The 71712-nt window shown below is 47.7% G+C and overlaps 1 protein-coding gene, 1 long non-coding RNA gene and 1 pseudogene across 2 annotated transcripts; all 3 read right to left on the reverse strand.

Annotated features, from left to right (window-relative positions):
* Nucleotides 1–2012: 2012 nt before the first annotated feature.
* LOC123345277 lies at nucleotides 2013–6148 on the reverse strand (annotated as a pseudogene).
* A 1301-nt stretch (nucleotides 6149–7449) lies between these two features.
* Nucleotides 7450–9067, reverse strand: LOC123345286. The gene is made up of 3 exons (XR_006572763.1): nucleotides 9030–9067; nucleotides 8324–8346; nucleotides 7450–7593 (listed from the first exon to the last, which is right to left on the reverse strand). It is a non-coding gene; the product is annotated as an uncharacterized LOC123345286 (long non-coding RNA).
* A 4326-nt stretch (nucleotides 9068–13393) lies between these two features.
* On the reverse strand, nucleotides 13394–38771 carry LOC123345259 (butyrophilin subfamily 1 member A1-like). The gene is made up of 9 exons (XM_044982009.1): nucleotides 38672–38771; nucleotides 36837–37184; nucleotides 33475–33756; nucleotides 32215–32319; nucleotides 31468–31488; nucleotides 29801–29821; nucleotides 25165–25194; nucleotides 15863–15895; nucleotides 13394–13908 (listed from the first exon to the last, which is right to left on the reverse strand). Exons 1-9 carry the CDS (start codon nucleotides 38769–38771, stop codon nucleotides 13394–13396), a joined length of 1455 nt encoding a protein of 484 aa, XP_044837944.1.
* Between the last annotated feature and the right edge of the window lie 32941 nt (nucleotides 38772–71712).

Below are 71712 nucleotides of genomic sequence, written 5' to 3' on the forward strand. Positions count from 1 at the left end.
CAGCTGGGGCAGCACAGAAGGTCATAGTCCCCCTTTTTCAATGTCTCACAGTACTGAGTGATTCAGCCTCGGCAGAAGTTGTGCCCACAGTCTATAGTCACTGTGTCCCTGGCAGATGAGATATTCCAGGCAGATGAGACATTTCGTTTCCTCTTGGAATTCCAGTACAGGAGTCACTGTGGCCATGACTGCTGGGATCTCTGAGCTTCTGTTTGCTCTGCATCAGAAATGGTTTGGCTGATAATGGGAGGTGGCAGAGAAGCAGAATGAGGTGAAGAGAAAGGAGAGGCCAGGAGGTGGAGCAGGAGAAAGATAAGGAAAGAAGGAAGCAGGAACTACATAGGCAAGTAATGGGAGCAGCAGGGTGTAAAGAAGCAGAAAGGAATGAAGGAAAAAGGGGAGAAGGAAGCAAACAAACAAAAACACAAAACTTAACACTTAAACACTTAAACTCAGGATCTCTCTACACAGTACGTGTCCAGATGGGGGTCGGGCTAGATTGTATTCCAGTATCTAGCCCACCCCGCCCCCTTGCTGCTGCGACCTCACTGCTATTGGTAGTGTGTGCGCTCCAGCAGTGTCAGCATGTGTACATGTACCCGAGCTGGGAATCACATCTCCCAGGTGCTGTGCAGACGTGCCCTCGATCGGACTAAGACATTCTTAATGTAAGTAGGGTCTGAATGAGCTCTCTCCTGACACCTAGTGATGAGCTGGGGAAGAGGATTTCAGGAGCTGCCCTTGTTTGCATGGACACACCCACCCTGCCTAGGTGCTCAGCATGATGGAGCTGCTTTGCCAAAATGGTCACTTTTGGCTGGTGTTGGAACACCAGTCACTTTGTTATTGGGGGCAGGGGCACTAAAGGGTTGTTCTCCTTGTTGTGTGAATCAAGGGCAGCAGAACTGAGCTTGGCATACCCTGATTGAGGGGCTCACCCTCACCTGAACTGCACTCGCTGGGCAGGAGATGTGGGTGCCAAAGCCCAGTGCAGTTGTGAGAGGGTTGGTACAGGTATTTGTGCCTTTTGATGTGGGTCCTAGACACTATTTGATCTTTTCTTTCTCTATTGTGTAATAACAAAGCTGATTGAGACTCAAGGGAGGGTCTGGTTGCACACCAACAAAACTGAAATCACAGATAACCAGATCTAAGCGTTAGGCCTGCTTTGGGATACTGTCTCTGATACAATAGACTGCTCTGTCTATGCCAGTAATGAGACTCCCCACTAACAGCTGAAATAACTGAGAACTGTGCTAAGTGGTAGGACCTCAAGACCACCCAGAGAAGGTGGGATGGGGAGCGACAGGCAAAGTGGCTAGAAAAGCGGTGAGCTGCTGGCAGGGCAGCCAGTGCCAGAGTAAATACCTGGACAGCAAGCTGTACCGCTAGTGCCAAGGCATGAAAACGGCAGCAACTCATTAATATGGAGCAAACCTTGAGCTGAAAGCTGATTTTATGGTAAATCTTCTAAGCTTTTTGACTTTGCAGTCTAAAGGTCACAGCCCAGCTCATTCAAAACACCAGCTAAGAGCTGGAAAAATTTTAGGTTTAAACTTTGTGAATCACCAAACACAGAAGGGAAAGTAACAATCCTACTCATTCCCCACCCCCATCCCTGCCCCATTACAACTACCCCAGTCTCTTCTAGTCATTTTTTCTCCCTGGGCCAATACTGAGCCCATAATCACTGTGTGGACTGGGTCTGCTGGGGGGAAATACGAGCCAGGGATCCTAGTTTGGGTTTTGCCTGACTCTGGAGAGATGCGTATCAGCTCAGAGAGAAGGGACAATGAGGACTGCTCAGCACACAAAGCTGCACAGGCTCTTTGCTATTGGAGCTCCCTGCAAATGTTTCCCACCAACACATTTGCCGCCATAGCTCTAGGTTCTGACCTGGGTTGCACCATTGCTCCTTTGACCTCAGCAATTAGCCAGTATTTGGGGCCTTGCTAAGTTCTTCCATTGGCAAGAGAAAGTGATTATAGGAGTCAGGTTTTTCTTTGGTGCAAGCTTTATTATTTACAAAGAACAACCACACGTCTGTGTCCTGAACACGGTAGAAACTAATAGAAGCCGGCAGTTTCCTTACTCAGAACTCCACATCGGCCTTTCCAGGGAACCCTGTGCCTGAAGCAAGTTCTGTCTCTCAGTTTCCTACCATGATCACACTCACGACTGCTGCTCTTGGCTTTCTGTCTCTCACACACCAAGCTGCCAGCCAATCCCTCAGCCCATCTGTTTTCAGCTAGCTCCAGGGAAACCCCTCTTAGGCCTGCTCTACACTTAACACTTAGATCAACCTAGTGATGTTATTCAGGGCTGTGAAACATTGTGTGCCCTGACTGCCACAGCTAGATCAACCTAACCCGCAATGGAGAAAATTGAATTCTTCCAGTGACCTGGCTACAGTCTCTCAGAAAGAGTAATGAACTAGAGCAATGGAAAAAACACTGCCATCAATGCAGGATGCTTCTACACTATGGCACTTCAGCGACCCAGCTGTAACGTTGTAGCTCTGCTGTAGTAGCGACTGTAGTGTAGATATACCATTATTCTTCCTGAGACCTGGTTCACACCTAAAACTTAGGTCAGACTAGCTACATCACTCAGAGCTGTGAAAACTATCAACCCTGTGTGATGTAGTTAGGTCGATCTAACTCCTGATGTAGACGCAGGTAGGTCAAGGGAAGAATTCTTTGTTGCCCTAACTACTGCCTCTCCTAGAGGTGGATTTACTGCATTGATGGTAAAACCCTGTCTATTGATGTAGGAAGTGTCTATGCTAGCAATTCATTTCTACTGAATATTGGCATGAATGCACACTCCCCAGTCCCTGGGTCTCCTTCTCCCAGGCTCCCGGCTGGTATGGAGCTTCCAGCTTCTTCTTCTTTAGTTGGGGATTGGTCCTGCTTTGAGCAGGGGGTTGGACTAAATGACCTCTTGAAGACCCTTCCAACCCTGATATTCTATCATTCTAAGAAAACACCAAATCCCAATTAATTCTGTGTCCCTCCCACTCCACATATGCCTGTTCCCAGCCCCACATTAATTCTGCCCCCCAACCCCACATCACTTTTGCACCCAGCCCCTCCAACAATTGTGACCCCACAGCCCCCACATCTGCCCCTCGGGGTCCCTCTTCTCTTCCTGCACCCCTAGAAGTTCTTCCCCCTCTCCCTCCCTCATGCTGCAGGGAGGGAGGGAGGGAGGGAGGAGGAGCTTCCAGAGGTGATAGAGCTAAGAGGCCAGAGAGTTAGGTAGACAGGTGTCCTCCAGGCCATAGGGGCTAGAATTACTTGGCTAGAGAAGCCCATTTTTCTATTCCCAGTGGGCTGTTCCCCCCCATGTCTCAGTGGCACTGTCTGACCCAGGATCCCCAGAGTCCTCCTGGCTCATAGAGGACAGCGGCAAACAGGCTGCACAGTCCCTGGGGCAGTGATGAGATTTGCTTCTCTACCTCACTCACTCAATGCTCTCTATGATTTGACAGTCCAGACAGTGCAGAGTTGAGACTGGAAACAACCTCCAGGGTAATAGATACGGCATGATAGAAACTTCACAGGGAGAGGTCACAGAGACAAGGGTGTGTGAGGCTAGAGAGGCTGATCTCCGGGCTCCCAGAGAGCTATTCCCCTGCTCCTCCCCTGTGTGTCTCAGGGACACAGGCAGAGCCGGGATTGGTATCCCACCCAGAACCAGGGTCTGATTCTCTCCCCAGGGATGGGACCTGGCAGGAAAGTGAAGATCAGAGCCTTGTCACCAGCATCGATAAATGTCACCTGCCCCTGTTCACAGTCCAGACAAACCCAGATCCTGCTGGGGACCCGGCTCAGGGGCAGGGGGGTCACAGGGGAGGTGAGAGCCCTGAACTGATTCCCCCATTGCTCCACAGCCCAGATCCCCCCTTCAGGGCTACGGCTGATCGATCCCTTCCTCCTCACAGACTCTCTGGCCACCCCCACAGCCCAGCATCACCCATCCTCCACCTCCACCTCCCAGAAATGTCTCCCTGAGATGAATCCCTCACAGCAAAGCACACAGAAGTCAATGTCAAATCTCTGAGGGTTGTTGGGCAGATCCTGCCGTGTGTCTCCGTATCTCACACTTTTCTGATCCTCAGACAGGATGAGGCAGAGTTGAGCCGTGTCTGGATCCAGAGTCACATTAGCTGGGACAGAGAGAATCAGAGCATTAGGGGCAGAGCTCAGCCCTGGGGAAGGCTGGGACCATTTCTCACACTCCCCAGCAGCCCCGTCCTGGCTGGCAAAGGCCTAGATCCCAGGGAGCTGCCTCTGTCCTGGGCACCTGATACTGAGCAGAGATGTCATTGCAGTTCCTCAGTGTGTTTCTCATTTGGTTCCAGAAGCTTCAGCTCCCTGCTCCCTTTGCTGGGGCTGCTCCATTCCCAGCAGCAGAGAAAGAGCCAGGAAGGTGTCAGAAGCTTTTACTGAGGACCAGAGGAGGCAGGTACCAGCTTTATACCCCAGAGAGAAGCTCTGTCCCCTAAAGGCAGCCTCCACTCCCATGCTGGAGAACAGAGCGGAAGGTGCAACACTGGGGAAGAGCTGCTTAAAACCAGAGAGTAGAAGGTGGCATTGGGTGGGGAAGCCCCATCCCCAGCCCAGAGAGAAGGGAGGAGCTGCCAGCATCAGAGGGAGAGAGTTTCCCCAATCCAGGAAGCAGGGAGCAGCTCTAATGGGAGAGCCCAGCCCTGCCCAGAGGAAAGGCAGCATGTTGGAGAAGAGCGATGGGGAGACCCCTGCACTAGGCTGAAGTTGAGGGATGTGTCAGCCCTCAGGGCACAGAGCTCTGATCGGGTGCTGCTCAGTGAGTGTTTCTGTTCATTAGCCTGGGCATGAACTCAGCACTAAGGTTGGTGTCAGGATTGTTTGTGTGATGTCAGCTTGGCATCACCCCAGGAGTTCCAGACCCTTGGTAGAAGTTGGAGGTGGGGCACAAGGTCCCACAGCCAGTGGCCCCACCCACTACATGGCCCTTCCCCCTCCTTCTCTTCCCGCCAAATCCCTGACCCCTGGCCAGGCTGGGAGCCTTGGCTGCTGGGGAGAGCCCCTGACCCACCACCTGCCCTTGTTGGATACCTGGGAGGCCTGAGAGCAGCCTCCAGCCCATGTCCCTGCTCCCCGGAGGGTGCCACTCAGGGCAGGTGGAGGGTGCAGAGTCCCCAGTGCCGCCCCGGCTCCCTGGGTGGAAGCCCTGCTCTGGCTTCTGGCCTGGCCAGAAGGGGAAGAGGAGCAGGGGTGGGGCCACTGAGAGGGGCCAGCACTGGGACGAGGTTGCAATCTCACCCTGTCTGTGTGCTCCTAGTGGTTGCACGCTTTTTCTCTCCAGTGCAGACGGCAGAATGTCTGCAGGGGGAAAGGATAAGAGAGGTGAGATTTCAGGCTTCATATTTATAACAACTCTGAACTCCTAGACCTGTGTTGTCATCATGACACAGAAACAGACAGAGACACACTCAGGTATTTAATGTAAAAAGGTCTGAAACCTTCTATTTCCTCGCTCATTCAGGCATCTCCCAGCAATAGAACCAACATCCTTGCAGCCGCACAACCATCCCAGGACAGACAATCTCTAAGTGAGATTTACTTTTCCCCTCATCATTTCCTCCCACCCTTGAGACTCCAATTGGTTTGTCTCATTCACTTCCTGCGTTCTGTCATATCCTAGACCCAGATCATGCAAAGACTTTGGCATAAAAGTAACTTTACCCACTTGCGTCCCTTTGATACTAATGGGATGTTCAGAGTTTGCAAAATCCTGGCTCTGTTTGTAAGCTGTTGGGTCTGTTTATTCAGCGCCTCTACAGAGAGCAGCACGATGGGCCCTCGTCCTCCATAGACAGAAACAGGAATAATAATAAAATCATTTTATCAATGTGGACATTGACGTGGGGGAAGGTTGGATCCATGGGCCAGATTCACCCCTGTACTGGTGAAAGGAGAGAGGGGAGGGGCCATTTGTGACTCCGCTGTTCAGTGGCTGCAGGGCCCGGTGCAGACCTTGGCACAGGCTGTGGAAGTTCTGAACCAGCCAGAGTTACATCCCTATGACAATGGGCTCCATGTGTCTTGCCCAGCGTGCAGAATGTCCGAGGCCCAGCTTTACATGGCCCACGTCCCTCTATCCCTCGTGCACCCCCTCCCTCTTCCACCTGCCCTCACCACCCGCACCCCATTCCCAGCCCTCTCAGGAACACGCCTTGTGCCTGCAGCTGAGTTGGTGGGATCCCTCACCATGGGGGAGGGGCTTTCTCCTTCCCTATGGCCCATCTGGCCCAGACTAGCTGCAGTACTGGACCAGAGCACAGTGATGGGCTGGGTCCAGATTTAACAAATGGCCTTTAATTTAGGTTCTAGATTTTGAGTGCCGACCTTTAGGCCCCTGGGGCCTGGCTCTCAGCGGAGTTCGGCACCTGCAGCTCCATTGACTCCACCTCCAGCTGTGGAGGCTGCACGGCTCTGGAGCACCTGCCGTGCAGCTCTCTAGTTGGGAGAGAGAAACTCAGGTGCCCCAAATTAGGCCATTTTGCTATATTGGGGCCTTAATGTTGTGACCTTTGGTAAGTCGTGAATAGCTGGGCCTGGGCCCTTGCTCCATTTGCTCCATTTGTCTGCTTTTCACTAGTTATTATGTTAAGTATCAAGAATGGGTGCAAGGGTCATTTCTTATACATAAGTTTGGACAGACGGAGATTCTGCGTTTGTACCGACTGACTCGGCTTTGGCCTGGTGAGCAGTTTGTTGGACGTAAGGGAAATGTTGCCTTCAGTAACCTTGTTATTAAGTGATTGTTCATAATTTGTTATGTGGGACAAAGAGATGTTTTGACCACACAATGTGCTTAAAGACAACAGACACCCACAATGTGCTGTCAAGGAGCAGTTACCAAAATCCAAAAAATCCCATGTGGAGAAAAGGGTCAAAGTGACCCGTGCACATCAGTGTGTAATGACTGGTAATGGACGAATCAGAAAAGAGAATAACTTGAAAATAGCTTGGACAGCAAAAGCTCTGCCAATTAGAACGTTGATGCATGTGTAGTGTGTGAGTTATACAGGATACTTACTATGCATAACACACAAAGGTGATTGGGAAAGAACTAATAAATATATAATCTGGATGTGTATAATATGTCATACAGTGTAAGGGGTAGTCAGAAGATCATAGGAGAGATGCATCATGACCTGCCTAGGCCCCAGGAGAAGGTAGCTGGGCAGCATTTCTTTCAGTATGTCTGTCATTTCTTACTTGAATAGTAATTGTAATGGCAAGACATGCTTTTGGAACAAATAAGGGGTTGAATTAATCAATCTAAGTGACTTGGATCCCAAGCGCGTGGCATTCTCATCCAACAGTTAAATAGAAGCATAATCTAATTATGAACCAATTGACCAGCGCCATTCTCAGTCTCAGACACTGATCCCAGTTTCCCCTCCGAGATTCCTTCTAGGTACCTTTGAACTTCCTCAGAGCCTCCAGTAGTGCAATAGTTTTCTGGGAGAAACCACTGACTTGCTCTTCCAGTTCAGGAGAAATCTCTTCTGGCTGCTGGAACGTCCCCTTCTCACATCTGGAAAGAAACAATTTCACATGATTACATTTCATTTAGTGATACATTATAAGTTGTTCCTAGGGAGTTGCTGCTCTAATGGGCCTGGAGTTAGAATTCCTCTACTTCTCCCAGCCTCTGAGCAGATGCGACACAGCCCAGGGCCAAGCAACCTTCCCCCCCAAAGATTCCATGAATGTTCTTAAACTCTGGCCTGGAGAGATCAGTTCTGGCAATAAAAGGGGAATTGAGTCTCCATGGCCAATTCACTCCATGGCCTCCATGCTCTGAGGGACAGGAGGTTCCCAGGTGAAGTGTTGTAGAAATCTGCCCACTAGGAGCTAGACTGAGACACCAACTCCCCACTCCCCACCTCATTCCACTCAGGTCTCCAAACAGCCCTCAGGTGGGAAAGACTCTTGACCACTGCTGTCCTGGGCTGAATGGTGACCAGTGCCCCAGCAGTGACAGGCCCATATTCCATCCTCACTATCCTGAGGCAGCCAGTCCCCCAGGGAGGTGACATCTCTGGGAAATACTTGAGGTCAGTCCTTCCCACTGAATGGAGAATTCCAGACTCTTCTGTGCAAGGGTGAGACCCTCAGGATGAAGTTGATCAGAGAGATTTGTATCTAGAATGTGACCTTCCCCACACATTTTGCTGTAGAGCCCTGGGGAGAGGCAGTGCTAACATCACCAACAAGCTCTTTTCCAGCGTTGTGAAGTGTGAGGGGGAGAGAGAGTCACGTACCTGCTCAAGGTGCTTCTGATGTCCTAAAGGGGAGAGAGAGAGAGAAAAGAATCTCAGCCTTGGTCTACACTGGGGGTGGGGGATCAATCTAAGTTACGCAACTTCAGCTACATGAATAACGTACTTAGATCGACTTACCGTGGTGTCTTCACCACAGTGAGACGACTGCTGCCGTTCCCCTGTTGACTCTGCCTGTGGCGCTCACAGCAGTGGAGTACAGGAGTTGACGGGACAGTGCTCGGGGCTCAATTTATCGCATCTTCACTAGACACAATAAATCCATCCCCGCTGGATCAATTGCTGCCTGCCGATCCGGCGGGTAGTGAAGACATACCCTCAGTCCCATCTGATGCACACAGGGGATCCCAGGGAAGGGATTATGCAAATATGGGGAAGAGAGGCCCTGCCCTGGCTCCAGGGCCACAGATTCCCTGAGCTAATGGGGCTTTTCCATCTCTAATATCTCTGTGTCTGTAGCACGCCAAAGAACAATAGTTATTCACATGTCAGCAATGCACATGCCCAGTTACATTGAGATCTCTGATTGCGGCCGTTGATTGGCAGGGCTGCCAGTGGCAAGGAGGCGGGGGGAGGGGGAGGGGACTGGCTGCTGATGGGTGCTAAGCATTCACTAATTTTTTTGTGTGGCTGCTCTAGCCCTTAAGCAACCATGGAGTCAGCACCTCTGTTTCTCACTCAGTCTCACCTGCAGGAATTCACTGGCTGGCTTCTGACACTTCCCCTCCATCTCACTGATCAGCTCACTGAGATGGGAAATCTGCTCGGAGAGTTTACCGACATTTTCATTCTGGATCCTCACAATTTCCTCGTCAAGCTTCTCCAGCTGGGCCAGCAGGAGTCGTTCTTGTTCCTCCAGGAACTGCCGCAGCTCCTGAAATTCAGACACAATCTTCTGCCTCTCGGTTTGTGTTTGTTTCTGTATGAAAATAGGGAAAGGGTTGGTCAGGGACATGAATGGGCGCCTGGGGTCATTTCATGGAGAGCTGAGTGTGCAGGAGGGAGAAATTTGTTGAAAATCCTAAGATTTCTGACATTTGACTTTACCCAAGGAAGAGGATTCTCTCACAGCTTCTCCTTCAGCCCCTCTCTCTCTGAAAGGGAGGTTTCCATGTCTGTCATGTTAGCCTACTATGTCATTCATGGCCTCTAGGAATTCAGACCCAGAGCAGCAGGAGGCAGGACTCAGCACTACACTGACAGAGACACCAAGGGAGAAAAAAGAATCAAACATGTTAATGCACAAAATGACCAGACACAGCGGACAGCACCTCACGGGTGACATTCAGTTCACTTGGGGAGGATTTCTGGGAAAGCCGCAAGAGCTAGGGTACGTCTACACTGCGGGATTATTCCGAATTTACATAAACCGGTTTTGTAAAACAGATTGTATAAAATCGAGTGTGCGTGGCCACACTAAGCACATTAATTTGGTGGTGTGCGTCCGCGGTCCGAGGCTAGCGTCGATTTCTGGAGCGTTGCACTGTGGGTAGCTATTCCGTAGCTATCCCATAGTTCCCGCAGTCTCCCCCCGCCCCTTGGAATTCCAGGTTGAGATCCCAATGCCTGATGGGGCAAAAAACATTGTCGCGGGTGGTTCTGGGTAAATGTCGTCAGTCACTCCTTCCTCTGGGAAAGCAACGGCAGACAATCATTTCGCGCTCTTTTTCCCTGGATTGCCCTGGCAGACGCCATAGCATGGCAACCGTGCAGCCTATTTTGCCATTTGTCACTGTCACCGTATATGTACTAGATGCCACTGACAGAGGCAATTCCGCAGCGCTACACAGCAGCATTCATTTGCTTTTGCATGATAGCAGAGATCGTTACCAGCCATTCTGTACCGTCTACCATGCCATTGTAAACTGGCAATGAGATGAAAGTTACCAGTCCTTCTGTGCTGTACCCTCTGCTGCTGTCATAGGTGCCCCTGGCTGAGATCGGCCGGGGGCACAAAAGCCAAAATTGGGAATGACTCCCTGAGTCAATCCCTCCTTTATGGTATCTAAAAATAGAATCAGTCCTGCCTAGAATATGGGGCAAGTGTACTAGAGATCTAGTGTATCAGAGAACCAGAGAGCACAGCTGCTCTGTGTCAGATCCCCCAGGAATGATGAGCTGCATGCCATTCACAGGGGGTGCCCCTGCAACAACTCCACCTGTTGATTCCCTCCTCCCCCAGCCTTCCTGGGCTACCATTGCAGTGTCCCCCCACTTGTGTGATGAAGTAATAAAGAATGCAGGAATAAGAAACAGTGACTTGTTAGTGAGATAAAATAAGGGGAAGAAGGCAGCCTCCAGCTGCTATGATAGTCCAGACAGGACATTAAGCAGTGTGGGGGACAGGAGCCCAGCATCCTGCTATGATAGTCCAGGCAGTACAGAATCTTTTCTTTACACATGAAGGGCGGGGGCTGATGGAGCTCAGCCCCCTGTTGCTATGATGAAGACGGTTACCAGACATTCTATACCATCTACTTATGGGCTGATGATGAGGACAGATACCAGTCCTTCTGTACTATACAATCTGCCACAAGACTGATGATGAGGACGGGTAACAGTCCTACTGCACTGCACCATCTGCCACAAGGCTGATGATGACAATGGATATCAGCCATATTGCACCATCAGCCACCAAGGAGTGGGGGAGAGGATGCAGCAGCTTGCTACTGCAGCATCGCGTCTATCAGCAGCATTCAGTAGACATAGGGTGACATTTAAAAGAGTAAAGAGAGGATTTTTTCCTTTTTACTTCTGGGGGTGGGTGTGTGTGGGGGGGTAAGTTGACGAGCTATGCCCTGAACCACCGCAGACAATGTGTTTGACACTACAAACATTAGAAGCTCAGCCAAGAATGCAAATGCTTTTCGGAGACTGCAGGAACTGTGGGATAGCTTGAGTCGGTCCCCGCTCCCTCCCTCCATGAGCGTCCATTTGATTCTTTGGCTTTCCGTTACGCTTGTCACGCAGCAGTGCGCTGAGTCCCTGCTATGGCGTCTGTCTGGAGATTTTTTAAAAATGCTTTGGAATTTCGTCTTCTGTAACGGAGCTCTGATAGAACAGATTTGCCTGCCCTTACAGCAATCACATCCGTATGGTCCATGCTGGAGCTCTTTTTGGATTTGGGACTGCATCGCCACCCGTGCTGATCGCAGCTCCACGCTGGGCAAACAGGAAATGATATTCAAAAGTTTGCGTGGCTTTTCCTGTCTACCTGGCCACTGCATCCGAGTTCAGATTGCTGTCCAGAGCGGTCAGTGATGCACTGTGGGATACCAGCCGGAGGCCAATACCGTCGATTTGTGGCCACACTAACCCTAATCCGATATGGTAATTCTGATATTAGCGCTAGTCCTCTCGTTAGGGAGGAGTACAGAAATCTATTTAAAGAGCCCTTTATATCGATATAAAGGGCCTCTTAGTGTGGACGGGTGTGGCATTAAATCGGTTTAATGCTCCTAAAACCAGTTTAAACGCGTAGTGTAGACCAGGCCTTAGTGTACACAAACCCCCAGAGACTCTTTCAGGTCCAATCCCATGAACTGCCCTGTGGACACCACAGCAATTGCTGATGGGCAGAAGAAATGTGAACAGCACAGTTCATATCTCTTTAGCCACCCTTGAATAAAGTCAACACCTCTGGAAACAAAGAGGAGCGTCAGCACCATGTGTTCAGCCCCCTCCCACAGAGCGCAGCTGAGGAATTCCTGCTTGACATGGCTGCAGACAGCACAAGGACAGAGCACAGGCTGGATAGCAACGTAGCCCAGCAAAACCCCAGCTCTCATCAGAGGGACATGCTGGTGTATTCCCTGCTGGTGCTGGGGGAACACAACCAAGTAGGGAAGCAAATCCCAGGACTCCGCCCCTAACAACTGCAGCTTGAAAATTCAAAAAGGAACAAATCAGAATTGTCTTTCATGCTTTATTTACTGTAAAGACCCATCAGAGTGCACAGGAGCTGAGAAGCAGCTTTAATTCCCACAACAATGGAAAACAGACCCACGGGTTTTGGGAACAGTTATTTTTAATGAAACTAAAATGGCAACAAAGTCAAGGAAGTAACATACAAAATTAATGAGTGACAGTCGCACCTTCAGTGACATTTTATAAATCTCTGCCCCTTTTTTCTCCCTTCTCTGTCACACTGGTCATTTGTACTCACCATTTTTCTAGCCCTCATTTCCCATCCCTGTTTATTTCTCTGTGTCTTCCCCTCTCCTCTGATCCCTGTCACAGACCATCCCCCTCATGTTCTCCACCATTCCCCGGAGTTTATCCCTTCCCCTCTCTCTAGCTCTTTGCCCTCTTCAGAGTGTTTCCTTTCATTGTCTTTATATTTAATTTTTACTCTTTCTCCAGGAGTCTGTTTGTTTTACTTTATTTTTTCCTTGTATTTTCTCTGTTCCTGGCCAGCTCCCCACCCCCACTGCAGCCTGTGACTCTCCCAGTGTTGCCAACCCCAGAACTTAAAAACCATGAGTCAGAACCAAAAATCATGAACTTCACCCCCCAAAACATGAGGGCTCAAAACAATATATAACGTATCCTGCTTTATCTTCTGATTTTTTGAACTCTCTCTGCCCATTCCCTGTGAGTGTGACAATTAGTGTTACCAGCTCTCCCGTAGTTACAGGGGAAGGTGACTAGGGCCCCTGCGGCAGGAGCTCTGGCTGGGAGACCCCAATGAGATCTAATGACACCGATCTGCACAAACCGCTCCCTGCTGCTGCAGAGCTTCCAGCTTCTCCCCAACCCGCAAACCTTGATTGATACATTCTGTGTCCCTGCCACCCCCACATCTGCCTGTGCCCTGCCCGGCTGTTAGTTCTGCCCCTTGCCCAGCCCCCACCTCTGCCCCTCAGAGCCCATCACCCCCTCCTGCAGCCCCAGGGGTTCTTCCCCCTCCTATCCCTGGGGCTGCAGGGAGGGGGAGGAGCTTATAGGGGCCATAGCGATGAAACGCCAGGGGCTGGGTAGATGGGAGTCCTCCAGAGTCATAAGAGACTGGGGTGTGAGAGGCTAGAGAGGCTGATTTCAGGGTCCCCAGTCTCAGGGACACAGTCTGAGCTGGGCTCCCCACCCCACCCCGAGCCAGGGTCGGATTCTCTCCCCAGGGATGGAGCCCGGCGGGAAAGTGAAGATCGGGGCCTCGTCACCAGCATCGATAAATGTCACCTGCCCCTGGTCACAGTCCAGACAAACCCGGATCCTGCTGGGGGCCCGGCTCAGAGGCAGGGGGGTCACAGGGGAGGTGAGAGCCCGGAACTGACCCCACCACCGCCGCACAGCCCAGATCCCCCCCTCTGGGCTGAGGCTGATCTCCCCCTTCCTCCTCACAGACTCTCTGGCCACCCCCACAGCCCAGAGTCCTCCATCCCCCACCTCCACCTCCCAGCAATGTCTCCCCGAGGTGAATCCCTCACAGCCCAGCACACAAAGCTCAGGGTCAAATCTCTCAGGGTTCTTGGGTAGTCGCTGCCGTGTGTCTCCCCGTCTCACACGTTTCCGATCCTCAGACAGGAAGAGGTTGGGATGAGCCGTGTCTGAATCCAGAGTCACATTCGCTGGGGAGAGAGAATCAGAGCGTTAGGGGCAGAGCTCAGCCCTGGGGGAGGGTTTGATGGTGTTAGTGACAGAATCTGCCCCAGCTGGAGAGTGAATCAGGGAATCTCCTTCCTCCAGGATTTACCCCTCAGTGCTGAGATCTCAGCAGAGTGCTGGGGACAGTCACTCCCCTGGCAGAGACGGGTCAGTGACAGGTGAAAGTATCAGCTGGGCCAGGCCTGAGACACAGAATCTTTCCTCTCCTGCCCCCACCTTTCCCCAGGGAGGGGACTAGAGACTCTGGTAGCCCCAGCAGATGGTCAAACTCAGTGAATATTGAGAGAGCTCCCCTCCCCCTCCACACCTTAAATCTCACTGTGTCCCAGATGCCCCATACTGGACTTTGCTATGGGGCCTCCTCACTGCACCCAGCCTGCACTGAAATGTCACAGCTCAGACAGGAACAGGCTACATGGTACCAGGATTGAACATGCCCAGAATTTCACTGCTCAGCAGGAGTCACAGCACAAAAGCACATTAGCATGGGGCAGGGAGTGAGGGGTCAACAGAAGGGGAGGGGGTTAATGATGGGATAAGGCAGAAGCTACAAGTGTGTGGGGGGTCCAGAGGCAAATTAGGGTTTGTGGGACCCTGGCCAAGAGCAAGTGGGGACCCCTCCCCACCCTTTCTCCCTGAATTCCCCCCACCCCCATGCACTTCTGCTGGGAAAATGGGTCAGGGCACATGGGCTAGCCCTGCTCCTCCCACCTGATGCTCCAGCTGGAAAGTGAGGCAAGCCCCTGCACCCTGACCCAGTTCCCCAACTGGTGTGTGAATGGGTGGAGTGGGCAGGGCTAGCTCTAGGCACCAGCACTTAAAGCATGTGCTTGGTGCAGCACTTTTCAAGGGGCAGCATTCCAGCCCCCTCCTGCTTTTATTTTGCTTGGGGCACAAAAAGCCGGGAGCCGGCCCTGAACCAAGATGTTCCCTATCAGCTGAGGTTTTCAGGCTGAGCTGGAACTGACACTGCAGTTCTGGCTTCAGTGGCTAGATGGTGCCCATGGCAGCCTGAGTTGCCCAGGCTGGACTGCAGTTCAGGCTGCCCTGAGCATCATCCCTGGAGCTGCGCCCGGGCTGCGGCAGCGGGAGCCAAATTTTTTTTCCTTGGGGCAGCAAAAAACCTAGAGCTGTCCCTGGGAGTGGGGCAAGCCTGGCAAGCCCCCAAACACTGACCCCACTCTCTGGAGGAGCGCTGGGCAGGCAGAGCAGGTCGGGGCACAGAGACACCCATTTTTCATGGGCCCCCCATGGGTAATCCACCACTGCGGGGAGGAGGTGGCTGGTGGAAAGAGGGAGAGGGTCATGCTAGTGATGGGAGGCTAAAGTGACATCTTGTTTACCAGTGACAGGAGAATGTTGGGATCATGGTGGATGGAGACAGGAGAAAAGAGACAAGCTCACAGCTCTGATCACAGGAGCTCCCCAGATGTGCATAATGGAGCCAGAAGAGCCCCTGTCTCTGATCAAGGCTCTGTTCCCCTGCTGGAGACTGGAGCAAGGGTCGCACACAGACACAGTCCCTGCTCACCCCTGCAGAGCTCCTGGCCTTCTTCAGAGGGGAAAAGATGAAGAAAGAAACAGAGAGAAATTGGAGGCTGGCTATCAGCGCAGGGAGATAAAACAAACTCCCTTGGAGGTGCATGTCCCACTGGATCTGTACAATGAGTGGCAGCCGCTATCAGTTATCTATACAGGGCGCAGTGCACATGCGGGCAGTGGAGGGGCAGGAAGAGTGAAGATTGCAAGAAAATACAATATGATGTAGATTCATTATTGTGTGGTAGGACATAGGCACAGGGTGCTGGGGATGTCAACCTTGAACTATCACATCCATTCCCACATTCCAGGAAAAAGAGGCACATTGCCTCATAGGAACTGATATTTGGACATTAATAAAATATGATCTTTAATTACCTTCTTCTATAGGTGCCACAGATCTTCTCCATCCTAAAAACAACCACATGATTAGAGATGAGAGCGGATCTGAACAAGTATTGCATGATTAAATATTGTACAAGCTAATACACTGAGGGAAAAAGGAAGTTATAAGTTCATCAGAACCTCCACTGGATTGCAAGTGTCTCTCTCTCCCAGGGTGGATCTTCACTGCAGAGTTAGCCCGGATCTTATCTGGCTGTTGCCCCAATCTGTTTATTGTGAAAGCACAAATACTCTCACTCAGGTTTGGTGGTGCTTTATACTCAGGCTGGCTGGCAAGACTTTGAGTATAGGCTGTAGCCCAGGTACCACTTTCATTCAGGTTGGTTACCTGCCCACTTTGCAATGTGGAAGGAGGTTAATCATTTCAGGGGCTGATAGTCCTCCAGTGCCTTCCCACAATTCCTCCTGGGCCATATTTTCTTGGCCACGATCCTACTTTACTCCTATATTGCTTATCAATTTTTCAAATTACTCTTTGTGTGAAATTCATCCAGTTTAGCCTTTCCCCACATTTTATAAAGTTACATTAAAAAACAAACCCCACACCCCACAAAAGAATTATAATAATAAAAGGCAAACAAACAAACAAAAAGTTCCTATTGCGACAATTTTAAAAATTAAATTTAAAAGCAAACAACTCCACCACAATTAAACAAACTCCCACATGAGATTCCAAAATGGTATAAAAAGTTTTTCTGACGAAGGATAATAACACTTACTTATTTCGTTATCTCGTTTGTCTAAAAATTAAAGAGAAACAAATATACATTTTGTTAGGCATCTCCCTTTTCTTATGTTTTATATCTCTTTATCGTCTATACAACAGTGAAAGCTGAGAGAAATCAACCTCCTCTTCAGGACATCAGACGAGAGGATCCAGTGGTACCTTCTGATCTTAAACTCTGTGACTCCATGACTCTATTGCTTATCAGTTTTTCAAACTAGCTTTTGATGTGAAATCTATTCAGTTTAGCACTTCCCCACATTTTACAGAATTACACTAACCCCTTCCAAAAAATAATAGTAATAAAAAAAGCAAGAAAACAAACAAAAAGAGGTTTCATATTGCAACAAAATTGTAAAAGTCAAATTTAAAAGCAAACAGCTCCACAACAATTAAACCAGCTCCCACATGAGGATCCCATTAGGTACAAAATATTTCCTGTCAGAGGAAGGATAATGACACTTACCAATTTCTGTGTGTAGTTTACCTAAAAATTAAACAGAAATACACATATTGTTTGGTAGGAGTTTCCCTTTTCTTATGTTTTATTTCTGTTTATCATCACTACAACAGTGAAGACAGAGATTATTTTTATTCAATTGCCTATTAAGGAGGTCAGACTAGACCAGTGGTGCCAAAACTTTTCCTGTTGCCCCCTCCCGCCCTTCACCAGTTATGGAATCAGTGTGCGACCGCCTCCCACCCCTGCCATTACTGCACAGTTGGCTCAGCAGAAAAGCTTGGGCTGAAAGTGGAGCTGGGCAAAGAACTGGGGATAAGAGAAGAGCTGGGAATAGAGGTGGAGCTGGCCTGGGGGCAGGGGGGGAATGAGGGCAGAGCTGGGATGGGGGTGGAACAGAGGATGGAGTGGAGCTGCTGTGGGGCCGGAGCTGGGGTGGGAACAGAGCGTGGCTGGGTGGCGCTCCCTCCCTTCTCCCCTCCCTCTCCCCCCCATAGGGGCTGGCCAGGGCCCTACTGCACACACACCCCTGAACATTTCTCCACATACCCCTAGGGGACCCTCCCCACTGTTCGGGGACCACTGGACTAGAGGATCCGGTCATCCCTTCTGGTCGTAAAGTCTGTAACTATGATTCAAATTAGCTTTTGGTGGGAAATTTATCCAGTTTAGTCTTTCCCCACATTTTATAAAGTTACATTACAAAACAAACCCCTATACACCCTCCCAAAAGATAAGAATAAAAATAAGCAAAAAATATGCTAACAAAAAAAATGAAAAAAGTTTTCCTATTGCAACAGTTTTAAAAGTTAAATAAAAAAGAAAACAACTACAGCACAATTAAACAAACCTCTACATGAGGATCCAAATTGCTACTAAATGTTTCTTGAGAGAGGAAGGATAATGACACTTACTTATTTCTTTATCTCGTTTTTCTAAAATGAAAGAGAAATTAAGATATATTTTTGTAAGGGCTTTCCATTTTCTTACCTTTTATTTCTATTTTTCATGCATACGATAGCAAAGGCTGAGAGAAATCAACTTCCTCTTCACAACATAAGAGAAGAGGATCTAAGGGTCCCTTCTGGTCTTTAAGTCTGTAATTCTATTGCTTATCAGTTTTTCAAATTAAATGTTGGTGTGAAATCGATCCAATTAAGTGTTTCTTCACATTTGATGAAGCTATACTAAACCCCCAACCAAAAAAAATAATAACAAAAAGCAAGCACACAAACAAACAAAAACAGGTTAAATATTGCCAAAGAATTCTAAAAATTAAATTTAAAAGCAAACAACTCAACAAGAATTAAACAATTTGATTCACAAAAAATTGTCAGAAGAAGGATAATGACACTTACCAATTTCTATATTTTGTTTGTCTAAAAATTAAACCAAATACACGTTTGTTAGGATTTTCCCTTTTCTTATATTTTATTCCTCTATCATCAATACTAATTTTAAGGCTGAGAGATTATTTCTATTTAACCTCCCATTCAGGACAGTCAGGTGAGAGGAGCCCGTGGTTCTTTCTGGTCTTAAACTCTCTGACTCAGTTGCATCTCAGTTTTTCAAATTAGTTTTTGGTGTGAAATGTATCCACTTTGGTCTTTCACCACATATTGTAAAGTTACGTTAAAAAAAAAACACCCTCCCAAAAGAGAATGATGATAATAATAAAAAAGCAACAAGCAAACAAACAAAGGTTTCCTATTTCAACAACTTTAAAAGTTACATTTGAAAACAAACAACTCCACCAGGATTAAAAAAACTGCCCCAAGAGGATTCAATTTTGTAACAAAAAATTTCTTGTCATAGGAAGGATAATGACACTTACCAATTTCTGTATCTCTGTTGCCTGAAAATTAAACAGAAATACACATATTGTTTGTTAGGAGTTTCTCTTTTCTTACGTTTTATTTCTTTATCTTCCATATGACAGTGAAGGCTGAGAGACATTAAGCTCGTCATCAGAATGTCAGACTAGAGGACCCTGTGGCCCCTTCTGGTCCTAAACTTTGTGACTTTATGACTATATTGATCATTAATTTCTCAGATTAGCTTTTCATGGGAAATGTATTCAGTTTTCCATTTCCCTACATTTTATTAAGTTACAATACTCCCCACAACAGAATAATAATTAAAAGCAAGTATCAGAGGGGTAGCCGTGTTAGTCTGGTTCTGTAGAAGCAGCAAAGAATCCTGTGGCACCTTATAGACTAACAGACGTTTTGCAGCATGAGCTTTCGTGGGTGAATACCCACTTCTTCAGATGCAAGAGAAGAAGTGGGTATTCACCCACGAAAGCTCATGCTGCAAAACGTCTGTTAGTCTATAAGGTGCCACAGGATTCTTTGCTGCTTCAATTAAAAGCAAGTAAACAAACAAAAACATTGTAAAAGTTAAATTTAAAAGCACACAACTCCACACCAATCAAACAAGCTCTCACATGAGGATCCAATTTGGTATAAAATTTTTCTTGTCGGAGGAAGGATAATGACACTTACCAATTTCTGTATCTCTGTTGCCTGAAAATTAAACAGAAATACACATATTGTTTGTTAGGAGTTTCTCTTTTTTTATGTTTTATTTCTCTCTATAATGATAGTTGGGACCCTCCTTCCAGATGATGATGTGGTATCATCTTGCACTGAGGATACCTCTCCAGGGGATGGAATTCCAGTTCTTAGGAAGAGACAGGCATTAGGAATGGGTGATTCGATCATTAGAGACACAGATAGCTGGGTTTGTGATGACCAGGAAAACCACATGGTGAGTTGCCTGCCTGATGCGAAGGTTGCGGATCTCTCGAGACATCTAGGTAGATGTATGTGTAGTTCTAGGGAGGAGCAGGTGATTGTGGTAGATGTGGGTAATAAATGACATAGGGAAGGATAGGAGAGATGTCCTGGAGGCCAAATTTAGGCTGCTAGGTAAAAGATTGAAGTTCAGAACCTTCATGGCAGCATTCTCTGAAATGCTCCCAGTTCCATGCACAGGGCCAGTTAGACAGGCAGAACTGCAGGGTCTCAGTGCATGGATGAGATGATGGTGTTGGGAGGAGGCATTTAGATTTTTTAGGAACTGGGGAAACTTTGGGAAAGGGGGAGCCTATACAGGAACGATGGGCTCCACCTAAAGCAAAATGGAACCAGACTGCTGGCACTTAAAAAGGTCATAGAGTAGTTTTTAAACAAAGGGCTGGGGAAAGCCGACAGGTGCGGTGGAGCATATGGTTCGGACAGAGACATCTCTTAGGGGAGGATCTATTAATGGAGATTCTCTATGTCCTAGGAAGGAGGAGAGTACGAAAGATGATAAAATACAGGTAGGATCTGATGAGAAACAGTCAAAAGAAAAAACAGTCTCATTCAATCACATTATGTAATGGGAGACAGCTAAAAAGTGACAAGTTTTTAAAGTCCTTGCTAGAAGTCTAAATAATAAGATGGGTGAACTAGAGTATCTCATATTAAATGAGGATATTGATATAATAGGCATCACAGAAACTTGGTGGAATGAGAATAATCAATGGGACACAGTATTATCAGGGTACAAAATATATCGGAAGGACAGAACAGGTCTTGCTGGTGGGGGAATGGCACTGTATGTGAAAGAAAGCATAGAATCAAATGAAGTAAAAATCTTAAATGAACCAAACTGAACCACAGCATTTCTATGGATAGTAATTCCATGCTCTAATAATAAGAATATAACAGTAGGGATATATTACCGACCACCTGACAAGGATGGTGATAGTGACTGTGAAATGCTCAGGGAGATTAGAGAGGATATTAAAATAAAAAACTCAATAATAATGGGGGATTTCAACTATCTCCAAATTGACTGGGTACATGTCACCTCAGGACAGGATGCCGAGATAAAGTTTCTTGACACCTTAAATGACTGCTTCTTGGAGCAGCTAGTCCTGGAGGAACCTACCAGAGGACAGGCAATTCTTGATTTAGTCCTAAGTGGAGCACAGAATCAGCTCCAAGAGGTGAATATAGCTGGACCGCTCGATAATAGTGACCATAATATAATTAAATTTAAAATCCCTGTGGCAGGGAAAACACCACAGCAGCCCAGCACTGTGGCATTTAATTTCAGAAAGGGGAACTGCACAATAATGAGGAGGTTAGTTAAACAGAAATTAAAAGCTACAGCACCAAAAGTAAAATCCCTACAAGCTGCATGGAAACTTTTTAAAGACACCATATTAGAGTGTCAATTTAAATATATACCCCAAATTAAAAAACATAGTAAGAGAAGCAAAAAAGAGCCGCTCTGGCTAATTAACAAAGAGAAGCAGTGAGAGGCAAAAAGGCATCCTTTAAAAAATGGAAGTTAAATCTTAGTGAGGAAAATAGAAAGGAGCAAAAACTCAGGCAAGTGAAGTGTAAAAATATAATTAGGAAGGCCAAAAAAGAATTTGAAGAACAGCTAGACAAAACCTCAAAAAGTAATAGTAAATTTTGTATTAAGTACCACAGAAGCAGGAAGCCTCCTAAATGTAAGGGGACTGTTGCCCTCTTACTAACATTCAGTGGGGGTGTTTTGGTTGCTAGCTCCCAGCACTAAAAGGGGAGAGGTCGATGGGAAATCAGGACCCTGAGACTGACAGTCTGGAGGAACAATGGGGAGAGGCCAACGCTCCAGATCATCCTGATTGACAAGGCAGGCAAGCTAATCAGGGAGACAGAAGGCCAGGGTGGGTCCCATCCTCCGTGTGAGCTGGAATTCCCTGGGTCAGACAGAGTGGGGCCGAGCTAAGGAGAAAGCAGAGGCCCAAGCTGAACTGGAGAGCAGAGCCGGGCCAGAGTCAGAGCGCCAGAGCTGCAGCCACAGAGCCAGAGACGCAGCCCAGGGAGAGCAGATCCTGTGCTGGGAACAGAGCTGCAGCCAGAGAGCCAGATGTGGTGAGCAACTGGGGCCAGCCACCGGGGGGACCTTGGGCAAAGGGCCCAGCACAGAAAGACACCCCCAGCCAAGGGTCCTTGCAGGCCAGGCTGGGAGGGGGATCTTAACCTGACGGGGGGCTGACACTGGGAAGAAGGGTCCCACCACCCAAAGCCCAGAGGTGTGTGGCCACCACCATTGCAAGTGTCCAACCCGCAGCATCCCTGCAGCACAGCCAGGGCCTGAGACAGAGGCCTGGGACTTACAAGGAACAGACTGTGAACTGCCTTGATGTCCAGAGACACTGTTTGTAATGTTCCCTACCACGGAACAGGGTGATGTGTTTTCCTGTAACCTTTCCCATTTTTCCTTATTCTTTTTTAAAATTAACTGTTAATTAAATAACTTGTATTTGCTTTAAATTGTATGGAATAATCAGTGGGTCAGGGAGGTGCCCAGTGCAGAGAGGGTACCCTGGAGTGGGGACACCCTAGCCCCTGTCCTAAGTGACCACAGCAGGGTTGGGGGTTAAGCCCCCCAGGAATCCTGGGCCCAGCCTTGTTGGGGTTACGAGAACTCTGCCAGACCAGAAAGTGGAAGGGGAGTCCTCAAGGGCAGGGAGGCGGGTGGGTAAAGGAAGTGGGAGTGAGGACTCAGATCCTTTCGCTAGCCCACTTCACCAGGGTAGCGCAGAAGCCAGGAAAGTTCCCCACAATAGCGGGACCATTCCCCCGCTTACATAAACAACCAGTGGGGCTACTGGACCATTGAGATGCTAAAGAAGCAGTCAAGGACGATAAGGCCATTGCAGAGAAACTAAATGATTTCTTTCCATCGGTCTTCATGGCTGAGGATGTGAGGCAGATTCCCAAACTTGAGCCATTCTTTTTAGGTGACAAATCTGAGGAACTGTCCCAGATTGAGGTGTCATTACAGAAGGTTTTGGAACAAATTGATAAACTAAAAACAGTAATAAATCACCAGGACCAGATGGTATTCACCCAAGAGTTCTGAAGGAACTCAAATGTCTAATCAGACAACTACCATTTAAATCAGCATCTGTACCAAATGACTGGAGGATAGTTAATGTGACACCACTTTTTAAAAAGGCCTCCAGCAGTGACTATGGCAATTACATACAGCCAGACTTCAGCACCGGGCAAACTGGTTGAAACTATAGTAAAGAACAAAATTGTCAGACACACAGATTAACATAATTTGTTTGGGAAGAATCAACATGTTGTTTTTTTGTAAAGGGAAATCATGCCTCACCAATCTACTAGAATTCTTTGAGGGGGTCAACAAGCATGTGGAAGAGGGGGATCCAGTGGATATAGTGTATTTAGATTTTCAGAAAGCCTTTGACAAGGTCCCTCACCAAAGGCTCTTAAGCAAAGTAAGCAGTCATGGAATACGAGGGAAGGTCCTCTCATCAATTGGTAACTAGTTAAAAAATAGGAAACACAAGATCAATTTTAAGAATGCAGAGAGGTAAATAGTGGTGTCACCCCACGGGTCTGGACTGGGACTAGTTCTATTCAACATCTTCATAAATGATCTGGAAAAAGGAGTAAACAGTGTGGCGGCAAAATTTGAAGATGATACAAAACTACTCAAGATAATTAACTCCCAGGCAGACTGCAAAGAGCTACAAAAGGATCTCTCAAAATTGGGTGACTGGGCAACAAAATGGCAGATGAAATTCACTGTTGATAAATGCAAAGTAATGCACTTTGGAAAACATAATCCCAACTATACATATAGAATGATGGGTTCTAAATAAGTTGTTACCACTCAAGAAAGAGATCTTCAAGTCATAGTGGATAGTTCTCTGCGAACATCCAATCAGTGTGCAGCAGCAGTCAAAAAAGAAAAGAGAATGTTGGGAATCATTTGGAAAGGGATAGATAATAAGACAGAAAATATCATATTGCCTGTATATAAATCCATGGTATGCCCACATCTTGCATATTGTGTGTTGATATGGTTGCCACATGTCAAAAAAAGATATGTTGGAATTGGAAAAGGTTCAGAAAAGGACTACAAAAATGATTGGGGGTATGGAACAGCTGCCATATGAGGAGAGATTAATAAGACTGAGACTTTTCAGCATGGAAAAGAGACAACTAAGAGGGGACATGACAAAGGTCTATAGAATCATGACTGGTGTGGAAAAAGTAAATAAGGAAGTGTTATTTACTCCTTCTCATAACACAAGAACTAGGGGTTGCCAAATGAAATTAATAAACAGCTGGTTTAAAACAAAGAAAAGGAAGTATTTTTCACACAACACACAGTCAACCTGTGGAACTCCTTGCCAGAGGATATTGTGAAGGCCAAGACTATAGCAGGGTTCAAAAAAGAACTAGATAAATTCATTGAGGATAGGTCCACTTAAGGCTATAAGCCAGGATGGGCAGGGATGGTGTCTCTATCCTCTGTTTGCCAGAAGCTGGGAATGGGTGACAGGGGATGGATCACTTGATGATCATCTGTTTTATTCATTCCATCAGGGGCACTTGGCACTGGCCACTGTCAGAAGACAGGATACTGGGCTAGATGGACCTTTGGTCTCATGTTATGATGTTCTTTTCTAATACAAAAATTAAAGCGGAGAAATTATTATTTCTAATCAATCTCCTTTAAGGTAGGTCACACTAGAGGATCCAGTCATCCCGCCTAATCTTAAACTCAATGACTATTGTTTATCTATTTTTCACATTAGCTTCTGCTGTGAAATTCATCCAGTTTAGTCTTTCCCCACATTTATTTAAGTTACATTACAAAACGAACACCTATACACACCAAAAAGAATGATAGCAATAATTAAAAAGCAAGCAAACAAAAGATTTCATATTGCAACAATTTAAAGAGTTACATTTGAAAACAAACACCTCCACCACATTTAAACAAACTCCCACATGAGGATCCAAACTGATACAAAAAGTCTCTTATCAGAGGAAGGTAATGACACTTACTTATTTCTTTGTCTCGTTTGTCTAAAAAATAAAAGAGAAATAAATATATGTTTTTTTAGGCATTTCCATTTTCTTATGTTTTATTTCTATTTTTCATCAGTACGACAGTGCAGGCTGAGAGAAATCAACCTCATCCGACGAGAGGGACCAGTGGTGGTCATGTCTGGAAGATAGCTAGGAGTGCTCATAGCGTAGGGTCTGAGAGAGTCCAAAAAGCCAGATAATCCTGCTGTAAGAGTGCCAATGCCTGAGATGATGGGGGGGGGGGGGTCCAGAGATTCCAGGTTTATGGATCTTTGGTAGCAGATAGAATACCCCTGGTTGAGGCTCTGGGGGTGGGGGTGTCCATTTAGATTTGATTAGATTAGACTCCACCAACTTCCTGAGGAAACTACAATGCATTGGTGATCTTCCTGAAAATACCATCCTGGCCACCATGGATGTAGAATCTCTTTACACCATATGGACCCACGGGAAGGAGGCCCTTAAAGAATTCCACCTGGATTTCAAAAATTTCCACCCCACCATCAACCTCAGCCTGGACCAGTCCACACAAGAGATCCACTTCCTGGACACTACAGTGCAAATAAATGATGGTCACATAAACACCACCCTATACCGGAAACCTACTGACTGCTATACTTACCTACATGCCTCCAGTTTCCATCCAGGACACATCACACAATCCATTGTTTACTGCCAAGCCCTAATATACAACCAGATTTGCTCCAATCCCTCAGACAGAGACACACACCTACAAGATCTTTATCAAGCATTCTTAAAACTACAAAACCCACCTGGGAAAGGGAGGAAATAGATTGACGAAGCAAGACGGGTACCCAGAAGTTACCTACTACAAGACAGGCACAACAAGGAAAGCAACAGAACACCACTGGCCATCACATACAGCCCCCAGCTAAAACCTCTCCAGCACATCATCAGTGATCTACAACCTATCCTGGAAAACAATCCCTCACTCTCACAGACCTTGGGAGACAGGCCAGTCCTCGCTTACAGACAGCCCCGCAACCTGAAGCAAATACTCACCAGCAACTACACACCACACCACATAAACGCTAACCCAGGAACAAATCCCTATAACAAACCTGGTTGTCTACTCTGTTACCATATCTACTCTAGCGACACCATCAGCCACACCATCAGGGACTCATTCACTTGCACATCTACTAATGTTTTATATGCCATGTGCCAACAATGCCCCTCTGCCATGTACATTGGACAAACAAGACAGTCTCTATGTAAAAGAATAAATGGACACAAATCAGACATCAGGAATGGTAACATACAAAAGCCAGTAGGAGAATATTTCAATCTTCCTGGACATTCTATAACAGATTTAAAAGTAGCCATACTTGAACAAAAAATCTTCAGAAAAAGACTTCAAAGAGAAACTGCAGAACTAAAATTCATTTGCAAATTTAACACCATTAATTTGGGCTTGAATAGGCAGTGGGAGTGGCTGGCTCACTACAAAAGCAACTTTCCCTCTCCTGGAATTGACACCTCCTCCTCAATTATTGGGAGTGGACCACATCCACCCTGCTTGAATTGGCCCTCTCAACACTGGTTCTCCACTTGTAAGGTTAACTCCCTTCTCTTCATGTGTCAGTATAATAATGCCTGCATCTGTAATTTCCACTCCATGTATCTGAAAAAGTGGGTTTTTAACCCTCGAAAGCTAATGTCCAAATAAATCTGTTAGTATTTAAGGTGCCACCAGACTCCTTGTTGTTTTTGTGGATACGGACTAACACAAGTACCCCCTGCTATTAGAATCCATAGGACTGACAGTCTAATTCCCTGCACTCATGGCAGGACTAAGTATTATCTAGACAACGCCAGTTGGTCTAACCTGCTCTTAAAAAGCTCCAGTGATGGAGATTCTATATCCTCCCTAGGCAATGTGTTCCATTGCTTAACTACCCTGCCTGTTAGGAAGTTTTTCTTAATGGGCAAATTAAACCACGCTTGCTGCAATTTAAGCCCATTGCTTCTTGTCCTACCCTCAGAGGTTAATGAGAACAATTTTTCTCCTCCTCCTTGTAGCAACCTTTCATATACTTGAAAACTGTTATCCTGTCCCCCCTCAGCCTTCTCTTCTCCAGACTAAACAAACCCAATTACTGTATTTCTTACCAATTAATCAAATTAGCTTTTTGTGTGAAATTTATCCAGGTTAGTTTCCCCGCCATGTGACAAGATGGCTGATGTAGTATGGTGGGTCCTGTGCTTTTCTTGGCGGGGTGGGGGGGTACACTAAGATGCCACCCCTTGCCCCTGTTCTTGGGGCACCAATGGCCCCACTAGTGGCCCGGAAAGGTGGTAAAGGAGGGAAGTGGGGGAGGGGTCTGTGTTTGCTTCTTACTCTGAGTCCCAGCCCCTCTCAACCCCTGCAGGTTCTTATCCTCTTCCCCCTTGGGTGGGGTACCTTCAGTCCTTAAACGCTGGGGGAGGGAGTCTCCTTCCCCTGCTGGGTCAGGGTCTCCCTTACTGCAGTTTTCTGATCTTCCAAGTCTCACAGCACACCTCCAAACTCCAGTCCTCTCTCCTTCCTCCTTCTCCCCTGACTGCCTGACTCAGGGGTTTTTATTAGGTTGCTAACAGGGCCTTAATTGACTACAGGTGCTCCAATTAACCTGTAGCAGCCCTCCCTAGTCTACAGGGAACCACACCTTAATTAGCGTAGGGTTTATGTATTTCCCCTCGACCACTCTCCCACTGCTCCCTGGCCCTCCCATATCACACCACATTTTATAAAGTTATATCCCCCACCCATGAGAATAATCATAAAAAACAAGAAAGTGAGGAAACAAATACAGATTTAATAATGCAAAAATAAATAAATAAAAATGGTAAATTAAAAAGGAAATAACTCCACAAGAATTAAACAATCTGCCTGTGATGCAATACGTCACTTTAAAACCATGCCCTTTAGACTTCATGGGGACACTGCCACTTTCCAGTGGCTGATGGACAGAGTGCTGTGTCTGCATGGGTCCTACCTGCATTGACAATATCATCATCTACAGAGAGATCCGGGCAGAATATATGAAGCACGTTACTGTGGTATTTTGGGCTCTGAAAGAGGCAGGTTTGACGGCCAACCCAACCAAGTGTCAGCTGGCCACCCAAGAAGACAGTTACCTAGTGTATGCTGTGGCAGGAGGTGTGGAGAGGGGTGGTGCGGAGAGCTATGACCTTTGGTGGAAAAGTCCAAGCCCTAGTGGCCTGCAGGATACAACTGACAATTCATCCCAAACTCCGTTACCATGGGTGCCCCTTTGACAGACCTGATTAAGGGCACTGCACTGCACCCAAAAGGATCCACTGAACCAAAAGCTGTGACAAGGCATTTAGGGCACTACAAGATCTGTTGACCCAGGAGCCAGTAATATTCCACTCAGCCTTCTCAGAGCCCTTTATTCTCCCAACAGATGTGTTCAGTGTCAGATGCAGAGCAGTGTTATCTGAGAAAGTCAGAGTAGAAGAACACCCTGTTCTCTATCTCAGCAGGAAGTTATTCCCACATGAGGTAGCCTAATAGGTCATTGAAAGGAGGTCCTGGAGGTGAAACAAGCCATCGATGCCCTATGCTATTACTGTGGGGGCAGCCCTCCTGCCTAGTGACTGACCATGCACCACTCCACTGGCTGAAGTCAATGACAGGCCATAACCCAGGCATTATGCAGTGGTATCTCTCAATGTAGCCATAGAGCTTTCAACTGGTACGTCATTCCGGCATGGAAACTATATATATGGAGTTATCACAGGATGGTGGGTCACAAACCAGCCCCAGGACACCACAGCCCACGATCTGAGGGGGAGGGTGTGAGAGGGGGCACACAAACACCACACTGGGCGTGACAGGGTGAAAGAACAGTACTGGGCCAGATAACCCCACCCCTCCAGCCCTGCAGATCATGCTCCAACTGGAGAAAGGGCTGAAGAGGGAGCAACGAAGCTCAGAAGGGGGAGGCACGGGAGGGGGACAGACCTACTCAGAAGGTTACTGACAAGGCACCGGAGCAGCGTCCCTGAGGGACTGACTGCTCGCTTAGGCCCAGTTGGCGCTGATGGTTTGATTTCTTTTCTTTTTCTTTTCACCTTATCTTGGACTTGAAGCTGGGGAAGCCCAGCAGCTGGTAGGAAGTGACCCAAGGAGGGTTATTTGGAGGATACCTTTGGGGGGGCCAGACATTGTTGACCCTCCTAGGGTGCTGGATCAGAGCCCCGTGTAGTGGGTGGGCCTGGGCTCCCCAATCACTGCCTACCTAACTGCACCTCTGATTAAAAGAGGGCCAGACTGCAACACGTGCCCACTGAGAGGTGGCACTAAGTGCACGAACCACTAGGCCACCTAACCCACCGATGCATAGACACCGACTCTGCAGGGGCTCCAGGGCTCAAACACCCACTGGAAAACAATTGGGAGTGTTCAGCACCCAGCAGCAGGCCACTGATCAGCTGTTTGGGGGTGGGCCCCGGGGCTGGCTCAGTACCCAGGGACTGTGGCACCAACTGTACTTCACCCCTTCCTTCCCCCTTTCGCCTCTTCCCCCGAGTTCTCCTCTCTGCCCCCTGGACCGAGCAGCAGGTGAGAGGCACTTGGGGGAGGGGGTGGAGAGGCGTGTACAGGAGGCGCTCAAGGGAGGGAACCTTGGGGGAGGGGCAGAGTGGGGGTAGGGCCTCATGGGAGAGGGCAGTGTGGGGATGGAGCACCCACCGGCAAAAAGAAAAGTCAGAGCCTGTGATCGATAACTCGATTACACTCCCACATGAGGATCCAATTTGTACAAAAAGTTTCTTCTCAGAGGAAAAAAAATGACACTTACCGATTTCTAGATTTTGTTTGCCTAAAAAATAAAGGGAAATACATGTAAATGTTTATTATGAGCTTTCCTTCCCTTATGTGTTGTTTCTCTTTATCATCAAAGTTAAAGCCGGGTGATTATTTCTATTCAATTTCCTCTTTTCTATTGCTTCCCCACCACCCCAAATAACATTTTAGTGCGAAGTTTATCTAATTTAGACTTACCCCAAATTTTATGAAACTAGATCATCACACCCTGTCCTGGGACACATCCCCATCCCAGTCAGGAAAAGATGAAAACTCCTCTGGGATCAACTAGCATTAAACAGGCATCCTGCAGGGTCTACTCCCCTTGGAGGAAATGATCTTGAAAGGGAGAGTTTGTCACAGGAAGGGGGAGGCTACTGGAACTCAGAGGTAGCTGATTCTTGCAACAGAGCCACTGTAAGACAACTTGTGAACCTCTGCCACTCACAAGGGTCCTTCAGACAAGGTACAAGCTGACTGCAGCAGGGAGCAGTTGAAGATCAACCTTATTCTGGGATCTAGCTGTACTGAAACTTCTGTCACAAATTCACTTGATCACTGCTACACCCCCAGCTTTGCAACAATTTCTAGACTCTTCAATCTGCCAGACTCCCTGGGCATCTCTCTCCTCCTCCTGGGTAAGCCACACGGCTTCACCACCTCCTTAGACTGGATCTCTCGGCCTTTAGCACTTCTGCTTTGCACTCTGACCTCTGTTCAGTGAGTCCAACTGAGATACTCCTGGTAGAGACTCTCACACTCTTCAGGGATAAACACACCTCACCAAGCGTTTGCAGTGGCACTCAAAGAGCGTTGTCAAAACAGTCAGGTGTATTAGTCAACTGGGCACAGCATAGGAAGGCCGTAGGTTATCATAGAGAATTGAAGGTTAAAGCATAGACCATTCTGGTCAGCCCAATGCCCAGATTCTGTACTGAACCCCAGTGTTCAAGCTCTGTCTGTATCTCCATCCGACCTCCTTGTTCAGAGTACAGGTCAGAGCCCCGACTCCTTCCAGCAGCCAGCTCTTATCCCCCGCCTCACACCTCTCCAGTCTTTGGTTCTTGAGCTGGGGAATGTTGCTAAGCTTGTGGGGAAATCCATCTTCCTCTGGGTTGTTGGTTGCTAGGAGTCAATATCCGGTGACTGGATTTGCCACTGTCTTCTCAGATGCTCCATCGATATGGGGACTAAGGCCCATAACACCAATACTGATGTCTCTTAGCCTGAGAGAAAACAGTCCTTTTCTATCTACCGGGTAACAATGTCACATATAGAGGAAACTGAGGCATACATAGAATTCATAAAAATATTGAAGAACATTCCCACTTCATCACATCTTCATTGACAAGCCAGACATCTATAGATTCTTCTGAAAGACTCTGAGACTGAGGGCTGGTCTGCACTGAAAACTTACACCCCTCAGACATGTAGCTATGCCAACCTCACCCCCTAATTGGAAGGACTTTTAAAGAGAGAGGGTTCTCTGGAAACATTCAATCAGGCCCTAAAATGGTCCCGCCTATTACACACAAACCAACCCTCCCCAGCCCAACAAACACAGAGAAATAAAAATAAATCAAAGAAACCAACAAGTCTATATACAATTCTGAGACTGTGGTCAAAATTTGTATTTGTGGAAAAAGGGAAATTGAAACTTACCAACTTCTTCAGTAAGTTTCCCTTAAAAATACAGAAATAAATATAAATTATTTTCTTCTCCCTGCTTCATGAAACAGAGTTAAAAGACAACATCCTATAGGTACAAAATTCATTAGGAGCATGGAGGGACAAGTCCAATTTATTTGGAAATTGGGCAGACATTCTTTATGGACAAAGTAAACGCAGAGCATGGACAGCTGTGTCTGAGTTATGTGACAGTTGATACGATTTTTTTCCTAACTGAAGAAGAAATTCCTTACTGATTTACCAGAGGGGCATTTCTGTTGGGCCTATCACTGTAATATCAAGATGCAGAACACTTTGTTAGCAGAAAAGATCTTTGAAGTACAAATATGACAGGCTAGGCTCTGCAAAACCTTCTCTCAAGCAGGACAGAGACAGACAGTGATAACCCCCTGAGAACTGGGAAAGATGGAGGAGTGAGCAGAACACAGATGTATCTGCTATGATCTGATTCTTTGGTTTCAGTTCTATAGCCTAAGACTCTCCTCCCTCCTATTTTCCCACCCCAACTCTGCCACCACCCTCTATCAATATCCCCACCCCCTGCCACATACACACCTCTGCCCCCACCCTCTATTAATAAATTCACATGAATTCTTCTTCTTTATTTAGGACAAGATCAGCAGGTCCCAAGTTCTTTTAATATTAAATTCCGATATTCCTCTTATTTATTGATAAGAATAAAACCTTTATATACAGTATATTTCTCCCTCTGATATTTACCTTTCATTTTAAAGAGATAAACAGTGAGGCCAATGAAACCAAACAAAACCACCAGGATCACACTCAGAGCCACCATCCAGGAATTCACCCTCGGGAAAAATGGATCTGAAAGAAAACCACACCCAGAAACTGCCATTGTTTGGAAGCAATGACGAAAATCAGATGTTTTTATGCCAAACAAATACATAAATAGCACCCAGCAGCATTTCTGTGAGATAAGAGTTAAAGAATGGCCATGTCTGCACTACACAAAATACCAGAGACTGATTTTAAATATGGCTCCAATCAACACAGATTTAACACTGATTTATCCTGGGAAAAAACAGACCTGATTTGATCCATTGCTATTCAGATAGCCATAGAATTCAGGGGCAAATTCTCTGCTCATAAAACCTCACTGACTTCAATAGAGTTACACCAGCAAAGAATTAAATCCTTAGTGTTCAGCAACATTCAGAGATTGTCAGATTAATTAAAATATTTTTGAAAAATCCACAACTACTCCCCAAATATTTGAAGGAATCATAATCACAATTTCTCCAAACAATTCTGTAGCAAACTAATTAATCTTCATTTACTGTTCTTGTGTTCACAGTGATTCAGACATTCAGAAACTTATATGAGTGTTCACCCAAGCAAGTGTCATCGATTAACTAAATATTAAGTGCACCTTTTGTGTTTGGACAAGGGTAAAATGAGTCCCTCTGTGGATCCGGACCAAAGTGACTTAAGGAGCACAAGTCCCATGGAATGTCATTAGAAAGAACATCATATGACTTAGGTGACATTTCACAAAATTAACAAGTTGGTGCAGCAACAAGATCACAAAGAAGCCACAGTACATAATTTACCACATTGAAAAACATCATTAAGGTAAAGTGAAGGTTGCAGGAAAATACAGTGTCATTGGATTGAGTGAAAGTTTCTTCTAAAAAATGTTGGAAGTTTGTGTGTGTGTGTGTGTGTGTGTGTGTGTGTGCATGCACGCGCGCGTTCCTGCGTGCATGCTAGAATATCAGAAAAGTAAGAGTTAACATTACATTTACATTAAATCAAAAAGGTTGGTTGTCTGAATATTCACAATTAAGGGAATCAAGTTGCCTAAACAGTGACCCTTTAGAGATACCAACTTCCCATCTTCTGTGTTTGTATGTGGATTATGAAATATCCACCACAGATGTTTCAATTCTTTTCTTCCTATGTTTTTTGTTTTGTTTCTGGTGGTGGTGAGTTCAGTGTGGGATTTGGATGGTAACTGACCTGCTATATACACTGCTGATTCCTTTTCTTGATTGAGAACAGTGTTCCTGATGCAACAGGACAAGTTTTGGTTTGAATGTTCTGTTACAATGAGAGCAGTTTCTGTTTTAAACAGGTTGTTATCCCCTGGGGATTTTGTTTCAGAGAGTGATGGTAAATGTCGTCCATTGAGATCTTTCCACAGCACCTCAGGCTTTGGGTACCAACCAGCTGATCGACAAACCACCCGGATCCCTCCATCCTGGTGACCCTCAACAGAGATGAGAGGAGCAGACCCCAGACCTAAGGGGAAAAGACATAAAGTTGTTAATTCCATAAGTTAATTTATAAAGCAAAAGGGATGAGGGACAGTTTGTGGATCCCTTACTCACATGAGAAAGCACTAATTCAAGCAGGTAGTCAGTAGAATAGATAAATTAATACTGGAATGTCTGAAATCCCAATATACAAGGACACATAAAGGGATGAACAAATATTTAAAATAATTTCACTGAGTCAGTTGGAGACACTGTATTGTTGTCTCAAAAGTGGAGCAACTGAGTGCTGAGCACCTTTGGCAACATGAGCACTTAGACACCGGAATAGAATGTGAACTTTTAAAAATCTGGTCATTAGTGCATTGGATAGATATATTTATTTAAAAAAATATATAATTAGCTTCATGGTTACTGTCATAAAAATAAAGGGAAGAGTAACAACCTTTATATATGCAGTAACATCAAATCCCTCCTGGCCAAAGATACAGAATCACTTACCTGTAAGGGATTAATCAGTTCCATTAACCTAGTGGGCACCTGACCAGAAGGACCAATGGGGAAAGAAGATACTTTCAGATCTGAGGGGGTGGGGAAGGTTTTGTTTTGTGCTCTTTGTTTTTCTTTCCGAGACGAAGAGAGAGAGACCAAGCAAGTAATCCAGCTCCTACTAAATCATATATCTAAAATTACAGAAATAATAAGTAATAGCAAGGAAATACATTAGATTATCTTTTGTTTTAGCTAGTGAATTTTCCCTATTCTAAGTGGGAGGTTTAGTCCTGGTTTTTGTAATTTTGAAGTTTTGTCTAGAGGGGAATCCTCTGTGTTTTAAATCTTATTACCCACCTTCCATCCTGATTTTACAGAGGTGCTTCTTTTACTTTTCTTTTTTATAATAAAGTTCTGTTTTTAAGAATCTGATTGGGTTTTTAGTGTCCTAAAACACAAGGGTCTGGTCTGTGCTCACCTTGCTTACCTATTTAGTTGGAATATTATTCTCAAGGCTCTCCAGGAAAGGGGGTGAAGGGGCTTGGGGGGATATTTTGGGGAAACAGGAACTCCAAGTGGTCCTTTTCTTGAATCTTTGACTAATTCACTTGGTGGTGGCAGCGATACCATCCAAGGGCAAGGAATAATTTCTGCCTTGGGGCAGTTTTTAACCTAAGATGGTAGAATTAAGCTTAGGGAGTCTTTCATGCAGGTCCCCACATCTGTACCCCAGAGTTCAGAGTGGGGAGGGAACCCTGACAGTTAGTGTCAAAGCAGCAGGGGAGAAATGCTCAGTCTCATCTAAGAGTGGTAAATAAATAACTTCCCCTCCTCACTGTGACCCTCTGCACTCCATATTCACCATGGTAATATGATTGTGGTATGATTATGATATAATTATGTTGCATCTTGTACAAGATGTTTCATGTAAAGTGTCAATGGAAAAGTTATGATTTGCTGAATATGATTATCCTATTTGTAAGCATGTATTATTTTTGTATCTGGAGTTACGAATATTGACTATGCATCTGTATTTCAAATGTGCTTGTCCTGGGTAACACACACAACTACCCTTTCTGGTACAACAGTTAAGAAGCTAGAAAGTGCTAATGGTCTATCAGCGAAAACAATGGGCCATGTAAAAGGCTTGTCCTCACCTCACAGACTAAGGATAATGGCTGCCATGACTCATCAAGCATGCAGGGGAATGTGACTAGACCCATGATACTGAACTCCATTTTGGTAACTGTATTTTCCATAAACTGGGCTGGAAACCTGGCTTGGAACAAAAGGGTTCCCACCATATGGAAGAAACTATAAAGGAGGAAGTGACATCACCAACTGGCTTCACTTTCCCACGACTCAACACCTGGATATAGCTCTGGAAGAACAAAGACATTGAACTGGGGAACTGCTGGTCCCAGGTGGGAAAGAAGGAAACCCTGCCTGTGTATGAAACATCTACAAATGGTGTGTACTGTCTAACAGGGTGAGACACTGCTTGATTCAAATCCTGTGTAGTATATTAGGCTTAGGTTGTGTTTTTGTTTATTTGGTAATTAATCTACTTTGATCTGTTTGCTATCACTTATAATCGCTTTAAATCTATCTTTCTGTCATTAATAAATCTATTTTTTTTTTTATCAAAATAGTGTGGTTTGAGTGAAGAGTTTAGGAAAAATCTCAGCTCATTTAACAAACATTTTGTGCATATTCCTCTCCACATCGAGGGAGGGGTGATCTGGGTAATTGTAATAATCTTTACTGGTCAGGCTTTTGACCAGGGCAGGACGGTACAGCTCCAGTGTCCTAGGTTGGGAAGCTGGGGGTGTTTTGGCTGAAGCCTAGCTATGTTGGTTCATGAGTGCCTGGACAGATGCATTCATGCACACAGTTGGGTGTGGCCCCTGCCTGTGGATGTAGGTGTGAGTGCAAGTGTGGAGGGCTTTGCAGCTTGTCACAATGTCATAGTGCAAGAGGGAACCCAGATTGGTGTGACAGAGGGCTCAGCTGTACCCCAGTTCCAGGTGGCACCCCAGGGGGAACCTGTCACACCCACCACCACCATTTTACAGTCTCAGCAAACAAAAAACACTGTATTTGATTTTAACTACACCCCAAATAAACAACCAACAGTGAATCAATGAGAAGGCCATAAACGTCCGGCATGCCCACCGTAGACACACAGCCTAGAAATGACTGCAGAGCAACTGGAAGGCCATATGTGTCCAGAAGTCCTTTCCCTCTTAACCAAAGACTGCTTTGGAGTCAATTAGGATTAGGCAAGAAAATGCCTTGGCCATCCTGAAAATGTTTTTAATCACATGTTGGGAAATTTTCCAGCATATTTCCCCTAGTATGAAAGTGGCTGTTTGCTGAAAGTTATGTATATTGTGTTTAGGGTGACCAGAAAATCGGGACAGGGAGTGGGGAGTAATACGAGTCTATATAAGAAAAAGATCCCAAAATCGGGACTGTCCCTATAAAATCGAGACATCTGGTCACCCTAACTGTGTTGTTGTAAAACATTTCACAAGCAGGGAATCACAGCTGTTGTAATAGGAAAGAACAAAGTCTGCAAACAGCACAAAGCTAAAACTGTCACAAGTTACTGACCTGCTACCCGCAGTTCCAATACTGTTTGTTCATAAAAAGTATCATCTTGAATAAAACAGAGGTATAGTCCTTCATCAGAGAGTGTGACATTGAGAATCCTCAAGGGAACATTTCCATCTGTGAGTCCGGCTTTCAAAAGCTCTGTCCTTCTCCAATACTCTGGCAACTGCCCATCATACTGATCCTTCCCATCACGATACAGGTGCACAAAGGATACAAACTGAGATCGGAACCATCTCACCTCCATGTTTGCAGCGCTCATGCTGGGGGACAGGTGACAGGGTAACACAGCTTCCTGACCCAGAACGGCAGTGACAGGGTCACGGGGTCCAATCACTGTGAACTTTCCTGGAAAATGCACCAGGACAACAACAATAAAAAGCAGCTGAGAGGAGAGTGGGAATTTGATAAGAAGGACACATCCAACAGCTTCCATTTGACACAAACTTTCCAAAAAGTTCAGCCAGAGGCAGACACTCGACATGGAACATTTCAGCCTGAATGTTTAAGAGAGAGCAGTGCTCATGGGCCGCAGGACTGGGGCTCTGTGATAAGAACACTCAGCCTCAGTGTATGGCACAGGCACACAGCACTGAGATGGGGTGTGGAGCTGTGTGACGAAGTGGGACTGGTCTTACTGGGGGCTGGGTACAGATCCCAAGTATCTAGCAGCAAAAGTCCATGCAGCCAAATGCCTGACGTTCTGTCTCCTAGCAACGGATGGCCCGGCCCCTCCCTGCAAAGGTGCTGGCTAAAGGTGTTGGAGACAAAGGGGTCAGGTGACCTCCTAGCCCGGGAAAGAAGCGGAGCAGAGAGGAGGGGCCGGGGGGGGGGGTTGGGCAGACTGGAGTTGGCTGGAGAAAAGAGGGGAAGCAGGGAGAGAGGGCTCTGATCCCCGAGGGGGGCTGTGGGGCCCCAAGATGGACCTAACAGGGGGGATCCAGTTATCTGTGCCTGCAAGAGCTGTGGTGGACTGTGTTCCTGTCGTCTAAATAAACCTTCTGCTTTACTGGCTGGCTGAGAGTCCTGGTGAATCGGCAGGGAGCCCAGGGGTGCAGGGCCTGACTCCCCCACACTCCGTGACAAGCTGATAACAGGTAAGTTTGGCAGATGGCCCAGGCACAGAGCATGAGACAGAATGGGGAGCTGAGAATTGGTAGGTTCAGTGCATGACAGAGGCACACAGTGCTGACATGGGTTGGGAAGCTGAAGAGGGATGTGTTCAGTCCATGTCACCATCACACATCAGAAAAATTGAGGCAGAGAGCTGGGAATGGACGTGCTCAGTGTATAGTTGAGACAAACTTACTATTCAACAGCCCGTTTTTCTAAGTGCTCTCAAATTGACACGCTTGCTGACATTGCCATGAAATTTGCTGGGCCTCACCAAGAATAAGGGTAGGGTTGGTGAGCCATATTTGGTGTTCTTTCACCAAAGTGTTCCTGAGACATAGCCACATTGCTAGAGCCAATTTGTAGACTATTATAGTTCAATACTTTACATGCTCAAGAGACCAAATAACCAAACATTATTATTGTTATGATTAAACTCTTCAATAAGTGTCCACCCAATGATTTGGGCATCTTTGACAATCTTTTAAAAATACTTGTGTGAAGAAACAGACCTGGGCACTATCCCAGAAGCAAATAAAATAACCCAGCAGCAGCAACACAATCAGAGCAAAAAATGAATAATGAAGGTGCTGATCTTGCTGTGTGGTTAAGTTTACACACTGTGAGTAGTTACATTGACTTTGAGTGGAGCATGTTGTTAAGACACTTCAGGGGCCTAGATAAATCCTCTAAGAAACAGCAGACACAGTGCGGATTCCTACCTGATTCCATCTTGTGAACGTAACAAATAAGGAAGAAAACAATAAAACCGGGGAGAGGGGAGCTGGCTCTGGAGTTGTGGCAGAATGAGAGAATCTTCATCTTCACTGTAACTTGATCTAGACAACAGGGAGGAGGAGGAAAAAACTTCATCATAGTGAGCATAACACTGACTAACATTAAATCATTAAAATCAAAATTAAAAAGGACACATAAAATAAAAAAGGAACAAATGCATTATTAAGTGAACTCTTTCATATTATGGAGTTAGAACAGCCATTCAATTACAGTTGAAAATGTGTTTCCTTTACGACTCTGATTTTGTCCCATCCCTACAAAATCCACATTAAAAAAAAGTCAGATCAGTGTAAAAGTTGGTAGTAATTCCATTAATGGAGAAAAAATTAAGAAACGAGAAAGTGTGTGTGAGAGAAAAAGATTCTTGGGATTTTTTTTACACATTTCTTTTCTTTCAAAATATCGGAGGCAAAATGATTCAGTCCCATAAACAAAGTTATTAAGTAACAGGGACCACAGAGAAAGACTCTTCCCATAAACTTGGATTTGCAAGAGTTTGTAACTTACTTTACAAAACAGAAATATACAATAAGTTAATTCATAGCAAATCTCCCAAAGATCCGGTCCAGTTTTCTTGAATAAAATATAGGAGCAAAGAAATAAATTCTTAAATCAAATAACCAGAATAGTCTGGAGTTACATTACAATGAACAGAGAGGGAAAAAAATTGCAAACTTCAAAAGCAAACTTTATATTCAGAGTAAGACACATTTATCCTGGGATTATTGGATCATTTTGCAGTTAATAATTCACACAGGGAATAAATGTCTGCTAGGAGATATCAGAGAGCAAGGGAGATGGGATTCAAGTGACAGAAGCTCACTTACCTGATACATCCTGGAAATAAGCTTTGGAACTGTTTTGAGATCTCTCTGGTGTTCCCAGGTTTTCTAAAAACCTCCTCCATTCTCCTCTAATTAGTTTACATTGTCAGTGAGTCTTTCAGTGATGAAACTGCAAAATTAATTCTTAGTAAGAAATTACAGAGACAAAGAGCTGAATCCTGGTCTTTCCTTCTGTATTTCTGCCAAAATGGTGTTTATTTTTTGTTGGACACTGAAGTGAAATGTGTCTCTCTCGATACCTTCACCAAGCTAGAAAGAGAAAGTAGAAAAGGAACTGGAAAGCAATGATGATTTCAGTCTGTATCACACCCTCATTTCTGTTTGGAGATAAGGATCCTCCCCCACAGAAGCCTGCCAGTGTTGGTGGCAGTAGAGTCAGACATCCAAGTGTCCCAGTCTGGCCGGAGGCAATGAGAATTCTGAAGAGGCTCGGCTTCCCGCTTCTCGAAAACTGCTCAATACTGTCATAATAATTATATTTTTCATCTCATACGCCGAATGGAAACTCGACTTTTAATTACTTAAGCAACAAGCAACCTTTGTACTGCTACCCTGGAGTTTCTGGTGAAGGGAGTGTCTTTATCGCTGTAAGGTTGAAGGTTAAAGCCTAACCCACCTCTGTTCTCAGATAGGAGTCAAAGAGGGATCAAACTGCATTAGTTGATTTTAGGTTCTGATTGGTCAGCAGACATAGTGCTCTCCTTGTGACAGGATCCCTGGGGTACAACCTGGAACTGGGGTACTGCTGTGCCCCCTTAGCTCTCCAGCCTGGGCTGTCTCTCACAATGCCTTGCTAGTGACAAGCGGCAAACTCCTCCAGGCTCTTTTATCACGCTGCACAACAGCACGTGCAGCCCCACTCCCAGCTAGATTGTCTGAATGCTCCCAGAGCCACTCACGAATCACACCGAGGAAGGCACCAGCCAATTCCCCCCAGCTCACCAGCCTTACACCCCAGAACTGTACTGTCTTGCCCTGGTCAGAAGCCTGACCAGTGTAAGTTTATTACCCAGTCCACCCCTCCTTCAACGTGGAGAAGACACACACTGGCCTTTGTAAACTGAGCAGAGGTTTCCCCCTGTTTTAGGTAAAATATAAAACAGGTTTATTAACTACAGAAAGATAAATTTTAAGTGATTATCAGTGGGAGGCATAAAAGTTCAGAGATAGTTACCAACGAAAATAAAAGGTAAGTGCATAATCTAAATCTTAAACCTTATTACACTAGGCAGTATTTAGATCAAGCAATTTTCTCACCCCACTAGATGGTACAGTTCTTAATACACAGGCTTGTCTCTCAAGCCAGGGACCAGCCTGCTCAACTGAAGTCTTCATCTTGTGAGCTCATAGCTGCCAACTTTCTAATGTGCCAGGGGATGCTGCCCCAGGCTCCGTCACAGGTCCTGCCCCCACTCCAGCCTTCCCCCAAGGCTCCACCTCCACCCCGCCTCTTCCTGCCCCATTCCACCCCCTCTCCCGAGCGCACCCTGCCCTTGCTCCTCTCCCTCCCTCCAACCGCCTCCCGCATACTGTGGAACAGATGATCCATGGTGGGTGGGGAGCACTGGGAGGGAAGGGCAGGCACAGATTGGCAGGGCTACGGATGGACAGGAGGCATTGAGTGGAAGGGGAGGCGCTGATGGGGGGGGCTGCCGGTGAGTGCTCAGCACCCCACCATTTTTTCCCATGGGTTCTCCACCCTGGGTACAAGCCTCTACCAGCTAGCTGCAACGCGCTGCTCTTCCTGCAAGCAGTAGACAAAGCAGGCGGCTAGCAAACGATGTTAGAAGGGAGCATTACACAACTTTAAAAAAACATGTTCCTTAATTGATCAGCAATGTAACAAGGAATCAACATTAACTGGGATGACTTTAAGTGAGGAGTAACTGTACTATACAGATTTTATGCGGGAGACCAGCATTTCTCAAATTGGGGGTTCTGACCCCCAAAGGGAATTGGAGGGGGGTTGCAAGGTTATTTAAGGAGGGTTGCAGTATTGCCACCCTTACTTCTGCGCTGCCTTCAGAGCTGTGTGGCTGGAGAGTGGTGGCTGCTGACTGAGGGCCCAGCTCTGAAGACAGCTCTCTACCAGCAGCAGAGCAGAAGTAAAGGTGGCAATACCATACCGTGCCCTCCTTACTTCTGCACTGCTACTGGTGGCGGCTCTGCCTTCAGAGCTGCTCTCCAGCTGGTCAGGTCTGAAGGCAGCACTGCTGCCAGCAGCAGCACAGAAGTAATAGTAGCAGTGCTGCAGCTCCCCTACAATAATCTTGCAACCCCCCCAAAACTCCTCTTTGAGTAAGGCCCCTACAATTACAACACTTTGAAATTTCATATTTAAAAATCTGAAATAATGAAATTTATTATTTTAAAAATCCTATGACTGTGAAATTAACCAAAGTGGACTGTGAGTTTGGTAGGGCCCTAGTCATGGGCGAAGAAGGAAGGTCCTCTCATGGATTAGTAACTGTTTAAAAGATAGGAAACAAAGGGTAGGAATAAATGGACAGTATTCAGCATTGATAGAGGTAAATATGGTGTCCCCTGGGGTCTGTACTGGGACCAGTAATGTTTAATGTATTCATAAATGATATGGCAAAAGATGTAAGCAGTGAGGTGGCAAATTTTGCCGATGATACAAAATTGCTCAAGATAGTTAAGTGCAAAGTAGACTGTGAAGAGTTACGAAAGGATCTCACAAAACTGGGTGACTGGACGACAAAATGCATATGAAATTCAGTGTTAATAAAAGCAAAGTAATGCACATTGGAAAACATAATCCCAACTATACATATAAAATGATGGGGTTTAAATTAGCTGTTACCACGCAAGAAAGAGATCTTAGAGTCATTTTGGGTAGTTCTCTGAAAACATCCACTCAAGGTGCAGCGGCAGTCAAAAAAGCTAACAGAACACTGAGAATCATTAGGAAAGGGATAGATAATACAACTGAAAATATCATATTGCCTCTATATAAATCCATGGTACCATGTAGGGGGTTCGACCGGGGAACCAGACTGCCTTGCTACTTTGGTCAGGTGTGTCGGGGAACTAGCCTGACTGTGCAACAAACAGTCAGTAGCTTGGGCCCTCAGGCAGGGGCTGAGCAAACAGTTCAATAGCAAACCCCAGGCTCCTGGCTTTCGGCTAAGAACTTAATAAGCTTATCCATATCCATGGTTGCTTGGGCCCACTCCTCTGCAGACCCCTTCTCACCAAGATTGGGGGATCACTGCCCACATTCTCCACCACGTGTAGAGGGTTCGGCCAGGGCTCGTCCGCCTCCAGGGCAGTGGGGAACCAGGCTGCCTCGCTACTTCGGTCAGGTGTGTCGGGGAACTAGCCTTGCTGTGCAGCAAACAGTCAGTAGCTAAGGCCCTCAGGCAGGGGCTGAGCAAACAGGTCAATGTTAGCAGGCCCAGACCCTGGGTCAGGGTGGGCAACAAACAGTCAGTAGCTCAGGCCCTCAGGCAGAGTCTGAGCAAAGAGTTGAGCAGCAACCCCCAGGCTCCTGGTCCGAGCGGCCTGGGAGAGGGGGATACTGCCACTCGCAAGGTGGGTGACGGGGGGATGCAGGCCCACCCACTCCACTGCGTCCCAGCCCAGGGCCTTAGCAGCGGCAGAAGACTTGCTGCTGTATCAGTGGAGATCCTGGCCGGAACACACTGACATTGGTTCTGGCGGTGTTGCACCCAGACTAGGGTCGGCTGCCCCCGGGCTACTTCCTACCTTCCCCTCTAGAGGTACCTCCCCCTCTAGAGATACTTGGGTCCAGACAGCATCCTCCAAGGGTTCACACTCTATGGGCTCCTCGGAGTAACTGGCGCACAATTGGCTTTGCAGCTACTTGGGGTAACTGGCGAGCGGCAAGCTTGGTAGCATCTCTGGGCTTGGGCTAGCATCAGGCATTGGCTGGTCTGGCCAGTCCTCGGGTCGGCCACCGACTGCCGTGGTCTCCCAACTGGGAGCTATGCCACAGGCATCTGGCCTCTCTGGTGGCTGCGTTCCAAGTGAGCTCTGGGCTCGGGCTCTTATACTTCCTTCCCTGCGCCTTGACCTCTAAGGGGCAGGCGCAGGGTTCACTGGCTCAGCCCACTTTGGTATCTAGAGAGGCTCATCCTGCTCCTGGGCAGCGGGGAACCAGACTGCCTTGCTACATACCCCCACCTCTTGAATACTGCATGCAGAGGTGGTCGCCCCATCTTAAAAAAGAAATATTAGAATTGGAAAAGGTAGAGAAAGGGGCAAGAAAAATCATTAGGAGTATGGAACAGCTTCTGTATGGGGAGAGGTTAATAAGACTGGAACTTTTCAGCTTCAAAAAGATTCGACTAAGGGGGGATATGATAGAGGTCTATAAAATCATGACTGGTGTCAAAAAAGAATACAAGGAAGTGTTATTTACAACTTCTCATAACACAATAGCTAGAGGTCACCAAATGAAATTACTAGGCATCAGGTTTAAAGCAAACAAAAGGAAGTATTTCTTCATTCAATGCACAGTCAATCTGTGGAACTTTTTGCCAGAGCATGTTGTGAAGGCCCAAACTAACAGGTTTCAAAAAAGAATTAGATTAGTGACTGGAGGACAGGTCCATCAATGGCTATTAGGTAGGATTGTCAGGGATGGTGCTAGCATTTGTTTGCCAGAAGCTGGAAATGGGCGACAGGGAATGGATCACTTGATGATCATCTGTTCTGTTTATTCCCTCTGGGGCACCTGGCATTGGACACTGTGAGAAGACAGGATACTGGGCTAGTTGGACCATTGGTTTGACCCAATGTGGCCATTCTTATATTTTTATGTTCACTTCAAGAATCAAATCAGCATATGCATTTCTCATGAAAATCTCTTTGGAGAGGTAGAAATGGTGAGAACATGTATCCTCGCCCCGCCCCCCCAAACTATAATTTTTCAGTGAAAAATTGAATAGTGAAATATTTTGGCCAAAATGCGAAATATTGTAATTTGGAAATGTGACTGTGGCACCTGAAAGAACTTCTTGTTCAGTTTTCTCATGCTTCCATTCTCCTGTCAGTGGGTCCATAAGATATTCCAGGCAGATGAGACATTTCGTTTCCTCTTGGAATTCCAGTACAGGAGTCACTGTGGCCATGACTGCTGGGATCTCTGAGCTTCTGTTCGCTCTGCATCAGAAATGGTTTTGCTGATAATGGGAGATGACTGTCCCAGCTCATATCAGTGGCAGAGAAGCAGAATGAGGCGAAGAGAAAGGAGAGGCCAGGAGGTGGAGCAAGAGAAAGATAAGGAAAAAAGGAAGGAGGAACTACATAGGCAAGTAATGGGAGCAGCGGGGTGTTAAGAACCAGAAAGCAATGAAAGAAAAAGGGGAGAAGGAAGCAAACAAACAAAAACACAAAAGCTTAAACTCAGAATCTCTCTACACAGTATGTGTCCAAATGGGGGTCAGGCTAGATTGTACTCCAGTATCTAGCCCACACCGCCCCCTTGCTGCTGCGACCTCACTGCTATTGGTAGTGTGTTCGCTCCAGCAGTGTCAGCATCTGTACATGTACCCGAGCTGGGAATCACATCTCCCAGGTGTTGTGTAGATGTGCCCTCAATCAAACTAGGACTTTCTTAATGTAAGTAGGATCTGAATGAGCTCTCTCCTGACACCTAGTGATGAGCTGGGGAAGAGGATTTCAGGAGCTGCCCTTGTTTGCATGGACACACCCACCCTGCCTAGGTGCTCAGCATGATGGGGCTGCTTTGCCAAAATGGTCACTTTTGGCTGGTGTTGGAACACTAGTCACTTTGTTATTGGGGGCAGGGGCACTAAAGGGTTGTTCTCCTTGTTGTGTGAATCAAGGGCAGCAGAACTGAGCTTGGCATACCCTGATTGAGGGGCTCACCCTCAACTAAACTGCACTCGCTGGGCAGGAGATGTGGGTGCCAAAGCCCAGTGCAGTTGTGAGAGGGTTGGGACAGGTACTTGTGCCTTTTGATGTGGGCCCTAGACACTATTTGATTTTTTATTTCTCTATTGTGTAATAACAAAGCTGATTGAGACTCCAGGGAGGATCTGGTTGCACACCAACAAAACAGAAATCACAGATAACCAGATCTAATTATTAGGCCTGTTTTGGGACACTGTCTCTGTTACAATGGACTGCCCTGTCTATGCCAATAATGAGACTCCCCACTAACAGCTGAAATAATTGAGAACTGTGCTAAGTGGTAGGACCTCAAGACCTCCCAGAGAAGGTGGGATGGGGAGCGACAGGCAAAGTGGCTAGAAGAGCGGTAAGCTGCTGGCAGGGCAGCCAGTGCCAGAGAAAATACCTGGACAGCAAGGTGTACCACTAGTGCCAAGGCATGAAAACGGCAGCAACTCATTAATATGGAGCAACCTTGAGCTGAAAGCTGATTTTATGGTAAATCTTCTAAGTTTTTTGACTTTGCAGTCTAAAGGTTACAGCCCAGCTCATTCAAAACACCAGCTAAGAGCTGGAAAAATTTTAGGTTTAAACTTTGTGAATCACCAAACACAGAAGGGAAAGTAACAATCCTACTCATTCCCCACCCCCATCCCTGCCCCATTACAACTACCCCAGTCTCTTCTAGTAATTTTTTCTCCCTGGGCCAATACTGAGCCCATAATCACTGTGTGGACTGGGTCTGCTGGGGAGAAATACGAGCCAGGGATCCTACTTTGGGTTTTCTCTGACTCTGGGGAGATGCGTATCAGCTCAGAGAGAAGGGACAATGAGGACTGCTCAGCACACAAAGCTGCACAGGCTCTTTGCTGCTGGAGCTCCGCACAAATGTTTCCCACCAACACATTTGCCACCTTAGCTCTAGGTTCTGACCCGGGTTGCACCATTGCTCCTTTGACCTCAGCAATTAGCCAGTATTTGGGGCCTTGCTAGGTTTTTCCATTGGGAGGAGAAACTGATTACACTGCTCTACAGCCAAAATGCTTCAGAAATAAATATAGTCAAACTTTACTAATTCTGGGTCACTGAGAAGGGAAATGATGCTTAAAATTCTTGATTGGCTGGTGGGGAGTCCTGGGCTGGAGTATTTAACCTACAGTGATGGCACTCGCAGGAAAGATGCTGAACGAGTGCAAGTTAAACATTGGGAGCTCCGCTTCCAGTCCTCTCACAGCTCAGTCCATCTCTCCAGGAAAGGGGCACATCTGAATTCCCAGCTGGCTCAGTCTAGCTGCGTAGTTCTTGTTTACACCCAGTCAGCTATGAGGCCTGTTTCGCACCCTGTGTTTGAGGAGACCGTCATAACCGACTCTCTGCAATAGCAAAAGCAGGAGGCCGTGTTATTGCTCCTGCCCCAGCACAGACAGACAACGAGGGAAATGCTCTGTGTTGGAGGATGGGGCTCCCTGCCCTTGGCTAAAGATCAGCACCTCCCTTTGCCCTTTGTCACTCGTCAAGCTTTTCTTTCAGCAACTAGCCCTAGAGCTCAGTTGCTGGAGCGCTGCGTTTGTCACTGACGGTCGGGGAGCTCCAACATCACTGGGCTCTTCTACCAGCAAGTCCAACAAAAGGACTGATTTCCTCATGTAGCCTGCTCCGTGACCGTCAAAAGGATCTTGTCCCATTCTTCTTCATGGTAGGCCATCTTGTAGCCTGCAACAACATCGATGGTGTGATGGCAGCCCTCAACATCGTTCACAAGCCACATGAGTGGAGACTGTTCATTGATTCATCGAAGACGAGTCTTAAAGATGTTTTACTGCATAATGGCAATGTTTTGTCATCAATTCCACTTGGTCATGCAGTCCATATGAAGGAAACCTATGACAACATGAAACGACATGAAACCTCTCTGAAGCTCTTATCTGCTCCACAGGGACATCTGTCTTCTCACTCAATTAGCAGTGGGAAAGGGGAAAACCCCAAGGAGGCTCCTCCTCGCGCTCACAGGCGTGACCCTGTATTCTCACTCCTCAAGGGGAGATCTTGAGAAGGAGACTCCCTGTAGCAAAGCAATTTCCCCCACCCTGCAGCCTCTTTACCTGCCCCTTGTCATAGACTCTCTGTGAGGTCACCGTCTCCCACCCTCCTTTGACCAATCAGCTCAGCTCCTGTAAAAGGCTAGTGTGATGTCACCACCCTGGACAGCCCCTTTGCATCTTTGAGATGCTCCTGTTGTGTCACACCCACACCCCGCACTCACTCAGTGTTAGTTCTGGACATCAAGCAGGCGACACATGAAAACATCAGAGGCTGCTCAATGGGCCATACTTAGTTTTGGAGAGATTTGTAGACGTTAAGGCAAGAAGAGACCTTTGGATCATCCAATCATAGAATCATAGGACTGGAAGGACCCCAAGAGCTCATCGAGTCCAGTCGCCTGCACTCAAGGCAAGACTAAGTACTATATAGATCATCTCTGACAGGGGTTTGTCTAACCTGCTCTTAAAAATCTCCAAGGATGGAGATTCCTCAACCTCCCTAGACAATTTATTCCACTCCTTAACCACCCTGACTCTTAGCAAGTTTTTCCTAATGTCTAACCTAAACATCCCTTGCTGTAATTTAAGCCTGTTGATTCTTGTCCTATCATGAGAGGTTAAGGAGAATAATTTTTCTCCCTCCTCCTTGTAACAACCTTTTAGGTACTTGAAAACTGTCATGTCCCCTCTCAGTCTTCTCTTCTCCAGACAAATCCAATTCTTTCAATCTTCCCTCATAGGTCATGTTTTCTAGACTTTCATCATTCTTGTTGCTCTTCTCTGGACTTTCTCCAATTTCTCCGCATCTTTCCAGAAATGTGATGCCCAGAACTGTACACAAGAATCCAGTGGAGGCCTAATCAGCACAGACCTAGACTGGGGAGACCTACAGAAGGAGACTCTCCGCAGCAAAGCCCCGGGGGTCTCTGAGATGGCCCCAGCCCTGCAGCCTCTCCTACTTGGCCGTTCTCATGGACTCTTTGTGAGATCACCACCTCCCAACCTCCTTTCACCAATCAGATGAGGGGCTGCACAAGGCCCTTGTGATGTCACTGCCACACCCACCCCTGCCCTGCAGGGCTAATGTCCTGACCCTGGCCAGCCCCTTTGCATGTTTCAGCTGCTCTCCCTGTGACACACCCACGCACTCAGGATTAATGCCGGGGATCAAGCAGGCAGCACATGGAAACCTCACAGGCTCTCAATGTGCCACACTCAGTTTTGCAGAGATTTGGAGACTAAGGCCACAAGAGACACTTAGATCATCTCATCTGACCCCTCTGCACATCCCAGGCCTCCTGTATGGCACTCTAGCAAGTTTTGGACCAAAGCAGACTCCACAAAGGCACCTCATCAAGGGATGGATGGAGAAAGCACCACTTCCCTTGGTGGTCTGGAGGAAATTGATGCTGTCGGGGGCAGGGAATTCACCCCAAGGCCACGCTTGTCAGTCTGTATCATAACACGCATGCACAACAGCACTGCACAAAGTTTGTACATGTCACCTTAACTCTGATGGTTCCTAACGTTTAAAGGCTCCCAGGGGTGCAACTTGGAGCTGAGGTACTGCTGAGCCCTCTGTCTCCCCAGCCTGGGCTCCCTCTCACACTGCTGCTAGGAGAAGATGCAGCTCGCTCCCGGCCCTGCACTCACACAAACCTTTGCACAGGCAGGGACACACCCAGCTGCAGGGACTAGGAAGCTTCTCCCCAGATCCCCAGCCTAGGTCCCCGGTGCTGCAGCGTCTTGCCCTGGCCAAAAGCCTGACGGGATCACTTTATTACCCAGTCTGCTCCTCCCTCCAAGTGGAGAGGATCATGCACCAGTCTCTGGTCCTGAGCAGGTGCCCCAAGCACATCTAGCAAAACACAGAGTTTTAGGGGGAAAGAGAACACACATTGATTAACTACGCAAAGATAGGCTTGAAGGGATTGTAAGCAATGAGCGCACAACTCAATGCAGGTTACCCAAGAACTGAACCTAAAGAACCCTCTGCTTTGGCCTCAGCGGCAGATCTGGGGTGGTGAGAGCTGAAGCTCCAGACTCACTTTCCTGCTCCGCCCCAGCTCTTTCCCTCACATCTCTCCCCTTGCCGGCAGGCTCCGGCTCAGGGGCTGGCTCCAGCCACCGCAGAGTCCAAACCCTCCCTGCTCCCTAGAGCTGGGCACAAAGGGGGCTAATGCAGATCTCTCCCCCATACAGACCCGGCTGGGGCAGCAGCAGCAGCAGCCCAGGCACCCAACGGCCCCCCCAGCAGCCCCCACACTCCAAATGCTCTGCACCGCACACACCCGCCGGGCTCACAGCTCCTCCCCACCCTCCCTTGTGTTATGAGGTGTTGTTCAGAGGAGGAGGATGGGAGAAAATGTGGGTCCTGTGACATTGATGGTTCAGGACCAGAAGTTTCGTCCTCTTCCTCTTCCTCGTCTGACTCAAGTGAGAATGATTGTGGTGCATCAGGAAGTGGCAGTCCTTCTCCGTGGGGTACTGGGCGTATAGCTGATGGAATGTTTGGATAATGCAGCGTCCACCTTTTCTTCTTTGACACACCTTTCCCAACTGGAGGCACCATGTAGAAGTAACAATTGCTGGTATGATCTGTTGGCTCTCTCCACATCATTGGCACTGCAAAAGGCATAGATTTCCTTTTGCTGTTCAACCACTGGCGAAGATTTGTTGCACAAGTGTTGCAGCATATGTGTGGGGCCCGCCTCTTGTCCTGATCTCCAATTTTGCAGCCAAAAGAAAAGTGATAGGCTTTCTTAACCATAGTGGTTATACTGCACTTTTGTGATGCCAAAGTCACTTCACCACAAACATAGCAGAAGTTATCAGCACTGTTCACTCAAGTACGAGGCATCTGTGCTCACTTTGGCTAAAGAGAAATGGGTCCCTTTGCAAAATCAAACACTGACAAATAAGAGAGCACGACACTGTATGATTTCTAGAGCTGATATCGGGCAATTGGTTCAGCTTCATTATGATTGCATCATCCATGACTTCTAGGAATAACATGATGCAATTCAATTCATGTATGACGCAATACCAGCTTCAGATTGCATCCTTCATTGTTTTGCCTAAAAAGCAAGTACTGTCCAAAGCCATTCATAGATTTATTCATAGATCCAGTCAAAGATGTATTTTAGTCATTACTGGTTTAAATTGAGATCCCGTCCCTTTATAACTCACTTCTCCTCCGCCATTCCCAAGTCAAGGGTCATAAATACTGACCCAATAGCATATCTTGAAAACTAGAGCCAATCAAGAATTTTAAGCATCGTTTCCCTTCTCAGTGACCCAGAATTAGTAAAGTTTGACTATATTTATTTCAGAAGCATTTTGGCTGTAGAGCAGTGTAACAAGCCTCTCCCAGCTGCCTCCTGGTGGCGGGGAGGCTGGGAAGCTGTGGGGACCTGTTTGAGAGGGTCTCTAGTAGCAGAGTAGCACAGGAGGTGTCCTATCGGGTTGAGTCATTGCAGATGATGATGTAGTGCAGCAGACCCCCGTTTTGCCAACCTTGCATTAGGCAGCTTTCCATGTTAAGCAAACTCCCAGTGCCCACAGGAGCAGCAGCCGGCGATTTGTCCTGTGGCCACTAGGTGGCGCTGCAGCCTGGCACTTTCCCTTTCCCCGGGTATGGGAAGTTTTGATAAGGTGAGCTGGCCCCACACGGCCCCGGGGAGATGCCGTCAGTGCAGGGCCGGCTCTAGGTTTTTTGCCGCCCCAAGCAAAAAAATTTTTGGCTGCCCCCCCCCCGCCGCCCCCAGACATGAGCCCCCCCGCCCACCAGTGCCCCCCACTCACACCCCCTGCTGCCCCAGCACTGGGCTCCCCCCCAAATGTGGGATCCGCTACCAGCACACTGCAGCCGAGCCCTGGCCCAGCTGCGACTCTGTCCCCATGCGGGTGGAGCTGCTGGGCGGCACGGAGCGGGAGTACTTCCAGGTGGCGGCACGGCTACAGGGTGGCTCAAAGAACACGGCCCCCTCCCTGGGCTTCGCAGCACTGCTGGTGGCCAAGGTGGATCAGTTCGTGCAATACTATAGTAACATGTATTTGGAAATGTAAAAAATAACTAGTGAAAATTAATTTGTAATAATTTGAAAATACACCAAATACATTATTTAAAAACATTAAATGCTTTACTGGTCTGTATACATTTGCAATTACAAAATGGGCTGTTGCTGGGTGATGGTGATGGTTGGTGCCAATGGGCTGTCACTGCCTGGAGGTGGTGCTGCTGTTGTCCAGGGCTGGGTGGGGAGCTGGGCTCTGGGGGGTGCCCGGCTCACAGGGGCTGGGCTCAGGACTGTGAGGAGATGGGGTCGGAGGTTGTCTGGCTCAGAGGGGCTCGCCTCAGAGCTGGGGGTCTGGGGTCGGAGGATGGGGTCGGACGGTGCCCAGGTCAAAGGGGCTGGGCTTGGAGATGAGGGTCAGGGCTGTGGGGGATGGGATCGGGGGGTGCCCGGCTCAACGGGGCTCCCAGGGGTGTCAGGGGGTGCCCACCTCAGAGCAGCTGGGCTCAGAGCTGGGGGTCAGGGCTGTGGGGGGAATGGGGTCAGGGAGGAGTCCGGATCAGAGGGGCTGGGCTCAGAGCTGGGGGTCAGGGCTGTGGGGGGAATGGGGTCAGGGGGGTGCCCAGATCAGAGGGGCTGGGCTCGGAGCTGGGGGTCAGGGCTGTGGGGGGAATGGGGTCAGGGGGGTGTCTGGATCAGAGGGGCTGGGCTCGGAGCTGGGGGTCAGGGCTGTGGGGGGAATGGGGTAAGGGGGGTGTCTGGATCAGAGGGGCTGGGCTCGGAGCTGGGGGTCAGGGCTTTGGGGGGAATGGGGTCAGGGGGTGCCCAGCTCAGAGGGACTGGGCTCAGAGCTGGGGGTCAGGGCAGTGGGGGATGGGGTCGGGGGTGCCCAGCTCAGAGGGGCTGGGCTCAGAGCTGGGGGTCAGGGCTGTGGGGGGAATGGGGTCAGGGAGGAGTCCGGATCAGAAGGGCTGGGCTCGGAGCTGGGGGTCAGGGCTGTGGGGGGAATGGGGTCAGGGGGGTGTCTGGATCAGAGGGGCTGGGCTCGGAGCTGGGGGTCAGGGCTGTGGGGGGAATGGGGTCAGGGGGGTGCCCAGCTCAGAGGGGCTGGGCTCAGAGATGGGGGTCAGGGCTGTGGGGGGAATGGGGTCAGGGGAGTGTCCGGATCAGAGGGGCTGGGCTCGGAGCTGGGGGTCAGGGCTGTGGGGGGAATGGGGTGAGGGGGGTGTCTGGATCAGAGGGGCTGGGCTCGGAGCTGGGGGTCAGGGCTGTGAGGGGGATGGGGCCGGGGGGGTGCCCAGGTCCTAGGGGCTGGGCTTGGAGCTGGGGGTCAGGGCTGGGTGGAGAGGATGGGTTTGGGGGGGTGCCCACCTCAGAGGGGCTGGGCTTGGAGCTGGGGGTCAGGGCTGGGCCTGGGGGGTAATGGGGTCAGGGGGTGTCTGACAAACACCTCCCTGAGACCCCCCCAATCCAACCCCCCATTCCCTGGCCCCTGACCGCCCCCCCCCACAGAACCTGTGCCCCCTCCCTGCCCCCTGAGTGTCCCCGGGACTCCCTGCCCCTTTAGCCACCCCCCCCGCTGCTTACCCCCGGCTCACAGCGCAGCAGCCGCATGGCTCCGGAGGGGGCTGAGCTCTTCCCCGCTCAGAGCTGCGTGGGGAGGGGGCGGGGCCGCAAGCTCCAGGCTCAGCTCAGCTGCCTCTGCTCGGCCCGGAGCTTGCGGCCCCGACCCCTGACCACGCAGCTCTGAGCGGGGCGGGGCTCAGCCCCCCCCCCAGCCAAGCTGCTGCTGCCGGGCTGTTTAGGACCCGGGGAACAAGCGGAGGAGGAGCGGCCTGTCTTCTGCAGCCAGGCGGGGCCACGCTACCGGTAAGGGGCCATCCCTCTCCCCCAAGCGGAGCAGGTAGCGCGGCCCTGCCCGGATGCAGCCTTTTGCCGCCCCCTATATTTTGCCGCCCTAGGCAGCAGCTTGTTTTGCTGGTGCCTAGAGCCGCCCCTGCATCAGTGGCGTCTGCTGTGTAAGGGCTGAAAGAGTCAATTTTACTGGCATTTTATGATCTTTCAATCATTAAGGGGAGCAACTGCTTACCCTGACTGAAGCATCTTATCTCGTTTCTAAACTAAAGTGTCTCCTCTTTGTGTGCGAACAGACAGTTTAAGGGGACGCCACAAATGAGAGATGCTTTTGGTTTGGAAAACGAATTATTTTTGGAAAGATTTTTCATCCAAATTGATTTAGGATTAATGGGGTCAAATTCCATGCTGTGCCCTGTGGCTTTAAGGCATTGGAGAACTGCTGAAGAGGTTAAAGGCCGCAGAGCTGGGTAGCTGGGTGTGGGGCCTCCAAAGTTATTCTGGTCTGGTGAGACTGAGCAGTTGTGGGGATTGTGCAAGCTGTGGTGTTTACATGCACATAGAAAATGTAATGAAACTCCATTTTGAAAACCGCCCATGTCTGGGAATGGAAGAGAAGCTCTTTGAAATAAGTGTCCCCTTCATACTCTTCAAGATCACTGGCTCCAGCACTCAGCTGCCTCAGGGAACTCAGTGATGGTGCATTTGATGGTGGATCAAGGGGTTTCTGGTTCAAGTCCAGCTGCTCTCTTACATGTCCTCTTTTTTAATTGATCTATATTTTCATATCCATCTCCTGTATGTTCAGGAGTTCCGCTGAACGGGGACGTGAAATGAATTTCATCATTCAACATTTTCCTGTTAAAATGTAAAAACACTGAGCAAAGCTGTCCATCAGCTGAAATCCGTTCCGGTCCTCTGAGGCACTAGTTTGTTTTCATTCTTCAAACAAAGATAGAGTACGACTGTAGATTTGCAGGTCCTTGTTCTCCACGAGCGATGCTGTGCATAAGAAGAAGAACCAATGGCTATAAAGTGGACACTAGGGAGTTTAGACTTGCCTTCCAAGGGGAGTAGTTGGGGCAAAAGATATATCTGGCTTCAAGACTAAGCTTAATACGTTTATGGAGGGGATGGTATGATGGGCTAGCCTAATTTTGGCAATGAATTTGGCAATTGATCTTTGATGATCAGCAGTTAAGTATGCCCAGTGGTCTGGATGGGATGTTAGATGGGTTGGGATGTGAGTTACTGCAGAGAATTCTCTCGTGGGTGCTGGCTGGTGAGTCTTGCCCACATGCTAAGGGTTTAAATGATCAGCATCTTTGGGGTCGGAAAGGAATTTTCCTCCAGGGCAGATTGGCAGAGGCCCTGGAGGCTACTCGCCTTCCTCTGCAGCATGGGGCACTGGTCACTTGCTGGAGGATTCTCTGCAGCTTGAGGTCTTCAAAGCACAATTTGAGGACTTCAGTTACTCAGACATAGGTTAGGGGTTTGTTCTAGAAGTGGATGGGTGAGATTCTGTGGCCTGCGTTGTGAAGGAGGTGGGACTAGATGATCATTATGGTCCCTTCTGACCTTAGAGTCTATGAGTCTATGAGCCCATCAGAGCATCAGGTGAACTGAATGACCTTGTCAGGGATTCGCAACTACCCAAGAGTAAGGCAGAGCTGTTGGGCTCCAGACTACAGCAGTGGAATCTCCTGGCAGGTGATGTTAGGGTTTCCATGCTCCGTGACCGTCAAAAGGATCTTGTCCCATTCTTCTTCATGGAAGGCCATCTTGTAGCCTGCAACAACATCGATGGTGTGATGGCAGCCCTCAACATCGTTCACAAGCCACATTAGTGGAGACTGTTCATTGAATCATCGAAGACGAGTCTTAAAGCTGTTTTACTGCAGAATGGCAATGTTTTGCCATCAATTCCATTTGGTCATGCAGTCCATATGAAGGAAACCTAGGACAACATGAAACAACTTTTGAGGTGCATAAAGTATGAGCAACATCAGTGGCAGCTTTGTGGCGATTTGAAGGTTCTGGCTCTCTTGCTTGGTCTGCAGACTGGATACACAACGTACTGCTGTTTTCTCTGCGAATGGGATAGTCGTGCAAGAGATTCCCACTACATCAAGAAAGATTGGCCACTCCGACAGTCATTGGAGCCTGGGAGGAAAAGTGTTCAGCATTCACCACATGTTGAATCAAGGAAGATTTTGTTACCACCCTTACACATCAAGCTGGGTCTGATGAAGAACTTTGTCAAGGCCATTGACAAAACACAAGCAGCTTTCAAGTACCTCCATGGAAAATTCCCAAGGTTAAGTGAAGCTAAGATAAAGGAAGGTGTCTTTGTTGGTCCTCAGATTCATGAACTTCTTCGAGATGATGCATTTGACCATGCACTGTTGTGGCAAGGAAAAGACGACATGGAAAGCCTTCCAGTTAGTGGCAAAACATTTTCTCGGAAACAACAAGGCAGACAACTACAGGTTGTTGGTGGAAAACCTCCTCAAGGCATACAAAAGCCTTGGTTGCAACATGTCACTAAAGAGACTCTCATCTAGATTTTTTTCCACCGAACTGCGGAGCAGTGAGCGACGAGCACGGCGAGCGATTTCACCAGGACATTGCAACAATGGAGAAACGCTATCAGGGCAAATGGAGCCCATCTATGATGGCAGACTATTGCTGGACAGTGAAAAGAGATGCTCCATTTAATGAATACAAGAGACAAGCCAAGAAGCGCCGAGTAGACACTGAATAGGACTAAACTATGTACAGAATAGTTTTTTGCCTTTTGTTTCATAATACATTTTAGCTAGATAACCCTTTTGCTGATTTTTAAATTGTTACATAAACAGGACAGGTGAAATATTATCATGTAAAACAACCATAAACACACGAAAAGACCTAAGTTTAAAATTGATGATTAAAACTCTGCTATCTACACAATATACATGGACATAAAATGTAAAAACTTAAATATCTTAGAAACAGAAGCCAATCAGTTGTTTTAATTGTCATATTTGAACTGAGCACATTAAAATACATTCTAAATAGCACATTTTATCTCTGAAGCAGACGACTTCTCAAAAATTGTAGACCAGTGTAAGCCAAGCAACCCCCTCCCTTGCTTTGTGCTGGGTGCCCAGCTGTGGGCTTGTGTGTGTGTGTGTGTTGGAGGGGGAGTGTTCTGAGCACACTGCAGTCAGGGAAGGGGTGGAGTTGGCCAAAGGGGCAGGTTGAATCTTTAGCAAAGAATTCCTTTCTCCTTTGTGTTAGCTAAACATTGCTGTTAAATGTCAGTCGACAGATGCAGCATTTGAAACAATCTGACTCTAACCCCCCTGCCATCTCTGTTGCTGTAGTTCTCACACCCTCTGCTCTTGTCATGTCACCACAAAACATGGTGTCTTATTCCCATAGCGTCCTGTAGCTTACACAGGACTTCAGTTTATAAGGGAAAAACTGAAGCATAACATCCCAAACCCCTCATTCCCAGCCCCAACCCAGAGCCCGCATCCCTAGCCGGAGCCCTCACACCCCTACACCCCAACCCTTTACTCCAGCCCTCAGCCTCTCATCTCCAACCCCACCCCAGACACTGCATCCCCAGACAGAGCCCTGGCACCCCAACCTCTGCCCTACCTCAGACCCCCTCCACACTCCTAACCCTTCAGCCTCACCCCGCCACACACCATCCATCTGCAGAATGAAGTTTAGAATGAGCACCAATAGACAGGTGACGTGTCACACCTCACCTCCGTATTGGTGCACTCAGCAAAATTCATTCCGCACACGGACATAGCAAATTAGAGGAAACACTGCTCCTGACTTTCAACCTCTCTCTCAGATCTTGAATTTCATACATTGACTGATCAGAAGAAAGTGCTCTCAAGTGAGCTACAGACCAACAGTGGTTCACTGGAATTATTCAGCAAGTATTTTAGAAGACCTAGAACATTAGAGGAAATCATGACATGCTAAGAGACAATTAATGGAGAGAAGCAGCAAGATTAATCTCGTACATTGGATTGGTTGTGATTTCTTTGCCTGATTTAAAAAAGACCAAAAGGACCTTAGTCCCCTCGTTCTCGACAGCCCCCTGCTCGGCCAATCAGCACTGAGACTCTAAGGGGCGGAAGGGGTCTCACCAGATGTCCCAAAGGACGGCCAAGGTCACCATCACAGGGGATCACTCTCAGATCCAGCCCCACCTCTTGGTGAGGACCTCTGCAATGAGAGCAATACCCCTCCCCTGCCCGCACTCCACACACATCCCTCCTCGGGAGAGGGAGGGAAGCTGGGAAAAGGGAAAAAAGAAGCAAGAGAAGAGGGGAAAGGAGGGAGGAAAGAGGAAAAGGGAAACTAAAAAGGACAAACCCCAATGTCCCCAGGGATTCCAACCATCAAAACCTAGGTAGGAAATCAAATTCTGCCACCTGAAGCCAGTGTTTTCTGTGCCTAGAATGCTGCCTGCGCCAGGTGGATCAGACTAAACAGGTTCCAAACCTCTCTGAGCCTCTTACCTTCTCAAAGGGAAGTTGGTTTTCAGCACAATCCGTCGTAGGAAAGGAGAAAACTCCACAGTGTTTCCTCCTCATGCTCACATCCATTAATCTTAATTCTCTCTCAGCCCTTGAAGAGAGACCTCCCGAAGGAGACTTGCGGCAGCAAAGCCGGGGGCTCTCAGAGACAGACCTGGCCCTGCACCTCTGTCCTGCCCGGCTGATGTCGGGGTCTTTCTCTCTCTCTGAGGTCACCCCCTCCCCACCACCTTTGCCCAATAGGCCGCGGTCCTGCAAAAGGCCTTTGTGATGTCACTGCCACACCCACCCCTCCCCTCAAAGCTGATGTCCTGCCCCTGGCCAGACTCGTTGGGTCTTTGAGTTGTTTCCCCTGGATCTGGGGTTGCCAACTTACTGACCCAACAAAACTGAACACCCTCATCCCGCCCCTTCGCAGAGGTCCCGGCCCGCTCAATCCATCTCCCTCTGTCGCTCTCTATCCCCCACACTCACTCACTCGCTCCTTTTCACCGGGCTGAGGAGGGCTGGCGAGGGTCCCTTTTCAACTGGGTGTTGTCGGGACAGACCTGGGAAGGAGGCTGCCTGCCAAACACCTTTAAGAGGAGCCGCCCCTCCCTGTCAGAAAATCATCTCCCTCCTTCACTTCAGTGACGGCCTCAATTGTTCCTTATCCCGGCAGAGCCGGAGGATTGAAAGCAGCAACATCAAACCCCTGTGCAGCTAGCAGGAATGGACACACACACTCCATTGTATCTGAACAGATATTTAGTTTTACTCTTGGTAAACTACAAGTCTAAAGGTACGGGTGGTGGCATCACATCTAAGGAATGAAACACAACACAATCATCATCGTTATGCCCATCCTTGCCTCTTTATTCTTCCTTTGTCTCTCTCTGACCACCGTCGCCCTCTGTCGGTTCACTGAGAGTGCCACACTCACTGCTTCCGACACACAAAGACTCACACACACACATCTTGCACGCAAAACCTCACCAAGGAATCAGATGCACCTGCTGGTTCCCTGCACCCCTGTTCTACAGAATCCAATCCCAGGGAAAGCTTGTCGGGCCCACAGCTGGTGGGGAGTCCTGGGCTGGAGTATTTAACCTACAGTGACGGCACTCGCAGGAAAGATGCTGAACGAGTGCAAGTTAAACATTGGGAGCTCCGCTTCCAGTCCCCTCACAGCTCAGTCCATCTCTCCAGGCACATCTGAATTCCCAGCTGGCTCAGTCTAGCTGCGTAGTTCTTGTTTACACCCAGTCAGCTCTGAGGCCTGTTTCGCACCCTGTCTTTGAGAAGACCGTCAGAACCGACTCTCTGCAATAGCAAAAGCAGGAGGCCGTGTTATTGCTCCTGCCCCAGCACAGACAGACAACGAGGGAAATGGTCTGTGTTGGAGGATGGGGCTCCCTGCCCTTGGGTAAGATCAGCACCTCCCTTTGCCCTTTGTCACTCGTCAAGCTTTTCTTTCAGCAACTAGCCCTAGAGCTCAGTTGCTGGAGCGCTGCGTTTGTCACTGACGGTCGGGGAGCTCCAACATCACCTGGCTCTGCTACCAGCAAGTCCAACAAAAGGACTGATTTCCTCATGTAGCCTGCTCCGTGACCGTCAAAAGGATCTTGTCCCATTCTTCTTCATGGAAGGCCATCTTGTAGCCTGCAACAACATCGATGGTGTGATGGCAGCCCTCAACATCGTTCACAAGCCACATGAGTGGAGACTGTTCAATCATTCATCGAAGACGAGTCTTAAAGCTGTTTTACTGCATAATGGCAATGTTTTGCCATCAATTCCACTTGGTCATGCAGTCCATATGAAGGAAACCTATGACAACATGAAACAACAACATGAAACCTCTCTGGGGCTCTTATCTGCTCCACAGGGACATCTGTCTTCTCACTCAATTAGCAGTGGGAAAGGGGAAAACCCCAAGGAGGCTCCTCCTCGTGCTCACAGGCGTGACCCTGTATTCTCTCTCACTCCTCAAGGGGAGACCTTGAGAAGGAGACTCCCTGCAGCAAAGACATTTCCCCCACCCTGCAGCCTCTTTACCTGCCCCTTGTCATGGACTCTCTGTGAGGTCACCGCTTCCCAACCTCCTTTGACCAATCAGCCCAGCTCCTGTAAAAGGCTAGTGTGATGTCACCGCCCTGGACAGCCCCTTTGTATGTTTCAGCTGCTCCTGCTGTGTCACACCCACACCCCCACTCACTCAGTGTTACTTCTGGACATCAAGCAGGCGACACATGAAAACATCAGAGCCTGCTCAATGTGCCATACTTACTTTCGCAGAGATTTGTTGACGTTAAGGCAAGAAGAGACCTTTGGATCATAGAATCATAGTACTGGAAGGACCCCAAGAGGTCATCGAGTCCAGTCGCCTGCACTCAAGGCAAGACTAAGTATTATATAGATCATCTCTGACAGGGGTTTGTCTAACCTGCTCTTAAAAATCTCCAAGGATGAAGATTCAACAACCTCCCTAGGCAATTTATTCCACCACTTAACCACCCTGACTCTTAGCAAGTTTTTCCTAATGTCTAACCTAAACATCCCTTGCTGTAATTTAAGCCTGTTGATTCTTGTCCTATCATGAGAGGTTAAGGAGAATAATTTTTCTCCCTCCTCCTTGTAACAACCTTTTAGATACTTGAAAACTGTCATGTCCCCTCTCAGTCTTCTCTTCTCCAGACTTAACAAATCCAATTCTTTCAATCTTCCCTCATAGGTCATGTTTTCTAGAGTTTCATCATTCTTGTTGCTCTTCTCTGGACTTTCTCCAATTTGTCCGCATTTTTCCAGAAATGTGATGTCCAGAACTGTACACAAGAATCCAGTGGAGGCCTAATCAGCACAGACCTAGGCTGGGGAGACCTACAGAAGGAGACTCTCCACAGCAAAGCCCCGGGGGTCTCTGAGATGGCCCCAGCCCTGCAGCCTGTCCTACCTGGCCGTTGTCATGGACTCTCTGTGAGATCACCGCCTCCCAACCTCCTTTCACCAATCAGATGAGGGGCTGCACAAGGCCCTTGTGATGTCACTGCCACACCCACCCCTGCCCTGCAGGACTAATGTCCTGACCCTGGCCAGCCCCTTTGCATGTTTCAGCTGCTCTCCCTGTGACACCCCCACGCACTCAGGATTAGTGCTGGGGATCAAGCAGGCAGCACATGGAAACCCCACAGGCTCTCAATGTGCCACACTCAGTTTTGCAGAGATTTGGAGACTAAGGCCACAAGAGACACTTAGATCATCTCATCTGACTCCAATGCACATCCCAGGCCTCCTGTATGTCACTCTAGCAAGTTTTGGACCAAAGCAGACTCCACAAAGGCACCTCATCAAGGGATGGATGGAGAAAGCACCACTTCCCTTGGTGGTCTGGAGGAAATTGATGCTGTGGGGGGCAGGGAATTCACCCCAAGGCCACGCTTGTCAGTCTGTATCACAACACGCATGCGCAACAGCACTGCACAAAGTTTGTACACGTCACCTTAACTCTGATGGTTCCTAACGTTTAAAGGCCCCCAGGGGTGCAACTTGGAGCTGGGGTACCGCTGAGCCCTCTGTCTCCCCAGCCTGGGCTCCCTCTCACACTGCTGCTGGGAGAAGATGCAGCTCGCTCCCGGCCCTGCACTCACACAAACCTTTGCACAGGCAGGGACACACCCAGCTGCAGGGACTAGGAAGCTTCTCCCCAGATCCCCAGCCTAGGTCCCCGGTGCTGCAGCGTCTTGCCCTGGCCAAAAGCCTGATGGGATCACTTTATTACCCAGTCTGCTCCTCCCTCCAAGTGGAGAGGATCATGCACCAGTCTCTGGTCCTGAGCAGGTGCCCCAAGAACATCTAGCAAAACACAGAGTTTTAGGGGGAAAGAGAACACACATTGATTAACTACGCAAAGATAGGCTTGAAGGGATTGTAAGCAATGAGCGCACAGCTCAATGCAGGTTACCCAAGAACTGAACCTAAAGAACCCTCTGCTTTGGCCTCAGCGGCAGATCTGGGGTGGTGAGAGCTGAAGCTCCAGACTCACTTTCCTGCTCAGCCCCAGCTCTTTCCCTCAGGTCTCTCCCCTTGCCGGCAGGCTCCGGCTCAGGGGCTGGCTCCAGCCACCGCAAAGAGTCCAAACCCTCCCTGCTCCCTAGAGCTGGGCACAAAGGGGGCTAATGCAGATCTCTCCCCCATACAGACCCGGCTGGGGCAGCAGCAGCAGCCCAGGCACCCAACGGCCCCCCAGCAGCCCCTACACTCCAAATGCCCTGCACCGCACACACCCGCCGGCCTCACAGCTCCTCCCCACCCTCCCATGCTGGGATGGGCTCATAGACTCATAGACTCTAAGGTCACAAGAGACCATTATGATCATCTAGTCCCACCTCCTTCACAACGCAGGCCACAGAATCTCATCCATCCACTTCTAGAACAAACCCCTAACCTATGTCTGAGTTACTGAAGTCCTCAAATTGTGCTTTGAAGACCTCAAGCTGCAGAGAATCCTCCAGCAAGTGACCAGTGCCCCATGCTGCAGAGGAAGGCGAGAAACCTCCAGGGCCTCTGCCAATCTGCCCTGGAGGAAAATTCCTTCCCGACCCCAAAGATGCTGATCAGTTAAACCCTGAGCATGTGGGCAAGACTCACCAGCCAGCACCCAACATGAAAACTCTCTGAGGCTATTACCTGCTCCACAGGGACGTCTGTCTTCTCGCTCAATTAGCAGTGGGAAAGGGGAAAACCCCAAGGAGGCTCCTCCTCGCGCTCACAGGCGTGACCCTGTATTCTCTCTCACTCCTCAAGGGGAGACCTTGAGAAGGAGACTCCCTGCAGCAAAGACATTTCCCCCACCCTGCAGCCTTTTTACCTGCCCCTTGTCATAGACTCTCTGTCAGGTCACCGCCTCCCAACCTCCTTTGACCAATCAGCCGAGCTCCTGTAAAAGGCTAGTGTGATGTCACTGCCCTGGACAGCCCCTTTGCATCTTTGAGCTGCTCCTGCTGTGTCACCCCCCCCACACCCCCACTCACTCAGTGTTAGTTCTGGACATGAAGCAGGCGACACATGAAAACATCAGAGGCTGCTCAATGTGCCATACTTACTTTTGCAGAGATTTGTAGACGTTAAGGCAAGAAGAGACCTTTGGATCATCCAATCATAGAATCATAGGACTGGAAGGACCCCAAGAGGTCATCGAGTCCAGTCGCCTGCACTCAAGGCAAGACTAAGTACTATATAGATCATCTCTGACAGGTGTTTGTCTAACCTGCTCTTAAAAATCTCCAAGGATGGAGATTCCACAACCTCCCTAGGCAATTTATTCCACGGTTTAACCACCCTGACTGTTAGCAAGTTTTTCCTAATGTCCAACCTAAACCTCCCTTGCTGTAATTTAAGCCCGTTGATTCTTGTCCTATCATGAGTGTTATATCCTTGGGGGCAGCCGGTTTCGGAAGAAATCACTTGAGGCCAGAGAGCAGACAGCTAACAAAACTACCATTTTATTTACAGACAGAGAGTGCTCACTCAACCAGCTGAAGCCGGCCGAGCTATCCCCTAATACTCTAACTCAGTTGCCATAGGAACAAAAACCATGACAACCAAATACATAACATATTCCTCCCCCCCTAATAAGAACATCCCCTAAATAAAACACACACTAGACTAGAGAAGGAGGGTAGACTGCCTCCATTCCCGGCTAAACCCTGAAGATTATTTTGCCCCATAACCGTGTGTTCGCCCTAGCTAAAGATCCAGCCAATGAGGAGGCCTTTTGTCTCTAGGTGGATTACGGCGAACTTCTGGTGTTGTTGCACCCGAAAGTACTAGGGGCTCAGGGTCCGCAGCACGAATGGGTGAGGAGGTGGTATCAGCTCGTGCTGGGCAAAGGGGTATCTCAGCCGCCGGCAGTAATGGAGGAGAACAGTCAGGAACAGGTGACTTGTGATTCGGTGCCTCACCAGAGGAGGTGAAGTCAGACCCCTCAACTGCAGATGGGTCCTGAAGACTGGCATGACCTGGCAACAGCTGATCTACATGTCGCCGCCAGGTAAGATTCTCTGCAGTCTGGACTGTGTAGGAAACAGGTCCTGTTTAAGTGATGACTGTGGCCGGGACCCACTTAGCTCCGGAAGTATAATTCCGAGCCAAAACTGGCTGTCCTGGGCTAAAGGTTCGGTCTTTTGCTCTGGGTGCCCGTCTGATGACTTGATATTGCTGCTGATGTTGCACAGTTTGTCGGGGTTCAGAAGGTTTCAGCAGATCAAAGCAAGTGCGCAGCTGTCGTCCCATCATTAAAAAGGCGGGGATGCCTGGGTCGTAGCATGAGGTGTGTTTCTGTAGGAAAGTAAGAAGGTATCCAGACGCTTTTGAATGGAGTGTTGTCCCCTTGCTGATTTCAAAACGTTTTTCATTATCTGCACAAATCTTTCAGCTAATCCGTTGGTGGACGGATGATATGGTGCTGACGTGATGTGGTGTATCCCATTTGCTTTCATAAAATTTTGAAACTCCTGAGAGACGAACTGCGGTCCGTTGTCGCTCACAAGTTGTTCTGGGAGACCAAAATGACTAAAGAGTCCTCGTAGTTTTTGGATAGTACTCTCTGCAGTAGTGGACTGCATTATAGAGACTTCTGGCCATTTAGAATAGGCATTTATTGCCACCAAGAACATGCTTCCCGCAAGGGGGCCAGCAAAGTCAACGTGAATACGCTGCCATGGGTTTTCAGGCCTGTCCCATGGGTGTAGGGGTGCCCACTGGGGTGCATTCCTCACACCCTGACATGACATACAAGCTTTTGCCTTCTCTTCAATAGCACTGTCCAATCCAGGCCACCAAAAATAGCTTCGTGCAATTTCCTTCATGCGCACTATTCCACAGTGACCAGAATGTAGCTGTTCTAACATCTGTGATCTCAGTGGTGGTGGAATAATGACACGTCTCCCCCACAACAAACAACCAGATTGGACCGATAACTCCGTCCGCCTGGACATGTAGGGAACAAGGTCGGATGAGACCGGAGAGGTTTGTCGTTATTTTCCATGCATCACCAGGTCCATAACTTGGGACAATACTGGGTCAACGCGGGTTGCCTTCTTTATCTGAGTAGCAGTGATGGGTGTATTCTCTACCTGTTCAAAGTAGAAGATTTCCTTTTGGGCACTATCTTGATGTTTGACCGGCAAAAGCAACCTTGAGAGACCATCTGCATTGCCGTGCAGAGTGGATTTCTGATATTTGATTTCATATGTGTGTGCTGAAAGTAACTATGCCCAATGTTGCATACGACTAGCAGCTAATGGGGGAATGCCTGTGTAGGGTCCAAAAATTGATGTCAGAGGTCGATGGTCTGTAAGAAGAGTAAACTTTCGGCCAAACAGGTACTGATGAAACTTCCGAATTCCAAAAACAATTCCTAATGCCTCACGTTCGATTTGGGCGTAGTTAGTTTCTGCTTTGCCTAGTGTGCGTGAAGCAAAAGCAATAGGTTTCTCTTCTCCCGAAGGCATAATGTGTGACACGACTGCTCCCACTCCATAAGGGGAGGCATCGCAGGCCAATTGCAGGGATAAGGATGGATCAAAGTGCGTTAGAACTTCAGAATTTAACAATGCATCCTTAGCTTTGTTAAATGCAACATCACAGGCTTCAGTCCACTTCCAGGCTAACTGTGAGATGAACTTTCCATAATAGTTCAGTAGTCCAAGAAACGAGCGCAGCTGGCTTACATTTCAAGGTTGGGGAGCCTCCACAATAGCTTTAACTTTTGCAGGGGTCTTATGAAGACCTGCAGAATCGATGATGTGTCCCAAATATTCAACAGAGGGCTTGAAGAATTCACACTTGTCTTTGCGAACTCGTAGGCCATACTCTTCCAGTCTTTGTAGGGTAGCCTCTAAATTCTTTAAGTGATCCTCTTCATTTCTTCCAGTGACCAGGATATCATCCAGATAGCACTGAACTCCTGACAAGCCACACAAGATCTGGTCCATAGCCCTCTGGAACAGGGCGGAAGCAGATGTTATTCCGAAGGGTAGGCGACAGTATCAATAAAGCCCCTTATGAGTCACAATAGTCAACAGCTCTTGGGACTTTTCATCGACATGCATCTGTAAATATGCTTGACTCAGATCAATCTTACTGAACTTTTGTCCCCCAGCCAGGCCTGCGAAGAGGTCATCGATGCGGGGAAGCGGGTATTGCTCTGCACACAACACTGGGTTGACAGTGACTTTAAAATCACCACAAATCCGGAGAGAGCCATCTTTCTTCACTATTGGAACGATAGGAGTGGCCCATGAGCTATGGGCAACTGGTATTAGAACTCCATTGGTGACCAGGCGCTCCAGGTCTGCTTCAACTTTTGGCCTGATGGCATATGGCACAGTTCAGGCTTTCAGATATTTTGGTGGACTGCCAGGTTTAATGTTCAATGTCACAGTGATTCCCTTCATACTTCCCAAATCATCTCCAAAAACAGCAGCATGTTTCCTTAGTATAGGGGACTGGTTTCTTGTCATCCGGTGCACTTCTGCCCAGTTCAGTTGAATCTTCCCAAGCCAAGACCTACCCATTAAGGCTGGGTAGTTACCTCTCACCACAAACAGTGGCAATTTAGCCGCCTGTCCATTGAGCTCCACCTTAACATCAACAGTGCCCAACATGGGCACAGCTTCTCCCGTATACGTCTTCAGAACAGTTTTTGTTGCCTTAAGCGGAAGATGCTGTAGCTTTTCTTTATACACAGTCTCAGAGACCAGCGAGATGGCTGCACCGGTGTCCAGTTCCATGCGTATAGGTTTGCCATCCAACAACGGGGTTACCCAGTATTCATTGAGCCCACTGCGAAAGACAAAACATGCAGTGGCACTTCCTCTTGCGATGAGGTGTCACTTTGATCATCCTGGGTCTGCTCTAGGGTATGCAGGGTTCATCTTTTTGTCGGCCAGACCACAGGCCTCTTTTTCTTTTGTTTACAGGCACACTCAATGTGTCCCTTTTTGCCACAGTGTCGACACACCAGGTCCTTACACCAGCATTCTGATGCCTGGTGACCCGGCTTACCACAGCGGTAACATTCTTGACTCTGCACTGTTTTGTGGGTCGGTTCTTGTGACACTTTTTGCACCCTAGGGGATGCACCGATGTATTGCGCCTCCCTTGTAGCCAGTTCCATGGAGACAGCAATATCAACAGCCTTCTGTAAGGTAAGCTGAGCCTCTGTCAGTAGGCGCTTCCATATAGCTTCACTGTAGAGGCCACACACTAACCTGTCACGCAGGGTATCATTTAACATCTCTTTAAATTCACAGTGTTCTGCTAGCTTTTTTTAAATTGCATATTGTACTACTGTTTCATCTTCCTTTTGGTCTATTTTGTGGAACCTATATCTTTCAGCAATTACCAGTGGTTTTGGAGAAAAATGGGACCCCAGGATTTCCACAATGTCACTGTAAGATTTAGTCTCAGGCTTAACAGAGTGTAGTAAGCTGCGTAGCAGGGAGTAAGTTTTAGCCCCTACAACACTTAAGAATATTGGCACCTTCTTCGCTTCTGTAATGTCATTTGCAATAACAAAAAGCTCAAAACGCTCAGTATACACATGCCACTGCTCTATATTCTCATCAAAAGGTTCCAGTGGCCTGGTCAGAGTAGCCATGATTTTTAGTTTCACTTTCACAGTCAGTATAAACAAGCAGTATTTTTCTTTGTTTGTTCTTTACCTTGGCTTCTACTTCCTTCTGTTACTGGAGCAGCACCAGGATCCCATCCTCGTCACCACTTGTTATATCCTTGGGGACAGCCAGTTTAAGAAGAAATTACTTGAGGCCAGAGAGCAGACAGCTAACAAAACTACCATTTTATTTACAGACAGAGAGGGCTCACTCAACCAGCTGAAGCTGGCCGAGCTATCCCCTAATACTCTAACTCAGTTGCCATAGGAACAAAAACCATGACAACCAAATACACAACGAGAGGTTAAGGAGAATAATTTTTCTCCCTCCTCTTTGTAACAACCTTTTAGGTACTTGAAAACTGTTATGTCCCCTCTCAGTCTTCTCTTCTCCAGACTTAACAAATCCAATTCTTTCAATCTTCCCTCATAGGTCATGTTTTCTAGACTTTAATCATTCTTGTTGCTCTTCTCTGGACTTTCTCCAAGTTGTCCGCGTCTTTCCAGAAAGGTGATGCCCAGAACTGTACACAAGAATCCAGTGGAGGCCTAATCACCACGGAGTAGAGTGGAAGAATGACTTCTCGTGTCTTGATTTCAACACTCCTAGCAATACATCCCAGAATGATGCTGGCTTTTTTGCAACAGCATTACACTGTTGACTCTTATTTAGTTTGTGGTCCACTAGGACCCTTGGATCCTTTTCCGCAGTTCTCCTTCCTAGGCAGTTATTTCCCATTCTGTATACGTGCAACTCATTGTTCCTTCCTACGTGGAACACTTTGCATTTCTTCTTATTGAATTTCATCCTATTTACCTCAGACCATTTCTCCAGTTTGTCCAGATCAGTTTGAAAGTTCATCCTATACTCCAAAGCACTGGCAACCCCTCCCACTTCGTGTCATCTGCAAACTAGGCCACGATCTAAATCACTGATGAAGATATTTAACAAAACCGGACCCAGAACTGAGCCCTGTGCGACCCCACTCGTTACGCCCTTCCAGCCTGACTGCGAACCACTGATAACTACTCTCTGAGAACAGTTTTCCAACCAGTTATGCACCTACCTTAAAGTAGCTATCTAGGGCTGGTTTGACACGATTTGTTCTTGATAAATCCGTGCTGGCTATTGCTTAGCACCTTATAGATTCCAGATTCTAGGACTGGAAGGGACCTCGAGAGGTCATCGAGTCCAGTCCCCTGCCCTCATGGCAGGACAAAATACTGTCTAGACCATCCTGCATAGACATTTAGCTAACCTATTCTTAAATATCGCCAGAGATGGAGATTCCACAACCTTCCTAGGCCAATTATTCCACTGTTTCATCACCCTGACAGTTAGGAACTATTTCCTAATATCCAACCTAAACCTCCCTTGCCGCAGTTTAAGCCGATTGCTTCTTGTTCTTTCCTTAGAGGCTACGGTGAACAAGTTTTCTCCCTCCTCCTTAGGACACCCTTTGAGATACCTGAAAACTGCTATCATGTCCCCTCTCAATCTTCTCTTTTCCAAACTAAACAAACCCAATTCTTGCAGCCTTCCTTCATAGGTCATGTTCTCTAGACCTTGAATCATTCTTGTTGCTTTTCTCTGGACCTTCTCCAATTTCTCCACATCTTTCTTGAAATGCGGTGCCCACAACTGGACACAATACTCCAGTTGGGGCCTAACCAGCCCACAGTAGACTGGAAGAATGACTTCTCGTGTCTTGCTCACAACACACCTCTTAATGCATCCCACAATCACGTTTGCTTTTTTTGAAACAGCATCACACTCTTCACTCATATTTAGCTTGTGTCCACTATAACCCCTAGATCCCTTTCTGCCGTACTCCTTCCTAGACAGTCTCTTCCCATTCTGTAGGTGTGAAACTTATTGTTCCTTCCTAAGTGGAGCACTTTGCATTTGTCTTTATTAAACTGCATTGAGTTAACTACAGACCGCTTCTCCAATTTGTCCAGATCATTTTGAATTATGACGCTATCATTCAAAGCAGTTGCAATCCCTCCCAGTTTGGTATCATCTGCAAACTTAATAAGCGGACTTTCTATGCCAATATTTAAGTTGTTGATGAAGATATTGAACAGAGCCGGTACCAAAACAGAACCCTGCAGAACCACACTTGGTCTACCTTTCCAGCAGGATTGGAAACCATTCATAACTACTCTCTGAGTACGGTTATCCAGCCAGTTATGCACCCACCTTACAGTAGCCCCATCTAAATTGTATTTGCCTAGTTCACCGATAAGAATATCATGCGAGACAGTATCAAATGCCTCACTAAAGTCTAGGTATACCACATCCTTCGCTTCTCCCTTATCCACGAGACTCATTATCCTATCAAAGAAAGCTATCAGATTGCTTTGACATGTTTTGTTCTTTACAAATCCATGCTGGCTATTCCCTATCACCTTACCACCTTCCAAGTGTTTGCAGATGATTTCCTTAATTACTTGCTCCATTCTCTTCCCTGGCACAGAAGTTAAACTAACTGCTCTGTACTTTCCTGGGTTGTTTTTATTTCCCTTTTTAGAGATGGGCACTATGTTTGCCCTTTTTCAGTCTTCTGGAATCTCTCCCGTCTCCCATGATTTTCCAAAGAGAATAGCTAGAGGCTCAGATACCTTCTCTATCAGCTCCTTCAGTATTCTAGGAGGCATTTCAGCAGGCCCTGGTGACTTGCAGGCATCTAACTTTTCTAAGTGATTTTTAACTTCTTCTTTTTTAATTTGATCTTCTAAGCCTGCCCCTTCCAATTAGCATTCACTCTGTTAGGCATTCCTTCAGACTTCTCGGTGAAGACGGAAACAAAGAAGTCATTAAGCCTCGCTGCCAGTTCCAACTTTCCTCTTACTGTTTCTCCCTCCTCACTGAGTAGTGGGCCTACCCTGTCCTTGGTCTTCCTCTTGCTTCTGATGTATTGATAAAAAGTCTTCTTGTTTCCCTTTATTCCCATAGCTAGTTGGAGCTCATTTTGTGCCTTTGCCTTTCTAATCTTGTCTCTGCGTTCCTGTGTTGTTTGCCTACATTCATCCTTTGTAATCTGCCCTAGTTTCCATTTTTTATATGACTCCTTTTTATTTTTTAGATCATGCAAGATCTCGTGGTTAAGCCAAGCTGGTCTTTTGCCACATTTTCTATCTTTCCTACTCAGCGGAATAGCATGCTTTTGGGCCCTTAATAGTATCCCTTTGAAAAAGTGCCAACTCTCCTCAGTTGTTTTTCCCCTCAGTCTTGAGTCCCATTGGACCGGACCTTTCAGCTCTCTGAGCTTACCAAAATCCACCTTCCTGAAATCCATTTTCTCTAGTTTGCTGTACTCCCTTTTACCTTTCCTTAGAATTGCAAACTCTAGGATTTCATGATCACTTTCACCCAAGCGGCCTTCTCCTTTCAAATTCTCAATGAGTTCCTCCCTATTTGTTAAAATCAACTCTAGAACAGCTTCCCCTCTAGTAGCTTTTTCAACCTTCTGGATGGCCCAGTGGGATCCCAGCTAGGCGGACAGACTGGAAAATGGATCTTCCAGTCTCTCCGTTCCAGGTCTCTCCAGCATTAAGATAAAATTCCCTTCTCCCACCCCCGTCCCCCGCACATTGGGCTCACCACCAAGAGGTATTGGGGCCTGTCTGTATGTGGGGATTCTGCCAGCAGCTCCCCAGCATGGCACCCGGGAGGTTAGCCAAGACCTTGTGCAGAGCCTATACCGCAAGGGAGAGCCACGGCTCAGGGGCTACACCTGCCACAGGACAGCAAGGGGTGGGAAGCACTGCTGAGACCCCAAACACATACCCTGGCCTCTCTGATTCACATCCTCCTGCAACCTTTGTCCCCGACCATTTCTTCTTTCTCTACACGAGACATTTTCACAAATGTCACAATGCCTTGGCACGCAACACGACGAAACAACCCTTTCTCCTCCCCAAAGTGCTTTAATGTCCGTTCTCTCTCCCAGACTCACTCCTGCCAGCCATTACAGATGTGTCTCGTTTCCCATTGCACAGATTGGGATGCTGAGGTACAGAGAGAGGAAATGACCTACCCCAGCTCACACAGCAAAGCGATGGCACAGCTAGAAAGAAAAGCCAACAGCTCTCACTCTTG

The sequence above is a fragment of the Mauremys mutica genome, chromosome 12, assembly GCF_020497125.1.
Source record: "Mauremys mutica isolate MM-2020 ecotype Southern chromosome 12, ASM2049712v1, whole genome shotgun sequence".
Lineage (NCBI taxonomy): Eukaryota > Metazoa > Chordata > Testudines > Geoemydidae > Mauremys > Mauremys mutica.

Excerpts from the sequence above, each read along its gene's own strand:
- LOC123345259 (XM_044982009.1), bottom strand. The coding sequence starts at position 38,771 with ATGAAGATTCTCTCATTCTGCCACAACTCCAGAGCCAGCTCCCCTCTC. Across the intron at positions 15,896-25,164 it reads TCTTACAGCAGGATTATCTG|GATGGAGAAGATCTGTGGCA; the intron begins GCTTTTTGGACT and ends GGTTGTTTTTAG. Across the intron at positions 13,909-15,862 it reads TGTGGCACCTATAGAAGAAG|CGAATGTGACTCTGGATTCA; the intron begins GTAATTAAAGAT and ends CTCTCTCCCCAG.